Genomic DNA, 51,735 nt, shown 5'->3' with positions numbered 1-51,735 from the left:
GTTAGAGTCATTAAATGTAAAGCACTTAGTCATATAATCAATCCTCTTTGATAGCACTTTCTAAAAAAAATTTACAATATCTCTAACCTCTGACTCTAACCTAGAGAGAAAAAGTTGTTCTTAGAAAATATTAGTGTCAGTATGAAGAAAGAAAAATCTTTATTACAGATAACTTCATCTCAACAGACTTTGTAAGTCTAGACTTTTCTCAGTGCTTGACTCTGAATTAGAGCTTTGCCAGTAAAAACTTTATAAAACTTTAACCAAACGATTCTAAGATAAAAAAGGATATCACTCTGGCAAAATTCAAATTGGAGTTATGGGGATTGTTTCTTCTGGTGTAGTCTTTGATAGTAAATAACTATTTTAAGTTTCAATTCAAAAGCTTTAATAGTAACAGTGATATTTGCCTTTATCAAAATCTTTAACCAAAACATTCCAAGTTAAAAAGGGCATAACTCTGTCAAACTTCAGTTTCCTTATCAGTTTTTTAGCCCTAGATCTCTGGACTGACCCTGAAACGTGTCACCAGGCTACGATTTTTCTCTGAGTCCACATGTGGCAGCAGACACTACAGCATACAAAAAATATAATAAACAAATTTTATGGTTGTCAAATTAGCATTATAACATACACCGACTTATATGTCTGTGATGTATTCACACCTGTAGAGATACGGGTAAATGACTCATTTATTTAATTAATACATCTATACGACCGCCCACCTGGGTGGCTAGATCAAAGCGATGACGGTGAAGATCAAAGCAATATTTAAGGTACCCTCACCAGCACATTTACACGTCTCAGTGACATCAAAGTCAAAATACTCATTCAGTGTTCAATTTTTATTTGAAATTAATCAAAATTCTTAAACACGGCATTAAACTTAAGTTGAAAATGATGTATCTACACAAAGTCCTATTTTGCCTTAATAATTAAAATTGCAAAAAACCAAGCGACCAGAAAAACTTTATTACGTCGTTTAAATAAATCTGATGATCGTTATAGGGCATGCATGATGCATATTTATATTCATATTTCCTACTTAATATGACATTAACTCTCTTATATCAACTCCCCTTTACTTAGGTAGGGTATTAAAGGTAAGAAAAAGTGTACTCAGTGATCTGAAATGTGAAAGTTCCGCATATGCATCAACATGCGCAGTTTTTTTTCAATTTTCATGTATTAATGAGTAGACAATTATATACTGCATATAAGATAATGTAATCTAATTTAGGCCATTCTTGTCCAATACAGGCTAACCTGTGTGCTATAGATCACCTCCCAGTAAAAGTCACTACCATAAAACCTGATTGTAAAGGCCACTATTTTCTCCTCTCGTTTAACCATACATAACTGAAAGTGGAGAGACCACTTATGAACAAAGATCTTTTACATTTCTCAAAGTTGGTCTTTATAGTGGGGTTAGAATGTATTTATACTTTACCAGCTGTCGCGAACACCTTCTCTCGTACAGATTTTTCCAGAATGCTGGTACACTAAGTCAGCATTTGTTCTCCCGTACTGAGTGTACGCATGTAATGAATGTACACTGTAAAACCCATGAACTTATGAACCTATGTTAAACCAAACCATAACCTTTAGTCAGTATACGTGCGTACATCCATTTGGGGCAATTTAATGTTGCCGTTGTACACTATGCATTATATCAATAGGTTCTACTAAACAAGAGTACAAGTACATGTATCGTGGTAATGAACGTTCAGTGAAAAAATAAAGAAATTTGGTTTAGTTTGGTTACGTACTTATATTCAAGTTTCATGGCTGATGCATTTGGTAGACTGCGGCTGATTTTTTTCTTTTTTTTATATATCTCCTCGCCTGAAAAAGTAATCCTTCTGTATATATGGTGCGAAAGTAAAATATTTATACCCCGTTTTCGTAACGTAGTTTCGTGCCATCGCGCCGTCGTGTTTCCCAGTCGTGCTATCGTACTGTCGCTCTAACCAACCTACCATGCAGGGCAAAGAAGAGAAACAACGATGATCCTAACGGAACTCCGTATTACTGTGATAGGTAAATTCAATAAGCATACTTTGGCTATGAATATAAGAACCGTAGAGAGTGAAACCAGTGAAATATATGTCACGAGTGAACACCGGAACACATGCAATATTTTCACGGGTGGTAATTTAAAATATGGTGTTTATGAGTGAAAGATATTTTGATCTTACGTGTAAAACAAAGACATTTTCTTTTTAATTCATGTTTTGACTAAATCTACAAATTATATTTTTTTCCTACAAGTGAAAAAAATATATTTGATATTTTTCGCTGTAAAAATACCAGATATTTTTCGCTCTAATATTTCGATAAACCACAGAAAAGCATGTAATAATGTATCATATTTGTCAAAGATTTACATAACAAATATATGTTTAGCCAAATTCATTAGAAATCCAAATTTATAAAAAGTATTATTAACTTCCTTCGCTTATCGTGGTTACGCAACCAGGATAGAGAATAAGACACTTTATGAGACACTTTTCTTCCCACCATTATTTTCGTCTGGTCACTTGCTTTAAAAAATATACATAATTGAGCTATGCCATTGGAAAGCCAACATAGGTGGTTTGCGACCAGCATGGATCCAGACCAGCCTGCGCATCCGTGCAGTCTGGTCAGGATCCATGCTGTTCGCTTTTAAAGCCTACTGGAATTGGAGAAACTGTTAGCGAACAGCATGGATCCTGACCAGACTGCGCGGATGCGCAGGCTGGTCTGGATCCATGCTGGTCGCAAAGCCACTATGTTGGTTTTCTCATGGCATGGCTCATATGTTTTAGGTCAGTCATTTGCAGTTAGCACGGTACAGGTCGCGCAATGTGTGCATTTTGGGTCATTTTTGCCTCAAAATTTAGTGTCCTGAAACCGGAGTTTTACTCGTTTTTTATCTTAGAAACAACAGAATCGGCATGCTTAAAATGTCACATAATGAAGTTCTAAGTATAATTATGCAATACATCCGCTCAAATCTTCCCTGGAATTTCTCAAGATTGGATTTTGTATGATTTCTTTTTGTACTGGTATCAGCGCAGATTTGTGGAATTTTCAAACTACTGTTTTATTATAAACAATTAAAACCCATACACAATACTTATAAGAAGGGAGAAAACTGATACTTCTTTCAATGTGCATTTTAGCAGGAGTTCAGTTTCTTAGATAGAACTCTATACACTTTTACAAGCGAATCCCTTAGTGCGAAACGTTGATGGTTTTCTGGAAATTTTAAAGAATTTAAAAAAGGACAGTAACTGTCATATATAGTTACATATGTTAGGCCAAACAAACAGACATTGTGTTGTCCCCGTAGGGACGTTCATAAATTGCGCTCGCCGCCCGTATTTTAGGGCGTCAGCGCGGGGTACTAGGTATAGTTTTCAACTATTAATAAATTTTGATAATGTGGCAGTTGACCTCAATACAATCGACACTGTTTATTTTCCAATACAGGTAAATCCAATAAATTCAGAATAGTCTGTGAGGAGTTCATTTGCCTCCCGGTATTTTGGGACTCAACGCGGTACATTATAAGTTTTAACTAGCAATAACCACGCCTCGGATATACCTCATTGGCTATGGTACCGCCACTGCACAAAGCTGACGTATTACATCCAATACCAGCATATATATCGCCCGAAAAATGACAATAAGACAGAACTAAAACTATTTTATTGATTGAGCTCCGAATTTTAAATGAAAGATTAACTAAATATGTGTGTTGGTTTAGTATTATTTTTTTTTCTGGAATAAATTCCGACAAATCAACAGTTTAACACTACTTTGATATCAAATAAGCCCCCTTTTATTTCGTATATGTTGTGTATACGTGTACGTAGAACAGATGCCGCTTATCGTACTACCAACGTTATACGCAAACTAAACTAGATCCCGTAAGGTGCCGTACCTGCAAAAAGTACATGATTGATGAGGAGGGCATCAATGTAAAACTACAGACTGGCATCGTTTCTTGAAACAGGCCGAGACCAGGTGCGGATCCTAATATATTTTTTTCTCGGGGCAAGCACAAATTGAGGGGGAAATCGGCACCTGGAGGCGCCGTGTAGAGGCGAGGGGCGGATAAGATACGGTAGATGATTTAAAGCATTTACTAAAAGTAACATGAAAGATAATAACCAAGATATCGGGAATCGTTCGAAGTTTTCTTAATTTTACATAAAGCCGTTTTCACATTAAGTAAATATTGACTTCGTGACATATGTTTAGTTATGTCCCCGTAGGGACGTTCATAAATTGCGCTCGCCGCCCATATTTCAGGGCGTCGGCGCGGGGTATTGGGTATAGTTTTCAACTAGCAATAACCACGCCTCGGATAAACCTCATTGGCTATGGTACCGCCACTGCGCAAAGCTGACATGTAACATTCCGCACTAGCATATATATCGCCAGAAAAATGACAATAAGACGGGACTTAAAATATCTTTTTTGATGAAGCTCCGAATTTTGAATGAAGAAATAAACTAATATATGTTTAGCTGAGTTATTTTTTTCCTTGAATAAATTCCGACAAATCAACAGTGTAACACTACTTTGATATCAAATTTGCTCCCTTTTATTTCATATATTTTGTGTATACAGATGCCGCTTATCGTACTACCAACGTTATACGCAAACTAAACTAGATCCCGTAAGGTGCCGTACCTGCAAAAAGTACAGGAGTAAAGGTCTATTGGATATAATAGCACAGATTTGGATTATTTCTTGAAACAGGCCCAGAACAGGCTCGGATTGAGAAAGTTTTTTTTTTTCTCAGGAGTCAGGTAAAAAATGAGAGCGAAGTCGTCGACTGTGAGGAGCGAAGCACCGTGTTGAGGCAAAGGGCGGGCAGGGGATATTTTTTCGAAATAAAGCTATAAAATGGTGGCCTCAAGTTTAGTTCAGTCTGTCATATATTAGGTAGATTTAAGTGTTTCGTTTGATGTGCCCCGAGAGTTTATCAAACGAAGACCGTGCAAATGTAGTAAGCAAAATTTCGAACGCCTACACGGTACTTTTGGCATCATCTTTCAGATTTCTAAACATACATTTTTTTACTTTAACATTTAGAGGAATATGTTGATCATAACGTCAAACTTTCAACAAAATCAAATTATGTAAAGACATTGTTTCATTCATTCTATGACCTCTACCCATTTTTAAAAAGTCACAAAAATACACACGGAAGAAGTGTTTTATAAAATGGAGAAATCTCATTGGTGTATGTATTGAAATTTCACAAATATAAATAATTATGTGATCAAGACAAACGGCAAAACTATTTCTTGGTTTAGCTCTGAATTTTAAATGAAGAAATTTTATGTTTAGCTTTAATTGTTGAGTACTTTCTTCTTCATGAATAAATTCCAACAAAACCAGTTTAACACTACATTGATATCAAACTAACTCCTATTTATTTCATATATGTATTATACACGAAATTTACGTATACATTGAACAGATGCCGATTATCCTCCCGTCAGGTGCCGTTCCTGCAAAAATTGTAGGCCGGGTTGATGCGGAATAAAGATAACCCTGAACTTTGAGTGAGTAAAAGTCTGAAACAGTCCCAGACAAATTTTATTACGATAAAGTCATTTAGGAGCTGTTCCTTAGTTACTGAATACAAAATGTATAGTTATCACAATACAGATACAGATATAATATGTTAAGTGAGGACACTTTTCAATGTTCAATGTCATTTTTGAGGCTAAAAGCCGTACTAAGGACTGGAAAGTATTATCCCCGACAAAGGCGGGGAAGTGGGGTGGGGGTCGGGGGCGGTCATTGCGTTTCCGTCCGGCTGTTCGTGCGTGCGTCCATCCGAAATTTAAAATGCTTATAATTCAAAAAGTGATAAAGCTAGAATCACAAAACCTCACTTCGCATGCTACAATAATCCTCCTTGACCAAGTAAAAACAGATACTTGCCCCTTGTGTTGTTTGAAAAAAAGAAAGAAAATGCTTATAATTCAAAACGTATTTCAGATAGAATCACCAAACCTCACATAATTATCAATTAGCGCATGACCTTTGTTCACGTATTGTATTATCCCCCTTGACCTAGAAAAAAGTAGTGTTTCACTTTGATTTCGTAAAAACAGAAGTGTTCATAGTATGTATTTCAGCTATCCCATAAATTGGGACAGGACGCGGTGTAGGAATTATTATAGATATTTCTAGGAAAGGTGAACACGTAAAGAACTTATCAAGATGATTGGTTTCAACTTCATTTTCAGAGTTCATTAAAATTGAAACTTATTCTTACAACACTATATTATCTCATACCTTATTATGTCCCCGTAGGGACGTTCATAAATTGCGCTCGCCGCCCATATTTCAGGGCGTCGGCGCGGGGTATTGGGTATAGTTTTCAACTAGCAATAACCACGCCTCGGATATACCTCATTGGCTATGGTACCGCCACTGCGCAAAGCTGACGTGTTAAATTCAGTACTAGCATATATACCGCCCGAAAAATGACAATAAGACAAAACTAAAAATATTTTTTGACTGAGCTCCGAATTTCAAATGGAGACATTAAATAAATATATATTTTGCTTTAGTTTTTTAGTTATATTTTTCTTCAATAAATTCCGACAAAACTGCAGTGTAACACTACTTTGATATCAGATTAGCTCCCTTTTATTTCGTACATACTGTATATACGACATGTACGTAGAACAAACGACGCTTATCGTACTACCAACGTTATGGTGTCGGCCCAGTACAATTTCTCCTTCTTTGCTGTATAGTAAAACAAGCACTTTTGGACATGGATTGTGAATTTCACAACAAAATTGCAGCATTGACAGCTCTGTATTTCTGAAGAGTAATACTTTCCCAGACAATATATCACAGAAAAACACCACCATCAACAATGAACTTTTTTGCTGCACATCAAAGTATCTTGTCCATGTTTAAATTTCCCACTGACATCTGTCATGGCTGCCAGTCTGGTGTAGTTTTTTAATCCTTCCGCACAGAAATGTAGTCCTGAAAAACACACATAAAACAACTGTTAAAGACATCAGAAATAACAAAAAATGTACAAAGTATCAATAAATACATTTGGAATTTAACATGTCAAAGTAGAGATAGCGTTAAATTGGGAACTTCAAAATTTCAAAGAACTACTTCCTAGGATACAACGACCCGGAAGTCCTTCAATACCAGGGTGACACCTAAATCTTACCAAATTTTTAATTTAGCCAAATTTTTCCCACACCGTGAAAATCTTGTAATTTAGGGTTTTGCGAGAAAAGCTACACAAGACATTCTCATCGCAAAGAAAATTCTGTACCGCAGAAACATTTCAAACATTAGACCTACTTTGCGGAGAAATTGGCTCGGAAACCGGAATTTTGATGAAAAAAGGCACATAACAAAATTTGCCTTCCTTCTGAAAATTTCAATCAGATTTTCATGAAATCAACTGTGATGTAACTAGTTAATGCTTATAGTATGTTTTATGTAACTTTAAGCTTATTTATTTTGTAAAATGATGTATCAAAATGAGCATTTACTTGAAAAAAACATGCAATTTTTAGTAAAAAATACATAATTTACCTACGACAATTGCAGAAAAATGAACATTTTAATGACTGAAAGACCAGAACCCACAAGCAAAGACCAATATCTGTTTATATCAATGACAATTACTGAAAGTAAAACATATCCATACATCACAGCCTATCTTAAAATGAATTATTTCTTCGACTAAGCCGAGCAATGCCTGAAACGTCAAATGCAAAGCCGGTCGTCTTGGAAGCAGGCAAGTGCGGAAGGTCAAGAACTCCAACTGGAGCCAGACAGCTCAGGGTACCTCTGAAACTGTCAAACAGTTACTGAAAAGACTACTGTTCTGGCTAAAACATAAGGACCAGAGGGAAATGCCCCAATGGAACGTGAAAATCGCTTACCGAAAACTAGCCGTCATTCTGCGGTGTTACACTGGGAATCACAGCTTCTGCCCACTAGACTTAATAGGTTGGTCTGGTTTATGGGTAGCTGCTGACTGGTTGTACGATTCTAAATTCAGTCAGTAAATTTTCAGTGAACGCCCCTTCGAATAATAAATGGTACTGCCCAAATTGAATGAAAGACCAGGTTAAAAAGTGCCTGTTAACCTGACCTATAACATGAGTTAAGGTATTGTAAACACATATATACAACGACCCGGAAGTACTTCAATACCGGGGTGACACCTTATACGCAAACTAAACTAGATCCCGTCAGGTGCCGTACCCGCAAAAAGAGGAGGACATCAATGTAAAAGTACAGACTGGCATCGTTTCTTGAAACAGGCCCTGACCAGGCGCGGATCCTGAAATATTTTTTTCCTGGGCCAGGCACCAATTGAGGGAGAACTCGTCACCTGCGGGAAAGAGGCGGTTAAGATACGGTAGGGGATTGTGCGAGAATTTTCAAGCATTTACTATAAGTAATATGAAAGATAATAACCAAGATATCGGGAATCGTTCGAAGTTTTCTTAATTGTAAATATCGACTAACTGGCATATACTATGTTTAGTGATGTCCCCGTAGGGACGTTCATAAATTGCGCTCGCCGCCCATATTTCAGGGCGTCGGCGCGGGGTATTGGGTATAGTTTTCAACTAGCAATAACCACGCCTCGGATATACCTCATTGGCTATGGTACCGCCACTGCGCAAAGCTGACGTGTTAAATTCGGCACTAGTATATATATCGCCAGAAAAATGACAATAAGACAAGCTTAAAAACTTTTTTGATTTAGCTTCGAATTTTGAATGAAAAAATAACTATATATTTGTTTGAATTGTTGACGTTTTTCTTTTAATAAATTCCAATGAAACTATAGTTTAACATTTCTTTTATATCAAATTAGCTCCCTTTAGGACTATATATATATGTTGTAAATACGACGATACTGATTGTCGTAACACCGACGTTATAACAAACTAAACTAGATCCCGTCACGTGCCGTTAGATTTATTTTGTCAGTGTAGTGTAAAAACACATTAGCAATACAGTGTGCACCGTATAAGTAAATTGTAATTTTCTTGCAATATGTGAGCCTTTTGATGCTACACTCGTATATAATTTTCAAACAGATACTTGCAAATTCTACATGCCATTTTACATTGCACATCAATTTCATTGAAAAGACTATAGACACTCCTATACTTTTTAAAGAAAAGCAGATTCTACAAATAATATACATTTCCCTTTTTTCATGGTACTTAATAATTAATCTTATTATTTGGCGTTACAACTTCGTTATTAAAGGCGTACGCTAGAATTCCCTGTATGTGAGATGGGCGAAAATTTTCCCAATAACAGAATTTCTTTAAACTTTGGATATTGAAGGACAATCATCTAAGAAACAAAAATATGCAAAAAAAATCATAGGTCACCGGTATCGAAAAAAGAGTTATCTGCCCTTGAAAACGTCATTTTTTGGGGAAATGCCGTTTTCAAGGGCAGATAACTCTCTTTCGATACCGGTGACCTATGATTTTTATTGCATTTTTTTGTTTCTTAGATGATTGTCCTTCGATATCCAAAGTTTGAAGAAATTCTGTTATTGGGAAAATTTTCGCACCAACTTCTAGCATACGTCCTTAATTGAAATTACGTAAATTACAGCGTAAACATTCTCAATATAAGCCTATGATATTGCATGACATATTTTAAATAACAGTATTTCCCACTGGTGATCGACATATTCATGAGTTTATGAAATAATATGTAAAACACTAAACATGACAATGTGCGGCAATATTTTTACGGTCATCGCTGGTCAGATTTACGAACTAGCTGAAATTGTCACACTCTCATTGGACAGACCGGACAGTGGTCAGTGAATGTGACGTTAACGTATACCATTCATGATATGCTGACGTAGCGGGAAACCACTGGTAGGATGTACAAAATGTATATAAGTAAGGTAAACTTGGAGATTGTGATATTTTGAGGACAACATAATAGTATCAGGTAAAGCAATTGTATTACTAAGTTTCATATTCTTTTATTGAATATTTTACTTGCTTACGTATATTTTCGTATACAGTATGTCTAGGTATTCCGAATCTAAAGCAGTTCCGAATCACTTCATTTTTTTCTTCGTATATTGCCAATAAAATGTAAATGTTTTTTCAGTTGAATGTCCCTTAGTAACACGAATAATACCACAAACTTTTGAGAAGTTGCTTGTTATATTGTTCTTGCAGGGGAGATAAATGTTGTAAAAGTGATTCGGAACTACTTGACTGCTTACGTTTGGAAATGAGCTCATATAAAATTGAAGGCTTTCTTATTCTCAAAATAACTTTTTTGCAGATGGAAATAAACAGTCATGGCTATGTTTTGAAATGTTTATTGCGTATTTTTCATAATACTGTATATTTTTCTTTAAAATGGCAATTATTTGCAAATTTTCGACGAAAATCAGTATGTACCCTGTGACCAAACTAGTAATCCCAGAAATGAAATTATACTTTTTATTTTTTCATCTTTCCATATGAACACTAAACCCCAAAGGACACAATTCTATTTGACATATTGAACGTTTTCTGTTAGGTGATTCGGAACTGCTATACACACTGTATATTTAAGTTACTTTGAACTCAAAGATAGCTGTAGGAAAGTATTATGGTGTGCTTTTATTCCTGAATAATGTATCCTTTCATTTTGTTTTTAGTTTCATCTGAATTTTCGCTTGTCGATAATTTTTATGAACAATGATGTAAGATTGGTTAACTTTAAATGAAAAAACAAAAAAACCAAACAAACAAACAATAAACGTTGGAATAATAAGTATACATTTATACATTAAATCAGAACAGCAACTGTATTTTTTTTTGCGGTATTTTATGCTTTCAGAGAAAATGGATATCATGCATTACGCTCTTGTCGTACTTTGTTGTATGAACTTTGTGACGTGCAATACAAATAGTGAGATACGGTCAGGAAAATTACAGAGAGAAGCACCAGGTAAGTCTGCCTCTCTTTTTATTCTCTGTGTTATATCCTATAATAATGTACACGTGGGACAAAGCATTACTTTGTAGAGATAACGAAAGGGTGGAGTTAGGATAAGGTTTTCCAGCGTCTCGCAATTAAAATGTGCGATGCTCAATATACTGCTTTTAAAGTTTACAAGACTGAAAAATGAAACAGATGTTGTATATTTACATTGTACTTGACTTAACTGGACAACTGGACAGTTGGACAAATGCAGAAATTTGGACGGAAGCATGTATGCAAATTTGCCTCAGTGTAATTAGATACCCGGTTAACGCATGCATTCTTCCTCTGTACTATTTAAATGCACTTGAGCTGTCGACACATGATGTTTAATGCAGTTTTAGATAATTCACGGAAACAGATTAAAACAGCAGTTTACTGTTTTTATTCTAGAGTAAATAATCAGAAAATGTCACACATTGTATAAGAAACAGATAATTACACATATATGAAACAAATTTTGCGCAGATTTTTTAAAATTTTTATTATTTAAACTAGTCCTCAACGATTGAACATTATAGACACCAGAATTAAATATTCTGTTAGGGTTGATGTACTTTCATTTTTGCAGTAATAGAATTCGGCTTAAACCGGTGCTAAAGGACGTAATGTCGGTAATGCACATTTCGTTACCTCTCATGACTCAATCAAACCGAGTCTGCTACTATTTTGCATGGTTGCTTTCTCTGCATCAAAAGGAATTTTTTTTGCAGATTTTATTATATACTTGAACAAATATTTGATTTCTTACTAATGAGATTTTAATTCTCGTTTTCTTTCAGAATGTTCACTACAGAAAGACAAAGGCGGAAAAGATTGCAGTAAGAGCACTAGGAAGTTTTATTTCGATTCTTCTACTGGAGCGTGTCGAGAATTCAATTATACTGGCTGCGGTGGAAACTTAAACAACTTTATTTCATTAGACAGATGTAATAGCAGATGTGTATGTTCGAATCCGAGGGACAACGGTGAAGGACCTAAGCGAATGACAAGATATTTCTATAACGCGGAAACAGAGAAATGTCAGTCGTTTAAATACCGGGGTTCTGGAGGAAACGCAAATGGGTTTCTGTCATTCAGTCAATGTCAGAACGTATGTGAACGTGTGGCATTGAGGCGTAAGTGTAACGTAAGACCAGAGGTGGGTACTGACTGTAACAATAACTCTACTGTACAATTTTATTACGACAAGCCCTGCGATTGCTGTCGCAAGTTTACATATCTCGGATGTGGCGGTAACCAAAACAGATTTCCAACACGACAAAGATGTGTGCAAAAATGTAAGCTTGAAGAGCCTGCGGCACCGGCACTGTCTACGCGTCCGGCGAGACCGGCTCTCTGCTCATTTCAGAATGTATATGGAGACTGTAGTGGTAGTTTTACTCGTTATTTCTACGACAGTCGACTGGACAGATGTGTACCGTTCACATACTCTGGATGTGGCGGTAATCAAAATAACTTCCTTAACCTTAGGATGTGCAAGAACACTTGTGACAATGACTCTAAATTCTCCTCTAGTGTCAAGACAGTTACACTCTCTGATAAAAAAGACACGGAATCTTCAGAGCCTGTCACAAAATCTCCAAACAGTTCATCTAAAAAATCAAAAACAACAACTCTGTCTACCAGAATAACGACGTCGGAGGTCCCAAAAATATGTAAAAATAAACCAGCTAGAGGGTTTTGTATATTTAATATCATAAAATACTATTATGATACACTGTCAGGAAAATGTAAATCGTTTATCTGGACTGGGTGTGGTGGTAATGAAAATAGGTTTATCAGTCAAAATGAATGTGAAAGAACATGTATGACGTTGTAAAACGGGTGTATCAGTCAGAGTGAGGGTGAATGAACATGTATATCACAGTAAAACTGACTTATCAGTCAGTGAATGTGAAAGGACATGTATACGACTGTAAAACAGGTTTATCAGTCAAAGTAACGGTGAAAGGATATGCATATTATTGTTAAACGGGTTTATCAATCAAAGTGAGGGTGAAAGGACATGTATATCACAGTATATCACAGTAAAACAGACTTTTAAGTTATCAGTCAGTGAATGTGAAAGGGCATGTATATCACTGTAAAACAGGTTTATCAGTCAAAGTGACGATGAAAGGATATGCATATTATTGTTAAAAGGGTTTATCAGTCAGAGTGAAGGTGAAAGGACATGTGTATCACAGTATATCACAGTAAAACATACTTTAAGTTATCAGTCAGTAAATGTGAAAGGGCATGTTTATTACTGTAAAACAGGTTTATCAGTCAAAATGACGATGAAAGGATATGCATTTTATTTTAAATAGGGTTATTAGTCAAAATGAGAGAGTTAAAGGACATGAATATCATTGTAAAACATGTCTATCAGTCCGAGTGAATGTGAAATGTCATGTTAATCATTGTAAAACAGGTTTATCAGTTAAAGTGAATATGAAAGATCATGTACGTGGTTTTTAAACAGGTTTATAAGTCAAAGTGAATGTGAAAAAAACATATACTAGTAGTTGGTTGTTAAACAGGTTTACCTACTAAAGTAAATGTGAACGAACATCACGGTAGTTGGTTGTAAAACAGGTGTATAATTCAAAGTGAATGTGAAAGAAGACATGTCTTTGTAAACATATTTATCAGTAAAAGTGTATGTGAACAATTGTAGGTGGTTGTAAAACCGGTTTATCTGTAAAGGCGAATGTGACAAAAAACATTAATGTGTTGTTTTTTTTATATACAGGTTTACTAGGAAAAGGAAATGTGAAAGAACATTGTAGTTGTTGTTTATCCAGTAAGTCAGTTAAAATGAATGTGAATGTATGACAATTACGCCGTTCCTTTGGTACCTGTGTAGTACAATAACATTTCTATGAGATTTGTGCTTTATTTATATATATGTATTACATGTTTATATGTGCTATGAATTTCAGAAATTTATTATTACATGCTTTTCAACTGTTATATCGTACAAAACAAATTAAACAAAAATGATGTTTTCATGAAATAGTTTTTTTTTGTCTCTCCCTCTCTTGCAAATTCATTAAATGAAGGTTTTATATTTGAACTTTGAAATTCTTTTTTTTGCACCTGATAGAGAAAAGAATGTTGAATTCATATAAAATAAAACATAAAATGTCCAGAAATGCCAAAGTTCACGGTATAGTGTGCCCTGAAGCTGCCGTTGGCCTACCTGGACGCTTTGTATCATGGGAAAATCTATTATACACATTTGTGAATCTGCTTTTATACACTTGATAAGAAACCGAACATTAATTGTAAAAAATGCGCTATATATGACATGTTTACATCTGTTTATTATGCATTTATGTCTTGTTGTTACTATATGTCCACGTATAGTTTTTATTAATCTATCGCGAGTAATTTACGGTCGTTTGGCGACCTTAACCCTAACCCACCTAAATTTCTATAATGAACTTGTCCATCTTTCAATTTGGACAGTTATATTAACTGTTGAAAATGGTGCTTACCAAAACGATACTGACTGAATGGCGAACAGTGCAGATCATGATCACACTACACGGATGTGCCGGCTGATCATTATCTACTATGGTCGCAAAGGCAGACACAATCGTGTCCAGCATGATAAGAGTTCAAATGATCCCTCGCCCTGTACTTGAACAGTGTTGTTTTTCTTGTGGACCTTTGAAATCAGACGTACATTCACTGTTTGTTCATGATAACCCGCCGAGGCGAGTGCTAGGTGACATGCGGAATGCTGTTCATTTCTTTACCTCTTACGATCAGACTCGGTCAAACCGGGTCACTTTGCTTTTCTTACTTGTTTTCGTTATATGGAACTATACGGATGCAATTAGTTCACGCCGTCTCCCCTAATAGTAAAGGCGGTAGATATTCCTAGCGGCGTAAACCGCTTGGCAATTGGTAGTGGAAGAACTGGTTAATTAAATCTATGTGAAGTGAAGCTTTACAGTCAAGCTATTTTGCAGCTTTATTGAATATAACTGCCGCTTTTATCAATTTACATTAACGTAGAAAGCAACAGACGGCCGTTTATGTTGCAATGTGTTGGTAGGTTTTAAACATTTCGGTGGTGTTTTCTTGTCTTCGACTCGGCCACCCGAAGGCCCGAGGTCACGACCGTAAAATTGGCAGTTTGTCGTCCGGTTCTGTTTACGCCTTTCGGCACGCACGCATAGAAAGACTGTTCGAGCACTTACTGTTGTTTCGAAAAGGCTAGATTCACTGTGGGGAATCACATGATCAAAATAATCTCTAAACAAAAGTTCTACTTTGAAGAACTTAAAAACATTTCCCACCAGGATAAAATATGAGATATAAACATGGCTAACATATGACTAATGAAAGTTGTTAAATTATCATGTAGCTGACAATAATGATAGATATCCTGTAATTACAAACACTTAAGAAAATGAGAATTCCCAGTTTCTTGAAGTGTTCCAGATAATCAGAAGGTGATTGTGATTGAATATGTATAGTTTTAGGATACATCTATGTCAGGGGCGTAGGGACGATTTGAGCATTGGGGCGGCGGAGGGGGGGGGGGGTTGGGAGGTGGGGTCCCCCTCCTTTGAACGGGGTCCGGGGTGGCCCCGGGAAAATTTTGCATATAGCTAGAGTAAATGGTGCAGTCTGGCGACTTTTTGAACTGCTCAGTATCTGTTGAACATACTCGTTTCTTTTTTCGAGTTTTCACCCCTATTTACAGTTTACTATGTTTAAACACTGTAATGGCGGCACGATGTTAGATAGGACAATGTCTTGCCAGGGTAAAACCAGTAATTAATCTAAGTAGGGGATCGAGCACAATACCCTGACTTAACGAGGTAATCCAATCCTTGTGGCATTTTAGTCATTAAATGACATTATAAAGGTAAAACGCAGTTCCCTGTTTAGGGTTGAATGAACGGAGTTCGGGGTTCTTTTAACTAAATGATCGATTCGGAAATGCAAAATTGCGAGGCTGATTGGCCTTTTATATTTTTATGTAGAAGCTGTAATACTTGTTAATTTAATTAGATCTGTAAAATCTATGAGGACTTTTCTACATTTTATGCGTTGAATTTAATCATTATGATTGGTGTCTTTGATTTTCAAACAATATGTTTAAGTGTCAAAAATATTTAATATATTTTATGTAAAGACATCTAAAGATCTCGATTTGCGTTTGTGTTTTACCAGGAAGGTCTAATACGTATCAGTTGTTCCAGGTTTTACTCAAGATACTTTCCTTTGTCGGCAGAATTTGATACACAACATTAATAGCAATTTTGGCAGTAAGCAGTTAAATACAATTAACTTTCATTAATTAAATTAATGTATTGCCTATAATCCGAGTCTGCGTTGCGTGAAAATACAGCGACCTTGGTCGTTGCGGATTATCGATTTTGTACAATACCATGTCACCACGGTGATCTAGCAAGGTGTCAGCGATATGACAAGATTTTGTGTACATATCAGTCGCCGATGCACTTATGATAAATGGAAGATCGCTGTATTTATTTTCAATTACAATTTCTAGCCTTTCCAAAAATTTACGAGTTCGGCATTTCGCCGCTCCTCGAAATATTGGGGCGGCGGGCGCCGCCCCTGCCGCCCCAGCTCCTACGCCCTTGTATGTTGCCATAAGATAGGCTATAGTTTAGTTGCAAAGTTGCTTCAACATTATCCCGATTCATGAATTTATTTTGGTTTACAGATTATTTTGATCATGTTATTCCCCACAGTGAGATTATAATTTTAAGATAAAAGAAGTACGTTAACAAAACCTGTTGATGGATACTTCAGATCTCATTATCATGCAGCTATAAATGACCTCATTAATCTGAAATTATCAATATTACCGTTTCAGTGTTTTTCGGCGACGCCGTCTAAATTCGTTTTCGTTACCTATGCCACGTGACTTCAGTTTGCAAATCAACCTACTTGATAACGCATTATAGATAATTTATCAAAATGGAAGATTTATGCAACACTCTGCCTGATTGGACGAGAGTGTCAATTTCTTTCACTCCGTTGATTGTGCTACGCTGAGTGAAATGTAGACAAAACGTTTATCCTAAACGACGCTGTTCACAGTTTTAAAGGTCCAATACTAAGGAAAGTGAACATTTTAATTTCTTTTAAAAAGCACAGAAACTATTTCATTTTATTGGAAAATGAAAGTTGGTATGTAGAAATTCGAAATAAATCGCAGTATATGTACAATTATTTTTCTATGAAGTATGAAGAAAGTTAAAAAGACCTGGGGGGTCATTCTGTCGATTTATTGAAATTTCAACATAATACACATACATTTCTTTGAGTTCCAAAGACCTTCTGTAAATTTTGACCTGCCAATCTTCATTATTTAGTGTCTTGCAGAAGTCTATGCACTGGCTATGAAAAAGATTGCCAACTCACTTTCCCTTAGTAATGGACCTTTAAAGCTAACTTTGGCTCAGTATATTTAGCAAGAATATTGAAATATCTCAAAATGAATTAAGTTTAATAAATATGATAAAAACCTGTATAAATACCAACATATATCAAATTAAAGAAAGAGCTGAATACGGTCTGCGTATCACACGAATAAGGGTGTGATAAGAGTCTTTTATGTAGATAAATGCTTTTTAAAAGATTTTCCTTGTTACATTTGTCGTTTGTATATGAAAAGGTTTCTTGCTTTTGTGACTTATTCAGTTTGCAAATTAAAATGAGTACTTGTTTGCTTTGATATACTTGTTATAAATTATCTAACTGATTTATTATATATGAATATCTTTCTTTAGTATGATATGCAAATATTGAACAAAATTGAAATCTGTTTCATTATATATATGCTATATAATGACTGAATCTCATTACGCTGAAATGAAGGTACGCTGCATATAGTTTATCTATGTGATATGACTACGGTCAAACTTTGCTTATGAAACAGAAATATTGAAATAATTAAAATTGTATGTTTTGCTTGACCTTCACTTTTTTATAGTACGTCATTGCCCAAAGATTCATAAATAGCGGATATGCATTTGTTAAAGCGGGATCAGTTGGCATATTTTAGAAATAAATAAAAATACTAAATGAAAAATTCCTTTAATTGTTTTTTTCTCATGTATTCTAATCAAACTTGATTTGTAGCATCTTTATTAGGTCCGCAGCCAACTTTGTTCAGCTGGGACATTTGACCCCTTTTAGGGGCTGCTAGAGCTAAAACTAGAAATGCTTTTATACATCGTCTCATGAACAGCTTGGTGAATCTTTGTCATATTTTGCCTGGAGCATCATTATAAGGTCCTCTTCCAAATTTATTTATATAGGAACTTGGGCCCTATTAGGGACCACTATAGCTGAAAGTAGATATGCCTTTCTTCACATTAACCACTAAATGTAATGGATTTATATCAAACTCGATGTGTAACAATATCGTAGGGTCTCCTGCTATTTTGTTACAAATGAGGATAGGGACCAATTTAGCTAAAAATATAACACGTTTAATGACCTCTTCTCATGAACCGCTTCATGAATCTTCATCAAACTGCTGCTGTAATTATTCGTCTAAGGATAAACGAAACAAAATTGCAACCTTAGAAACCTTTGCGAAAAATTAAAAGAGAACCATATCTGTGTTGAAAAAAATAAACGTCGCAATCTACACAGTTCTTGCTTCACAATAAATTCCCACAGCGTAAATAACGACTGAAACTTAAAAATAATAACAAATGCATAAAAAATCAAATATGCTCATGCTTTGTGGGTAACGTTACCATATTTTATATGTGTCACGATGTTTTCTGTATTGATTTGTAAATAGTGCCTTCACAAGACAGACTTATGTCCTTGTAGAGAAATGCATTTGTCGAAAAGTTCGCTTTTCAACAAAAAAGTATATTTCATTCATGGCTTAGAATACTTTGTACCAAATAGCGCATTACGCTAGGTATTATCTTTACGTACAAGTGTACCAGAATGCGAACAAACGAAAGCTCGACAAAATCCTGATTTTTCGCGAGTCCTTGTGTGGTCGGAGCGGAGACACGATGAACGAAAGGACGGCAAACTTCCCGGATTGGTCGTGTCTTTATGTCCTCAAAGTGCTCAGGTCTAGGACACGAGGGCATGAAAGGACGACAGATACTGACTTGTTGTGTCTTCGTGTCCCCGTATGCTCGGGCGAAGACACAAAATTACGACACACAATTGGCGATGAGGTTCATGTCTCTGCCCAAAAAGTTTAGTTTGCCTTAAATGTTGTGGGTGCTAATTATTTTTAACGCAGTTTTATTAGAAACGTGAGACCATGTCACTAATGTGTAGAGTATGCCTACCGCATGCCTACCGCATGCCTACCGTATTTGCAATTAGCACAAAATCTTTTATAACGGAAGCGCTCTCAGGACCGGAAAATGACTCATTCATAGCGTTGTTCAGGATTCAAGGAATAATGCATCTGGAAGGGAATGTTATGAATAAAATCATCGAGGAAACGGTAATGACTTTTTTATTCTATTAAGCGGCGTTTTGGCGTGTATAAAGTCACAAATGGGTATCCGAATTACACTCGAGCTTCGGATAAAACTCTTCACTTGGCAGCATATTAAAATCATTCGATTATGTTCAGCAGAACAGAGAGGTCGGGATGAAAACAAAAGGTTAGCCTTTGTTTTTCCGCTTTTATTTTATACTGTTTGGGATTTTAAAAAACCTATTTCAGTGCAATATGAGGGCATATTATTTTTTTTTAATACAAGGCAGACACAATCTGATGTCCTTGCACTTTATCATAGGTTTAACAGTGTAAAGTTTTCTCAGGTCAATGACCTGCGAAAGGCTGCTTTTCTCAGACAGTCTTTATTAGGTACATGTAGTTGTTATAGCATGAAAAATGCGTCCAAGTGAAAAGATGTCAAGTTAGTTGCCAACGGCAAGAAATGCAGCAGAAATAGGGATAATAACAGTGAAACAAATATATCTCTGTATGTCGGAAATATATTCAATTTGACCTTAACTTTTATCTGAAAGTTGTATGTCCGACATTCATCGAAATTGGGATCTGTTATTTTTCCTGAGAATCAGGGAACTATAATTGGTCTTCGATTGCAGTTTAAAACTGGGTGCCAAAGATTTTACCCGCTACTTAAAAAAATATGTTCATTAGATATGGAATAGGTGAAGTATATGCGCGCTGGGGTAAATATTTCATGATGGACCTGTGAATTCTTTACTTATGGGTGAAACAGGTCTCATAAGCGTAAATACGACTAGCTTCTACTGATTATGAAACATACCGTACGATTTGTTGTGAATTATCTGTCGTTGTACTTTTTGTAGTTCATCCGCCACCCTTGTTTAAGAGCAACATTTAAAAAACACGTTTTTTCCATCCGCAAGTAATAAGTAAGTAGACCCGCCCAGTGTTATCAGTAACCCACAATTGACCGACCCCTCTGAGACAGTATCAAGACGCATAATCTAACTCTATACAAAGAGCGCCTACTTCACCCGATTTACATTCGGAACATTTTCACGCGTTTCGGGCTTTACCGTATGTTTAACATGGGATTTTTGAACCGTCCAAAGGTGTTGGAAATGTTTGTCTCATTGTTTATATTTTTTTTAATAAAAATGTTACTGCTTTGATTGTCTACGACTTTTTTCCACCCTTGCCTGAAAAAACAGTAATGAGTTTGTACACTGTTCAGACAATTGCGCTCTGTTGAAATTTAACCAAACACAGGTTTACCTGCATAAACAGAAAACATGATATCTCTTACGTATGTCACTATATCTGCCCAGTACTGGACATTATGGTAAACGCTTCTTTCCTGCACACATGACAATTTCGCAACTTCTGTCCGGTTTGTACAAATTTCTGGCCGCGATAAACCATTTGACTTGTAACAACTATAGTATTTATAAGCGTAGATATCATTAACCATGTCAATAATCACACGATATATCAAAGTCGAAAATATTACAATTACATCTGACTATGACTGACTCTTGAAAATTCTCTTTCTGGATTTTGATTGTTTTCACTGGGATGTTCACTGTAAATGTACTGATTGAATAGCGAACAGTGCAGACACCATGATCACCCTGCATGAATATGCAGGCTGATCTTGGGCTGCACTCGTCGCAAAGGCAAGATCAGTTTCCGCCAGCAGGCTAAAGGATAAAGACAGAGAATTAAATTTGCACTGAAAATATAGAAATGGAAAAAAGCCACCTGTGTAAGGAAGGTGACCGCTTGCACAGTTTAGAACTTGCATATTAATTCAATATGGATACATGTTCAAAGTCTATCCTTTTACATATATATTTTATACACATTCCTAGAAAGGCATGCGGTATGTATTTCAGTGTTCTTACATGTCAACACATGCTTTTAGCCCGCCCGCTTAGCTCAGTAGGGAGAACGTTGGTCTACGGATCGCGGGGTCGCGAGTTCGATTTCCGGGCTGCGCGTATGTTCTCCGTGACGATTTGATAAAAGACATTGTGTCTGAAATCATTCGTCCTCAGCCTCTGATAATTCATGTGAAGAAGTTGGCAGTTACTTGCGGAGAACAGGCTTGTACTGCTACAGAATCCAGGAACACTGGTTAGGTTAACTGCTCGCCGTTAATGACTGAAATCTTGTTGAAAAACGGCGTTAAACCCAAAATAAATAAACAAAACATGCTTTCTGTTCAACAAAATATAATACACAGTTCAATGTTTAAATGTTTTACATCAGCTATATCTGCAAGACCGTTTATTATGTTACGGGCAAGCTTCGACGACATGTTGTTTTCTTCCTAGCTCTTATATTTAATTTTGACTTTATTTTTTTTAATCTTTATTTTGATTTTTGCTCGTTTTACTCTTTTATATACATTTTCGCTTCCGTATCCCGTTCCGGTCAATTCCTCTGTCCACTGTAAGATTTTGGCTTCATTTTCTGCAAGAAATTCAAAGCATCGATATGTAAAATAAAAATGTTTTAGGATAGGGTAGAAAGTGAAGCTTTTTATAGATTCATATAATTGTAAAGGAAAACAAACACGGTACATATATGAACTATTTTGTAACGTTACTAACCCTTACCCTGATAATTTTGTAATGAACCTGTGCATCTTTCAATTCGGACAGTACCATTAACTGTTAAAAGGGTTGCTTACCAACCAAAAAGGTACTGGCTGAATAGCGAACAGTGCAGATCATGATCAGACTGCACGGATGTGAATTTATTTGTTTGGGTTTTACGGCGCACCAACACAGTATAGTTTAAGGCTGATCATAACCTACACTGGTTCCAAAGGCAGAATTAGTCATGTCCAGCATGGTAAGGGCTAAAATCTGGTTTGGGACAAACGGTTATTTTGACACGTGTTATTCAAAGCGTTTGGCTAGCTAGCTGGACACCATATTACAAGAACAACGATAAAACTTATTCTACAATGCTGTGTGTTATTTACCTGACAAACAAACTAATTTGCAGATACTACCATACTCATCACAATCTTCTAGACAAGTTTTCTGTGGACCAGTTTCTCCACTGCAATCCTTGCAAATTGAAAATATTACCGGTACATAATTTTAGAATTGTTATATTATAGGCAAAGTACAAACGGGCGTTTCATCTTTTCCCTCTGAATTCACAGGATCATTAACATATACATATATATTTCAGAAAATGATGTCAAAAATGAAATTGATTTTAACCGTATAAAAAGGATTCTTTTAACATTCAAAGTTAGAGCTTGCAATAACCGGGTTCATGATTACAACTAGAAAAAGGCACTAGTATCTGGAAAAGGTAAAACAAAGATTACCACAGGCTGTTGTTAAACATATAAGTTTAAGGTAGTTCTGCACGTTTGATAAACCGGAAGTGATGGCGTAACGTCATTTAGCCGGAAAACGTAGAATAAAGCCTAGATTCGGCGTACGGAAATGAAAATCATTTTATGAATTAATGACAACCTGTGAGTTAATTTATTTAAATGGCAATGTTACTTTATTTCTAAAGTCAAAATATGATATGAAGACATATGACACGTTAAATATTTCAAAATAATGTCTTAAAATTGGCGTGAAATGTCCGGTTCACTTTAATCATGGTCAAACATCTCAAAAATAAGTACACGGACATATACATTTTATTTCACCAAATCATAGACCATGTGTTTATTTACAACTGTGAGAAGTTTCATCAAAATCTACATTGTGGAAAAAATTCTATTCGCGAAAATGTTATGAAAATTATGATTTTCCCATAGACCCCCATTGTGAAATATTGCATGATGTCCAAATTTTTCAAAATGATCTAGCAAAAAATCAAGCACACGACCCTATCATTTTTATTTGCTGAATTTTCTATGTATATTCTGAAGTTTAAATAAATTCTACATTGTAGAAAAAAGTTCGATCCAAACGTGCAGAACTACCTTAAATAATCAAATGATCTGTATCAAAATCTAGCCTTATGTCCTCTGCAACAGACTATCAATGCATTCTTATATCAAGTAAGATATTTTCTATGAAAGGTTCACTTACCTCGCCAACTTCTTTACACGGTGTGGGGAATCCGTAAGTAAAAGTCACAACTAAACAATGCAAAACCTGAAGTAAAGGTTAAATATTTTTAACTACCGAACTATCTAATGTTCATCTTTAATGTTATCAGCAAAACGCTTATTTATTATAGTCCCGTCGTCACATATTCAGCAAGGTATGCACCAACGGTCGTGCAATTTCTTGTACACCAAGCATAATTATTTAAAATTCACAATGACGCATGTCTAAAATCAAATTAAATATCAAAACACTTTTTTTTTTCTTAAGACACATTATACGTGATCTGGAAAGTCTTGTGCTTTTTTAGCTTTGAAAAACTTCGATGATTGATATTTTGGAAAAATGTCACAAAACAGAAAGCCGTGTTGCTTCAGTAGAACGTTTATGTGTATAACAGGTGGTAAAATACAATCTGTCATGTAAAGTGAAATTCATAGTGTATATCTATAAATTCTCTAAATATATAATATCTGTGTGTATTTATAATTAGATTGGCATATGTTAACGTAATATCGGGAATATGTTGAATTGAACCAAGGTAATACAGCGATATGTGATATCATTTAAAATATCAAATATAGTCGGAGAACCCTTTAGCGAAATCATTTGAAAGAAAAATAAATAAATTATATACTTACCAGTACAACCAGCAAAAATTTATCCATCATTGTAATCACTATTCGGATATAACTTTTCGTTGACTGATAAACAAATATGAATTGTTCGATCTTTTATATATTAATGTGCTTACGCTGAAAAAAAACACAAAAAATAAAAACAGAACAATGATTTAGATGTAAAGACGTCACTAGACGGAACGTTGTTTATCTATTAAAGTTTTAGTGGTTAGCAAAAAATACGCAACAAGATTTTTAAACGTTTGTTTGCATCGCTGTAAAGTAGCACATTTAATCTAATTTTCTGGTGAAATATTGAACAATATTGACTAAATGTAAATCTTATTTCCATTTTGTTATTAGCTCATTTTCAATATGCTTGGCTCTGTAGTGATTTTATTTTCTGCTTCACAGAACTAGTTTAGTAATCTTTAATAGTGTCCTTCTACTTTTAACAGATAATAATGCGTCTAAATAATGAAATAGTCCATGTTACTTTATGTTTAATAGAAAAAAACAACAAAAAAACAAAAGAAAAACAACAACAAAAAACAGAAAGGTTGTCCAACGGGAAAGCCATATTCAAGAACACAGCTAATCATACAGTCCTCCATACGGCAACATGGGAGTTTGTTAATGTATACACGTTCACTTAGACTGAGTACGAAAAACTTGACAAAGATTTGTAAGTTAAAAGGGACCGTAATTCAGACAAAATCCTCGGTAGAGTTATGTAGTCTTGCCTAAAACTGGATATGGTAATGATACACAAGTGTTGAAAGTTTCAAAGCTATATGTCTAAAGAGTTTGAACTGGTACAAAAACTAAACCGCATTGGTTTAGTTTTTGTACCAGTTCAAACTCTTTAGACACATTTGTGTCGCAGGGCACCAACGCCGACGCCGTTGTTAGTTGGATAGCTCTCTTTAACCTTCGAATAGTCGAGCATAAAATGTATAACTGCACGTAATCAACAGACAAACAAAATGACATGTTTTTATTTGTTTTTATATGAATTAACTGATTACTTTACAAACACATCGAGGCATAATGCACTGCTGTATGCACAAAAAGTAAGAAAGATATGCAAGTAAACAAAATAATAAACATAATGAACGATATGTCCTTGATTTAAAGATTAACATCCTATTGAAACGTAAAGAAACATATCGTTTGCGCTTGTTTTCTTTGAAATAAAGAGTTGTTATTTATCTGTAGTTGTCAAAACATAAACATTCAGTTCAAATAATATAAAAGTAAAGTCACAAGTGAAATATAACAAGAATGATTTTTGTCACGTTTAGACTAAAAGGGAACTAAAAGCCTGCACTACTTCGGGAAAAGAAAAGCATATTAGTAAGTAATCAGTAAAAAAAAAAAAAAAAAAAAAAAAAATAATAATAAAAAAAAAAGGTATTGAAAATCAGGTGGCTAAATATCACCTTATTAATAATATCATGATGATATTATTTCAGTCAGTTTTGAGGAGTTTCTACATAATCGCTATTCAGATCAAACATTTTCAGCTTTATAAAAATATTTGAAATGTGTAAAAGACGGTAAAGCGTCGAAATAATATTCAAATGCCACTGACTGGCTATATCTATTTTCTCATCCTCTAACCTTCCGACCCCTATATGAGGTCATAATGGCATAGCACTTTTCAGTCTCACACGCCTAATATGCTCTCTTCCTTAAATACTGAACAAATATCAACATTGTAGTAAAGTATAAAGATATAACAGCTTAGTCCTTTAAACTGGAGATGATATATCTGTAGTCCGACAGTTAATTCAGTAGGTAGAACGTCAGAATGTATAAAAAGGCATGCCTTACGGATTTTATTATTTTCATAAGTGATTTTATATTAAGTATAACTTCCGTGATTGCGCGTTTGTTACGGTTTATATTTTTGTCTTACTATTGACGTCTGCGCTTTCTAGATACTACCTTGTAAAGATATCAATTTAGAACTTTTTGATCTGTTTTCTCCCTCTGGTCCGAGTAAAACATATAGCTACTTATCTTCCATTAATGCCAAAACCCTTGCAGATGCCTAAACCTTTACAATGGTAATTACTGAGGAAATTGAGAGTTGTTGGGAGTCAGTTCTTAACCCTAATCATGCTTTACACGATTGATTCTGCCTTTGCGGCCGGTGTATATCATGATCAGCCTGCACAAGATCTGCACTGTTCGCCATTCAGTCAGTATCCTTTTGGTAAGCACCCCTCTTAACAGGTAATGGTACTGTTCAAATTGATAGAGGGACAAGTTCATTATAGAAATTTAGCTGGGTAAGGGTTAGAGCCTTTTCCAATATTGGTTTTCAGTACTGTTTCGCATTTCTCTTGTTGCCCATTCTTGTGCAAAGGATTTCAGTACATACGACTCTTTAGGTGTATACTTTACATACAATTGAACTCGACATTTCATAATCGCTGTTTTCTAAATTCCTGTGATCTCGAAAACATTTTCAAACCTATCATTTCAGTCAAATTTCGGTTGTCTTAAAATAAAACGCTAGATCCATTGAAATTCGAAATGTCGCGTTTCAACTGTATTTTACATGAGCATATCTGTGTGAAACCTGTCTTAAGCAGTCAGTCAAGGAAAGGAGCGAGAGCGACCTTTAAAACCAGATGCTTAGTACAAGTTAGTTTACTCTGAAATATAGAAACGGTAAATAGCAAAAATAGCGGTTGCTTAATAGAGGCGACCTTCCAGTCTGAACTGTGAAAGAAGAACAAAAGAGGGATCTGAACATTATATCATCACAAACGGGTGCCTTTTGGCAAACCAACTTAATTATCTTCTCACATTCAGGAGTTATACATATCAAGCTGAGTTTTAAACTAGCAACAGTAAGGCATAGGATATGGTGACACTTTTCACTCATGTCGAGCCATGCGACAACACGATGACACGATAAAGTAGCATTCTGCCGTATTACGTACTATCATGGTGACGCGGACTGTTCAAATGCGTAGAAGGGCATATTATAATATTATGTTCGCCTAGAAAATAACTTACCTCATTCAATAAAATGAAAAAGATAACTCTTGGATTAGAGAGGTACCTAGCGAAGCGTAGGTACTTTCATAAACCTACGTCATTGGAAACTGTATAATATTTGTGTAATTCAGCCTGCTTATATCACACGAAAAGCGAAACGATGACAAAGACAAAATAATTTGTCGTGTCATCGTCACACCCTGGTACCGGCGCTCCCAAGTACAGGTGGCACTCACACATACATCGCTCGATAAGCGATTTTGGAGGAGCGGTGGTTTAAGTATTTCTTATTGTATCTCCGGTAATTCAAAACTTTTCTTAAAATGAAAGATATCTGCGCCCTGATGAATAAGTGGTGACTATGTTTTGTGAGTGTCACAACATTCCATCTTGAAATAAACAAAATACGGCGAGGTAAACGTGAACGTTTGACTCAAAAATGTCAATTGTCAAAAAAACACGTAAAATACTCAGTAAATACTCCAAATGTATTCATTTTTGATACAGTATCGTATGTCATTGTCTTTCTACAAAAACCATTTCCCAATTTCAAGACTTTATTTGTTATATTTAAAGAATGACTGTTTTTTAAAGGTGATATGGGGTTTCAAAAACGGCACTACATGGCACTTGTTATTTTTTTTTGGCGCTCAACAAGTACAGCTAGAGAAAAGTCTTCAGAAATGTAGACCTTGTTGTTGTTTACTCTCAGTGTTGTGTCTGTATATATGATCATAAATCTTTATACCGTTAAAAAACTGACTCTAGAAGTCGACCTTTCTATGTTAAAACTTACGGCGAACAATGTTTTAACATTATTTTTTATGAAAAAGCTTGTTGAAAGTGATAAATGCTGAAATTTGATATGTCCTAGGATTTCTTTAGAAAAATGAAAAACGTGCTTCAAAACATTCTCAGTGGGATCAGTGGACGGTTAGGTTTGCAAGAAGATATGTGTGTGCTTGCGTGCGTTTGTGCGGGGCGTATTGCGTTTGGTTAAAGCCGTTACTAAACAATTTTCAGGTCAATCTCAACGTTCTGATTTACCAGTATAATGCTATGAGCATCCGTATGAAATATTATATATATAGAGCCAGTCGATACATTTTTTGGGGTTTGGGGGGAATAAATGTTTGATTACAGAGTTAGTAAACCATTTAAAACGGACTGACAAGATTTCTAATTCTTTTTTTTATTTTAAAAACTTACCATACGCACATTGAATTTTATAAAAAATGTTGAACTTCTTACGAAAAATATTTTACTTGTTTTATTAGTTTTAAGATTCAGTAAACACTCATAACAGAGAAATGGAAGTTTTTTAAACGGTGGCTGATTTATACCATTTCGTCAATTCGCCACGCGACCCCGTCGAGCGAAAACACGAGAATTAAAAAAAGTTAAACGCGGAAATGTTTTTGCGAGCAAAATTCGATAACATGTGCCGAGCGAAAACACATTAGGGGATGTGTGTGTGTGTTGGGGGGGGGGGGGGGGGGGGGGGGGGGGGGAGGGGGGGGGGGGTACAGTTGGGGGGTGGGGGGTGGGGGAGGTGTGGGTGGGGGATATTAAGATGTAAAGCGGTGGGTGCCCGGATGCCCACCAATTGTTATGCTTTCAAACCTCAACTCCCTTTCCGGAGCCCGCTGTATCAGCCAGTTTTCCCCTCGACTCCCCCAAAGATTTACATATTAAATTCTAAACTTTGGGCTCGCATTTTCCATAGAGAAAATACTAGAATAAGAAAGGGCGGGAGGTGGGTTTTAAATCATGAAATTAGTAGGGGCGCTGAGCGAAAAGTCATATTTACGTTATAAATCGGCGACCAAAATAGCGGAAAGACGGAATGGCATATAAACAGCCATTAAAGAATTTTGTTAAAATGTCCTGTTAGGTTCAAAAGACGCTCAATTTTAATATCTTATTAATTCAAGGAATTTATCAATTAATGATTTCTTGTTTGGCTCTCTCATGAATTGATGTGAGTCATTCCGATTTAAAACAGACATGAGACGTGATGACTAGTACAAATAACTTGTTTAATCCAACATCAGACTGTTTTTGGTGGTGTTTTCTCTACCACACATAACTAACCAGTCCGATTCATCTCTTTTCCGTTGTAGTTCCTTAGAGCTGACGATTTCTCCACGTTTCTGAAGACCTTTCTCTAGCGTACTGGTGAGCGTCAAAAAAAAATAACACACCTGTGCCATGTGAGTGCCGTTTTGAAAAACCCCCTAACCCTCTTTAAACACGAGTCATTCTTTAAATATAACAAATTAAGTCTTGCAATTTGAAAATGGTTATTTTAGGAAGACATGACTATACGATACTGTATCAAAAATGAATACATTTGGAGTATTTAATGAGTTTTTACGTGTTTTTTTTTGACATTTGACATTTTTGAGTCAAACGTTCACGTTTTCTCGCCGTAGTTTGTTTATTTCAAAATGAAATGTTGTGACACTCACAGAACATAGTCATCAATTATTTACCAGGGCGCAGATATCTTTCATTTTACAAAAAAATTTTGAATTACCGGAGATACAATAAGAAATACTTACACCACCGCTCCTCCAAAATCGCTTATCGAGCGCTGTATGTGTGAGTGCCACCTGTACTTGGGAGCGCCGGTACCAGGGTGTGATAATGTCGTGTCCTCATGTGTGTCGCGTGTCGGCTCCTATCGCCAGCACGACAGCACAGAAACCTGAGGAAATAGGGCGCCGACATAAACATTATGGTGCTCTTTCATTATTATCGTTGTAATACAGACTTCGTCCTTATCATAAAAAGAACTCTCACCGTAAATGACGCTGCACATTAAAATAACTTATTGCATATGTTACTAAATATAGTAACAAACTTGCATTGAATTTAAACGTATATGAGCAGCGTGAGGCCGATATTAGTTTTCGTATGAGCTGGTGTGCCTGATATCGATATCAGGCACACTTCCGGGTGTGCCAAAAATCCATATCAGGCACACTTCCAACTGTTTAAAACTCCATCAAGATTTTATACTTCCACTGGCAGAATGTCGTGTATATACAAACTAACATTTATTTTACCAAAGAATACATGGTGTAAATACATGTACATAATTTCGCTAGCTTCTTCTTCTATCGTAGTTGAGGCTGACACAAGAAACTACGGCACTAAAATGCACGAATTTAAAACAAATGTTTGAAAGGAAATGACGTCAGCGTCATCAGAAAACGTTGACGTTCCCGCGCATTACATAAACATTCAAAGACGCTGTGCAACATGAAATTATTTTAATGTCGTTTTCACTTTAACAGTATAGTGGAACATATGCAATAAAAAGGTTATAAAACAGGGCTGGTGTGCCTTAAGGCGATATTGGCATACTAGACCGGTATTTGCTCACCAATACCTCACCTAGTATGCCAATATCGCTTTAAGGCACACCAGCCCGGTATAATAACCTCTAAGTCACAAATGACATCGCGCTCGACGATATGAAATTGGAACGTCAGCATAGAATACTATTCACGTTTACGGTGACATTGTAAATTAATGGAGTTTATTAAATAACTTTAAACTATTAGCTCTTAAACACAGCATTTGCCTCGTCCAATAATACAAAGGCCTCCTCTATAACAGTGTCAATATCTATATCAGTCAGCGGCCCCGGGCCAAAATGTGATATAAATACGGTATAAAGCCCGCATTTTCAGGAATTTGATTGGCTGATTAGACAGAGTCAAAATGATTCGCAGCTGAAGTTCGGAAACGACAGCCAATTTGTTTTTAAAGTCAGTAAACCTTGACAGTTGGAGCAAAGAACTTATTTATAGTTTTAGCGTACAAAAAAAAAAAAAAAAAAAAAAAACACAAAAAACCCCACAAGATTGTGAATATATCTTGATTTTTTCACTTAACATTTCCATAATGATGTTTAAAATATGTCGTGTATTTTTAGAGTTGTTCTTTGTTACAATTAATCAATTGCCTTTAAGTACATGTAGTTATTTAGTAAAATTGACATTAAATAAATGATTTGATATTGGTCCTGTTATTTGTCTTCGGGACAGCCGTATTGGCCCGAGGCCTTCCGTCAGACAAATAACAGGGACAATATCAAATCACTTATTTATCAGCATATATTATAAATGAATAGGTAATAGGTACTGATATAGCTAATGATCCTTTTTTCCTCCACGCGGGAGGCTAGTATTTTAGTACTTATGTATAAAAGTGCATTAATTATGGAAAGAAGGCACAACCAAGTCGTATTATAACATCTTAATAATACAAGATTTCAATCATTATGTATAAAAGTGCATTAATTATTGCAAGAAGGCTCATCCAGGTTGTATATTAACTTCTCATTAATACAAAATTACATTAAGTTTAGTATTAAAGTGCATTGATTATGACAAGAAGGCACAACCAAGCCGTATATTGACTCTTAATAATACAAAATAACAATACTATCAAAGTGCATTGGTGTCACAAATTGATATACGGGCCTTATTTTATCTGTAGGGTAAATGCAGGTATTGCATCATCTTTTTGTAAATTTTTGAGTTATTGAGGTAAATGTCAGACTTCACGCATAAAATACCTCTCATGTTTTTCTGTATTTCATAACTTAAATTTCCATGTAAATTTCATTAAATTCGGTTCAGTAATAAGAAAGTTGATATTTTATAAACTTCATTAATTTATGTTTTTATCCCCAAAACCACTATAATGGGCCTCAAATTGTCAATTTCAATCCGCGCCAAAGTAGTCAGATTTCCCGGCTATATCGTGAATCCCGTGGAAATACAAATAGTCATAGTCCACGGCTTAGCCGTGAATCCCATGAAATTTAGTATTTGGCGGGACATTACCCTTTAAATAGACTGGACTAGATATGCCTTGCGCACACCACCTTCCGACATTATAGACGAATCTATGTCTGAATTATTTTCTTGCTAGAAATTTATGCTCGATCGAGGTAAGAATTTTATTTGTTTAGATTTTTGTATGATTTTTGTATTACGATTTTTATTTGGTAAATTTTTGTTCATTTTACAGAATTCTGTAACATTTACTTTTCGGCATGTGATTTTGGCTAGTTTCGGTATGTCAGGATAATTTATTAAATTTTTCAGACTTTTGTAAATTATTTGGAAAGAGGAATCTAAAATGTTTCGTTTATATAAGATGTAAAATTTGTAACATGATATTTGTAAAGTACTCTGTTTCAAAAACTTATGTCAGACATTTCGTTGTTACGGAACGCCATTACTGCATTGTATTTTTGTCTAAATCTATATGGCAAGTCTAGTACTGTGTATGTAATATATTATTGTAATTTGAGATATTATGCCAGTCTATAAAATATACATACAATGTCCATTTTGTTGTATGGCATTTGATTATATCGATGCCAACTATGATTTACATTGAATTTTGTTAATTTGTAGTTGTAAATAATAGCTGCAGTTTATCATTTCCGTATCTATAATGTTTCATCATAAACTTTTCATATCTTTTCATACTTTGACCACAGTCTTTTAAGTAAGTAATTTTTGTAATAATGGAAGTAATTAGTGACGTATTTTAATCTCGTGACGTCTGAACGTAGTAGCACTTATATGTTGTATAAGTAGCACGTATTATTTATGGGAGCCTACGGAGGTATGGTGTACCCAAAGGAGCAGTTTTATGCCCTGACTTATTTGTTTTGCTATGGTGCTTACCATATGTTATATATTTTAGCTTCTTCCGCCAGACGATTTTACCTGGTGATGTCATAACCCGGAAGTACAATGCCCGAGGTTCACTTGTCTTCACTCGCCTGGATGTGATATTCCCAGCGCAGAGCTTTCGTCCCATGGTTGTGCCGTAAACCGCAAAGACGCTGATTTTTGTTATCCTCTGAAGGCAGCTCAGGGATGCAATCACCTACCACCATTGGGAGCCAAAACGGAATCAACGTATTCACGGTTTTAAGGGACTTGTTTTAAAGATACGTCATATATTGTTTGTGCTACTTAAAGTTCGCAATTAAATTAAAGAACTGTAACACGTCACATTAGAATGGAACTATACGAACTTTGTATCTGGTGATACTGAACTTTGGTTTTTTTTTCTTTCTTTCTTATAATCAGTTTTTTTTTCATATCATCTATTCATTGTTAATAATCATCTTCTGTAAATAAATTTGTAAATATTGTAAAGGGTGTTGATTTGTTTTGATGGTTACTGTCGCCGGTACGGCCTTTCCTGTTCTATTGGTACACATATAACAGTTTTATTCATTTTTCAGAGTGACGTCTTACCTCAGACAAGACAAGACAGGTCCAGAGCTTCAGCTAACCAGCTTTTGTGGTCACAGACTGATAGACAGTTGCATACGACACTTGGATTCTGGGGTGAGTTCGTTCCTTTTATTTTTCTTTTTGGGTTTATTTTGTGTCACTCCATGATTAAGCCACCATATGTCTGTGCTGAGAGTGACCGCCCTTGACAAGGAGAGTTATCCTACTCACTCTTACTGGTACGTTGCCCTACTTCTCCCAGTGATCCTATTTTTTATTAGTGTACTGTATACATACCAGATACAGTATTTTTTTTAAATTTGTGTGTGTTAGCAAGCTTGTTTACTTGCATATACTTTTACCTACTTTTAAGTTTTAGTGCTACACAGTTGTGTTATACCTATACTTTATCTCAGGATATAGCACTTTGGTTTATTTTTGTTTTATTTGTTACACTAAAGTGTTAACACTGGTTACACTTGATTGATATTTGATAAGGCTAGGGTATTGTTACAGCCTACTGTCACTGTACATTGTTGATTGTTGCCTATGCAACCTTGATTGACACATAGTACTGTTGCGCAACTAAGTGTATTATTTTAGTGAGGACGTTTTGTGTAGTATATACATAGAGTATAGTATTTTGTTTTGGCTTCAGTGGTAACTGTAGAGCCTTAATGTAAACTAGTGTAGTCTAGTATTCCCTCACGATTGTTTATTTAGTGTCTCAGGTTGTTATAGTAGCTGTAGTGCATAGTGTTGTATAGTGTTAACATAGTGTAATCATTTAAACATGACTAGTGTAGTAGAGTTAACGAAGGTAGGAAAGGAGTTAGGTTATGAAGGAGAGGAGTTACGTAACTTTGTTAAGGATGAGCAGGCTAGGGAACGTGAGGAAAGACATAGTAGATTAGAAGCAGAGAAAGATAGATTAGAAGCAGAGAAGGAAAGGTTAGAGTTAGAAGCTAGGTTGCAGAATATGAACGACAAAGTAGTTTAGAGACAGAGAAGGAAAGATTAGAGTTAAAGGCTAGGTTGCAGAAGGAAAAGATAGAGTATGAACGTAAGTTAGAATTAGATAAGTTAGAAATGGAAAAGGAGAAGTTAATGTTAGCTAGGAAGTTAGAAACAGAGGAGGAGGAAGCAGAAAGTAGGAAATTAGAAACAGCATAAGTTTAAGACAGACTTAGAAAAGATGAGTAAGAAAAAGGTAAAGGTTAAGATGTCTCCCTATGATGAGAAAATTGATTCCATGGATGCGTACTTAAATGTGTACGAAACGTACGCTGTTGCGCAGGACTGGGATAAAGAGATATGGTCACTTAACTTACCGTTCCTTCTAAAGGGTACGGCAAGAGAGGTTTTTGATAGGCTTCCGTTGGAAGATAGGAAGGATTATGATAAACTGAAAGCCGCTTTGCTACGTCAGTTCGAACTCACTGATGATGGCTATAAGAAAAAATTTAGAACTGAAAGGCCTCGTGATAATGAGACCTTTGTGATGTTTCTAGCCAGAATAAGTAGATATTTAGATGGTTGGCTTAGATTGAGTAAGGTAGAGAAGACGTACGAAGGATTATTAGATTTATACTTAGGGACCAATTTTTAGATGTAGTAATAGAGAACTATACCAGAATTTGAGTAGTAAGAGGTTAGTTAAAGCTAGGGATGTAGCAGAAGATGCAGATTTGTTTGCAAAGACTCGTGGAGGTCCCAAGTATGTCGTGAATCGAACCAATAAGGACCGGAGCCATAAACCATATGAAATACCTCAGAGACAGTATCCTAGTAGTCGTAATGTAGGCACTAGTAATAGATGTAGTAGCAATGTTGCTAATAGAGGCAGAGGTTATCAATCCATTGGTGTACTGAAGTGTAATAATTGTGGTCGTATAGGGCATAGCTCATATTACTGTAGGAGTGGAAAGTACGGTAATAGTGCTAAAGCAGCAGCAGAGGTAGAGGTAGAGCAGGAACAGGAAAGTAGTAAACGGGAGAATAGAAATAGTAAGGAAAATAGAAATAGAGGTAGAGGCCGTGACCGATCTAGGAGTAGAGGTAGAGGAAGAAATAGAGATAGAGATAGGAGTAAGTCAAGTAGGTCAGAGAGTGGAAATAGTATCATAGAACTCAATGATGTTGAGGAGTTAGGTATGCTTAGTGTAAGTACATGTCTAACAAAACCCGGTACTTTTAATGGTAGGGATGTAATCGCTATGCGAGCTACAGGTTGTACATGTGTGATAGTGAAACGAGACTTAGTAGAAGCAAGTCAGTTTTTAGAGAAAACCCGTAGATGTAAGTACATAGATGGGAGTGAACATAGGCTAGATGTAGCTAGAATAGATATTGATTGTCCGTATTTCAAGGGTACAGTAGAGGCGTTGGTTGTAGATAATCCTACCAATGATGTTATAATTGGTAATTTAGAGGGAGCTGTAGAACCTTAGTTTAGTAGTTCAGCGTCAGCAGTAGAGACTAGGGCGCAAGCCAAAGTTAAGAAGCAAGTAAAGCTTAAAGTTCCATCTCAGATTTTAGATGTATCTAGAGAGGAATTTTTAGAAAAGCAACAGAAAGATAGCACTTTAGATTTGTGTAGAAAGAAGGCTGAGGAAGGTACGATTAAGCAGTGTAGAGGTAAAGGTTCAGTTAGGTTTCAGATTAGGAATAAATTGTTATATAGAGAGTATACCGCCCAGAACTTAGAAAAAAGTAGACAGTTGATTGTACCTAAATGTCTTATAGAAACTGTGATGAAGTTGCCCATGATTCGTTACTTTCAGGCCATTTAGGTTGTAAGGAAACTAGTGATAGGGTATTAGGCGAATTTTATGGCCAGGAGTAATGGCAGAGGTTAGAAGGTACTGTCAGTCATGTAGTATTTGTCAACGTACTATAGCTAAGGGTAGAGTAAGAAAAGTTCCGTTAGGAAAAATGCCTTTGATTGATACTCCGTTTAAGAGAGTTGCTGTCGATATCGTTGGTCGATCGAACCTATGACTGATAGGAAAAACAGGTACATTTTGACTATGGTAGATTATGCTACTAGATATCCGGAAGCCATAGCACTACCTAGTATTGAAACTGAGAGAGTAGCAGAGGCATTAGTAGACATGTATAGTAGATTAGGAGTGCCAGAGGAAATGCTTACCGATTGTGGATCGCAGTTTACGTCCGACCTTATGGCAGAAGTTAGTAGGTTATTGTCATTAAGGCAGTTAACTACAACACCGTATCACCCTATGTGTAACGGTTTAGTAGAGAATTTTAACGGTAGTTTGAAGCAAATGTTGAAGCGTTTGTGTAGTGAGAGACCTAGAGATTGGGATAGGTATTTGAATGCTATGTTGTTTGCTTATCGTGAAGTTCCGCAAGAAAGTTTGGGATTTTCTCCCTTTGAGTTACCTTACGGTAGAACAATCCGTGGACCGATAACTGTGCTAAGAGAGTTATGGGCTGGTAAGACGGAGAATGATGAGGTTAAAACCACTTACCAGTATGTTATGGATTTACAAGAAAAGTTGGAAGATACATGTAAGATAGCTCAGCAACAGTTAGCAAAAAGTAGTGCTAGATACAAGAAGTATTACAATAGGAAGGCTAGAGATAGGAGGTTTAAGGCAGGTAGTAAGGTACTTGTTTTGTTACCTACGAAACATAATAAGTTGTTGTTACATTGGAAGGGTCCTTACGTAGTAGTAGAGGTAGTAAATAGACTAGATTACAGGATAGATGTAGACGGAAAGTTGAAAACTTTTCATGCAAACATGCTGAAACAGTACTGTGAAAGGAAGGATGATAGTAAGTCTATACCAGATAAGGGTATTTTAAGTAAGGTTGAAGCAGCTATTGTAGAGGAGGATCAGAGAGATTATGATAGATTAGATCCGAATGAAAGTAGTGATGAGTTTTCAAGTGGAGTAGAAAAGGATATAGTTTTGTGTCCTATAAAGCAGGGTACAGAAACGTACAAAGATGTAGAGATAAATCCAGAGTTACCAGTAGCATGTAAACAGGAAGTAGTAGATTTGTTAGAAAATTCCTCAGATGTATTGACAGATATTCCTGGGAATACTAACTTAGTTGAACATGATATTCAGTTGTCAACTACAGATCCGATAAGAGTAAAGGGTTATCCTATTCCTTTTCATTCACAGCCAGTAGTGAAAGAGGAAGTGTTGGAGTTGGGAGTAATCGAACCATCAAATGCTCCATTTTCCTCCCCTATTGTCCTCATAAGGAAAAAAAGATAACAGTATAGGTTCTGTATAGATTTTCGCCAGGTCAACAAAACTGACGTTTTTCGATGCGGAACCTATGCCAAACATGGAGGAGATGTTTTCAAAGCTATCTAAGTATAGATATTTTTTAAGCTAGACTTGAGCAAAGTTTACTGGCAGGTTCCTTGTTCTGAAAAGGCTAAAAACCCATGACTGCTTTTGAACACCCCGAAAGGTTTGTTTCAATTCCGTAAGATGCCTTTTGGATTAGTTAACGCACCTGCAACGTTTTGTAGACTAATGCGGAAGGTTTTGAAGGACCTTGGGCACTCAGATAGCTTCATTGATGATATCCTGGTGTATACCATCACATGGCCAGAACATGTAATAGCTCTTTCTGAGTTGTTAACCAGACTAAGAGAGGCTAAGTTAACAGCAAAACCGACTAAGTGTTTTATAGGTTTTCAGAAGTTAGAATGTTTAGGGCACATGATAGGAGATGTTCAGACCATTGAACCAGTTCCAAATAAGGTACAGGCCATACAGAATGCCGAGAGACCGAAAACCAAGAAGGCAATACGTTCATTCTTAGGTGTAGTTGGATTTTACAGAAAGTTTATCCCCAATTTTGTCGCCATTGCAGTTCCATTCACAGATTTGACGAAAAAGGGTCAGCCAAATCTTGTAGAGTGGGGTGAAAGTCAGGAAAAGGCTTTCCAGACTTTGAAGGCTAGCTTAATGGGTCCGCCTATTTTGAAGTTGCCAGATTTAGATCAAGACTTTTATACTGAGAGTAGAGATGCTTCAGATATAGGTTTAGGCTCAGTATTGCTTCAGGAAAGTGATGGAGAGAAATTACCTGTAGCGTATGTAGTAGGAAAATTGCTACCTAGGGAGCAAAATTACTCAGTGATAGAGATGGAGTGTTTAGCGATAGTATGGGCAGTAGCTAAGTTTCACCGGTATTTGTTCGGTAAAGACTTGTTATTAGAGACATGATCATCAGCAGCTCACTTATTTGAATAAGGCGAAACTTAGCAACTCCAGGCTGATGAGATGGGCATTGGCATTACAGCCATATAGGATCAGTATTAGAGCAATTCCTGGTAGAGAAATTGTAGGCGCAGTTTATTTGAGTAGAGTGTAGACAGGTGGCTATATTATATGGTGTACAGATAGTGACAGTGTTTTTTTTTTGTGAATTTGCTATTTTCAGTATATCATTTTGTTTTATTTAAGAAAATTATAAATTTTCTTTTAAGGGGGGAGTGTGTCACAAATGATATACGGGCCTTATTTTATCTGTAGTGTAATGCAGGTATTGCATCATCTTTTTGTAAATTTTGAGTTATTGAGGTAAATGTCAGATTTCACGCATAAAATACCTTCTATGTTTTTCTGTATTTTATAACTTAAATTTCATGTAAATTTCATTAAATTCGGTTTCAGTAATAAGAAAGTTGATATTTTATAAACTTCATAATTTATGTTTTTATCCCCACAACCACTATAATGGGCCAAATTGTCAATTTCAATCCGCGCCAAGTATCAGATTTCCCGGCTATATCGTGAATCCCGTGGAAATACAAATAGTCATAGTCACGGCTTAGCCGTGAATCCATGAAATTTAATATTTGGCGGGACATTACCTTTAAATAGACTGGACTAGATATGCTTGTGCACACCACCTTCGACATTATAGACGAATCTATGTCTGAATTATTTTCTTGCTAGAAATTTATGCTCGATCGAGGTAAGAATTTTATTTGTTTAGATTTTGTATGATTTTTGTATTACGATTTTTATTGGTAAATTTTTGTTCATTTTACAGAATTCTGTAACATTTACTTTTCGGCATGTGATTTTGGCTAGTTTCGGTATGTCAGGATATTATTTAATTTTCAGACTTTTGTAAATTATTTGGAAAGAGGAATCTAAAATGTTTCGTTTATAAGATGAAAATTTGTAACATGATATTTGTAAAGTACTCTGTTTCAAAAACTTATGTTCAGACATTTCGTTGTTATGGAACGCCATTACTGCATTGTATTTTTATGTCTAAATCTATATGGCAAGTTAGTATGTGTATGTAATATATTATTGTAATTTGAGATTTATGCCAGTCTATAACATATACATACAATGTCCATTTTGTTGTATGGCATTTGATGCTATATCGATGCCAACTATGATTTACATTGAATTTTGTTAATTTGTAGTTGTAAATAATAGCTGCAGTTTATCATTTTCGTATCTATAATGTTTCATCATAACTTTTCATATCTTTTCATACTTTGACCACAGTCTTTTAAGTAAGTAATTTTTGGTAATAATGGAAGTAATTAGTGAGTATTTTAATCACGTGACGTCTGAAACTTAGTAGCACTATATGTTGTATAAGTAGCACGTATTATTATGGGAGCTACGGAGGTATGGTTGTACCCAAAGGAGCAGTTTTATGCCCTGACTTATTTGTTTTGCTATGTGCTTACCATATGTTATATATTTTAGCTTCTTCCGCCAGACGATTTTACCTGGTGATGTCATAACCCGGAAGTACAATGCCGAGGTTAACTTGTCTTCACTCGCCTGGATGTGATATTCCCAGCGCAGGCTTTCGTCCCATGGTTGTGCCGTAAACCGCAAAGACGCTGATTTTGTTATCTCTGAAGGCAGCTCAGGGATGCAATCACCTACCACATAGGGAGCCAAAACGAATCAACGTATTCACGGTTTTAAGGGATTGTTTTAAAGATACGTCATATATTGTTTGTGCTACTTAAAGTTCGCAATTAAATTAAAGAACTGTAACACGTAACATTAGAATGGAACTATACGAACTTTGTATCTGGTGATACTGAACTTTGGTTTTTATTTCTTTCTTTCTTATAATCAGTTTTTTTTTCATATCATCTATTCATTGTTAATAATCATCTTCTGTAAATAAATTTGTAAATATTGTAAAGGGTGTTGATTTGTTTTGATGGTTACTGTCGCCGGTACGGCCTTTCCTGTCACAATTGGTAATTATATATATTTTTAATTACAATAATATAATTATCAATAGCCCTAGGGTTCCTATTGACGGAACCTTAATGCACGGTTAAAAGGGTGCTGAATCGTTTTCAGTTCGATGCGCAAATACTGATGGCATTGTGGATGAAAATATAATACACTGCAACCTCTAAAATCAAGCAGAAAAGATTTCCGGCATTAATGAAACACAAACTTTTACTACCGTATGTCCAAATAATTTTCAAATGATGTACCAATCTAATGTTCTAATCATATAGCCTAAAATGTGCATATGCAGTTTCGCGAAGATTTATTTACACATTGTTTCACAAGCTAGGCTTTCAACGTTTTCTCTACAATGCATGTCAGAGGCCCTCTGAAATAACTGCTTTAAACTGTCCTGTAACATTTGAACACTTAGATTAAAAATCAAACTTCCTTCAGTCGAGAACAGAAAACTTCTAACCAAATCTATTGCTCTCATCAGAAATGGTTGTCTATCCCATTTATCTGTAGGTGTTTCAATAGCGACTTCTCTAGAAAAAGAGCTTTGTCCGTTATATATTTCTTCAATACCATGTTCGAAATCTTTAAAACATCTACTGGTATCACTGATTTCACGCAACTGTTCTGGTGTCATTTCAAACTGGCGTTCATGCATACGGACCTCGTCTACAAATAACATTTTTTGTTCTTCTTTCGTATCATTGATCGCAATTTCTAACGCCTTCAAGGGAATTCTTGCTAAGAGGTATTGCTGCTTTTGTTGTAAGACTTTAAGAGTCATGCTGGACAAATAAAAGGTGAGTGTTTCTATTTTTAACACGCTTGCGTCTGCCAGCAGATTTTCTTCAAGCTTTCCAAATTCTAATCTTTCACTTTTAATGTTATGATTATCAATCAAGTAGATGTTTGGCTTCCTTACGCCGAGTTTTCTCAAATTTTCGAAGCAGTCCTTTCTGATTTCCTCCATTACTGTTTCAGCTTTATGTGTCTTCGGATGTGAATTTCATCATTACGTATGTCATTTTCAACGTGCGTTCTTATGATATAAAAGCGGCCGTTGCGCTTTTGAATTTGTTGTACCAACCAACGATCATTCTCTGTGAACGTTTTCGCAGAAAGAAGCAAATAGTAGTCGTACTTCCAGAAAGATGTACCCTCTAAGTACTCACCTTTTTTAAAGAAGGGCGTTCCCACACCAGGCATATCTGTCAGTATAAAGTTTGGGTAACGCGGATGTGCATATGCCTTTGGTTCTGTTGTTTTATGCGTTACACCAACTTCGGCGGAGCCTTCATCGTCTGCTGTAAGACCGAGAACAGCATTTATAAAAGACGACTTGCCAGTTTTCAACTCGCCTATCACTGCGATGTTTATTGGTACTTTTTCCCAGTTTTCAGACTTTTCACGTAATTCTTTCTGTAGTCCAACCATTCCATCTTTTTCATAGACTTTTTCTAAATCCGTTATTCTTCTTTCGAATTCAAGTATTAAGCTTTTTTTATCAGTTTTCTGCATTGTTTCATAATTTTTCAGGAATTACTTTACAGAAACCTGTACCTATATAGGTCTGAGGTATCTCTAGTATATGTGACTATATTGTGAAACATGATATTTAGATAAACCATTCAAATGTATCCTTGTTATCACTAAGATACCAAGCCAGCGTTATCACTCATAATCGCACTTGCTACGATAAACAGATAAAAGGTCAGATTGAACGGGACTACGCAACATTTTTAAGCATGCATATGTAGGCAGACATAGGTTAACACTGATGTCATTAGAAATGAACTTTCAAAGCTACATGAGAATATCGTTATCAGGTTTGCAACGTATCATTGGTCAGCTAAATTTTTTGAAGTGTGTAACTGGTTGTACGACTATCATTATTTATTAACCGTTCTCAATTAATTGTCTGTGCCATTTCATAAAATATTTTACTTAGATAATACTGCAAAATATAGCAATTAAGTTTATTAGTTCGTTTTGTCTTAGTGTGTTTGCTTTGTGTCAGGGTGTTTGTGTATTGGTCGTGTGCGCGTCCGCATGCTGGGGTAAAGTTTGGGGAGGCTGCGTTTTTGGAATTTAGCTTTCCCTGTTGATATTTATCTTTGTTTTTTGACTGATGTGGGATTCGAACCCGTGTTAAATACTAATCATTTATATATACGTTACTTCTGAGCTATTGCAATGGGGACAAAATGAGCTCACTAAAACATTGGTATTAACAAAATAGGAACAAAAAGTAAAGTTAAATACTAGTCCTATCCATTTGTGGTTTTGCTGTTGCTGTTATAAATTTGTTGTTTTGACATATTTCAATGACTGTTAGGTACACAATTGTTCGTTTGGGTTTAGAGATAATTACGGTGTCTACTTGTAGCAGCGAGCGAAATGCCCAGCTTTATAGTACTGCCTCACCGGAATATCACGCCGTAGACACGTGACATGGTACCCCACCCACATCGTACTGACACCGGGCTGACCAGTCCTAAAACTATACTCTTAATGCTGAGTGCCAAGCAAGAAAGCTACTACTGCCATTTTTCAAGCTTTTTGTTAGACGCAGCCAGCGAACCAACGACCTCTCGCGGCCGCTGTACCACTTAGCTATCGAGGCGGTTGCACACACAATTGAATGATATTTCATGCAAGTGAAATAAGACAACGACTGTAATCGGACATAAATGCATTAAGCCGTGCCAGTCAAAATAAAGTTAACCTAAAACAAATTCAAGAAATGCTGGTTGTTATAAGGCAAGTAGTGACAACGACCTTCCGCGGCCACTCTACCACTTAGATATCGAAGCAGTTGCACACAATTGAATGATATTTCATGCAAGTGAAATATGACAACGATTATAATCGGACATAAATGCATTAAGCCGTGCCAGTCAAAATAAAGTTAACCTAAAACAAAGCCAAGAAACGCTGGTCGCTATAAGGCAAGTAGTGTCATCTCCTGGAATTTATAAATTTTCTGGCAACATGCAAGATGACGCCATTATCTGGATACAAGATAATCTGCCGCAAACGTACATTAGTACGTTATCAGATTTGTAGCACGATTAATACGCACGAGTTTAAGTCCGAAATATTAATCCGCGAAAGAAAGTGGACTTATTTCTCCATACAGCGCTAACAATATTTTTGTTGCATATTAATTTTAAGCGATAAAATGATACACATATTCTGTGTTTGGCTGAGTAAAATTGAAAATAATCTCGTTATTTTAGATGCTTTTAAATGCCACGGCATACATTAATAAATGATAGCGTGTCCTGATATAAACAGGTTGATGCGGAAAGGACGCGATGCCACATGACACTTAAAGTGCTGATGCGATACGTTATTAAATTTATAAGAAGATTTTTTTGAAGCATAGACTGCAACTTAACTAAGCGATAGCAGGCCACGGTTAAGCTGTGTCTGTTGGTGAGAAGTAATGCAACCAGCCCGCCCTAGTCCTTGACCAATGACATGGCTGCATTCTGAAGCTTGTCTCCTGACTAGTTTTATAAAGTCGAAACCTGGCTCATTATTAGTCATCTATTTGCCATCTGTTTTTGCATTGTAGTTCATGAAATCAATTATTTCTTTCCCTTTATGCTCACTGAAGGGGTGGGGGCGTATTGTCCATCAGTACGTCTGTCCGTCTGTCACACTTGTTTGACCGGAGGATAACTCAAAAAGTATTGAAGACACCAAGTTGTAACTTTATACATTGATAGAGCACATGGAGAAAAACTGCAGTGATAAGGAACCATAACTCAACGTGGTCCGATGTTTGAACTATCTCCCTTTTTTGAAAACGTTTTCCGAGGCATACCTCTAATACTATATAAGACATTGACTTTATACTTTACATATTGATAGAGGTCAGTGAGAGAAAGTGCACTGACAAGGATCCATAATTCTAATTGGTCCCATTTTTGAATTATCTCCCTTTTTAAACCATTGTACGGAGCATAACTTGAATATCATGCAAAGTATTGACTTCATAATTTACATATTGATAGAGAAAGTGGGAGTACAGTGACAAGGAACCATAACTCTATGTGGTCCCATTATTAATTATCTCCCCTTTTTGAAACTCAAATATTTTGTAAGTTATTGACTTAATACTTTACATATTAACATAATTATTCAGTGAGAGAAAGTGTAGTGACAAGGAGCCGTAACTCTAAGTGGTCCAATTTTTGAATTATCTCCCAATTTTAAAAACCTTGTACGGGGCATGACTAGAATTATACTATGTAAGGTATTGACTTCATAATTTACATACCCGTATCAGTGAGAGGGAGTGCAGTGTTAAAGAACCACAACTCTTTGCTGAAAAGCCCTTTATGCTACAAAAACTTCAGGGAACATCCATCGGTGTTACCGATTATCTTGTTTTGCCTTTGTTTTAAACAAAATTCACATTGAAGCTTGAAACAGGTATTGTGCCCTTAAATTACAGTTGTAATCAAGACTTGACACTTCTACAGACGAGAGAGGATTAATGAATGAATTGAACAGAAAGGACCGCCTTAATAGAAAGATGGAATCATGTAGTGGCAATGAGTTTGATGTCCTTGTAGTTATACAGCGGTCACTGAGTAATGTTATTTCAGTGCTGGTAATAACTTCTGTATTAACAATAATATCTTTACATATGTAACTTAAAATCTAAACTTAGTATGCCCATATAAGTTATGATTTTACAATTTATAGTACATACATATAGCATGGTTTTTTTAAAGAGTGTAATATGTTACTTCACACTTAACATGGGTAAATATCTTGATATTTTCCTTGATATAAAGCATGGCCTTTAATGCGGCTAGTAAAAGTAACTAGTAACTTCTAGTCTACTTTGAGCAAAAGTAGATTGTTTTTGGTACTATACAATATCACTAGAACAGCTTAAACTCTCAAACTAGTTATTTGACACATAAATCACAGATATCTAAAATGACTATAACAATATATAATGGGCATCAATAAAATTGCACCTTTACTAATCCTACCTGACCTTTTATATTGTGACATTTTGATACAAGCAAAACTGTATGATATTCGCTATGAAATACTTACTGGTATTATATTTTACTATCGGCATGTTAAACGTTATTTTTTCTACAAAAAGTAAGAAGATAAAAAGACATGAAGCAGTTTTAAATGATAAATCAAACACATATGAATATATCCTAAAAAACCTTTTTCATTTTCCCCTCAACTGTGTACTTGCAAGGGAAGTAAACTAATAGATATCTCTGCTTGTAAGTACTGGCCTTAAGCAAGAGTTGTCATTACATAAATTAAATATCAAAACTTCTGTTATTGATATAAACAAATCTGTCATTTTTGGTTATTTGATGGACTATGAAATCAATTTCTAGACTTTATTTAATGTATTTTTATCTTTGAAAATCTTATGGCCTATCTCAATATGTTCTAACCGATGGCATTGTTTTTCAGCTCAATGAATAAATCATTCTTGACCATGATAAAAATGTGAACATGTTGTGGGAGTATGTGGATGGTTTCAGTTTTCTCAACCCGACTGTCAATGCTATCCTCTCTGCGTTCCCTGTGTTACGATAGGCTCCTGGGTTTCGGTATAATTTCAACCTTACGTCTGACTGAGGATAAATATCTATAATAGATTCTTCACTAAAGGGAAGGTAAACACATTCTTTTTAAACAAATATTTCTCCCATGTTTGCTCTTAACTTAGACTCGGTGCAAATTTTACTTCTGGAAATTTTGGGATCATAGAGCCCATGTGATGTATTAAAAATTGAATTACGCTTATGCCGATGCTCTGTAGCGTAAGAGATGATATACATTTTTTCACAAATAGACTCAGTCTATTGTCAGATTACCTGATTATGTTCCACGCTTCCAAAGATTTTCAAATTGATGTTTTGCTAGGTTTACTTATGTTTGTTTGTTTTGTTGTGGTTAACGTTGCACCGATACAGTTATAAGTCATACTGCGACTTTCCAACTTTGATGGTGGAGCCAGGTACCCCTCCGTACATTATTTCATCACGAGCGGGAACGTGGGAAGAACAACCGACCTTCTGTAAGACAGCTGGCTGGCTTCCTCACATGAAGAGTTAAACGCCCCAAGTGAGGCTGGAACCAACGTCGGTGAGGGGCATGTGAGTCCAAGTCAGCGACTTTATCCATTTGACCACAGAGGCCCCCAATTTTACTTATGTTACTATCGTTGGTATATAAAATAACCGAACTCTGACATTTCATATTGTCTGTTTGTGATGGTAGCATGCATTTCTACTACCGCCCATGGACAAGATCAATCAAATCGAGTTGCAACATTTTCATTTTTTTCGTATTTATAAAATAAACTAGATGCCCACGGGCAACATGTCGACCCCGCCAGCTGTCATAAGGACTGGCAGTTGATCATGACACTCCTTGTATCATTGAGGCAAACATTTATGCCAAACAAAATAAAGATTGCATACAATGTAAGTTATTTATAGTAACAACAAATGTCGGCCCGGCACTTGAACACAGTTTTGGTTTTATTTCTGGTCCTTTGAAACTATGAAGTCGATTCACACTTTATTCATAACAATTTATTCAAAGCTCTACTTTGGAACGCAAGGTGTGTTGATTTTTTACATTATCGAGTCACACCGACTCTGCTATTTGAATGCTTGATAGCATTATATTTATTCCAAAGAGTCATCTTAATATATTGATAATTAGTTCTCAAACCTCCTCGGTAGCCTAGTGGTAGAGCGTCCGCTTCGAGTACGGGAGGTCGTGGGTTCGATCGCCGGCCGCGTCATACCAAAGACGTAAAAATGGTACTAGCAGCTTCCTCGCTTGGCGCTCAGCATTAAGGGGATAGTGCTTGGACTGGTCAGCCCGGTGTAAGTATAATGTGACTGGGTGGGGTATCATGCCACGTGTCTACGGCGTGATATTCGAGTGAGGCAGCACTATAAAGTTGGGCATTGTGCTCACTGCTACAAGTAGACACCGTCGTTTATCTGACTGAAAAATTGTTGAAAAAGACGTTAAACCCGAACACACACACTATTAGTCCTCACTATCTCATCATTTCACCTGGTTCTTTCTTGTCATGGTTTTCTTAAATAAAGTTGCCACTTCGGTTTCCTGAATGAAACTTCAAGTACAGTCACAGATACTATTAGTTTTCCTAGCCGCCGATACAAATCGACGTAAACGCCTTTCGCGGGTATCGATTCAATTGCAAAAAACCACGTTGGTAGCGGAAGAATTGGTTAATATATGAATTGCAAAGTAATGATATACAAATACTATACAGTGAAGACTGTCTTAGTGACCCCTATTTTCAGCGACCATCTGTCTACAGTGACCGTTTAAATTCCTCCCAAAGAATTTCGCATTCAAATTGGCTTGTTTGTAGTGACTCCTATACCGAAGGAAAGCCAACAACAATACTTGGTCTGTTGTTGTATTTTGTGGCCATTGCTTTGCAAACTGTCATTATTTTCGTTGCAAACAATATTGTCTTTGTGCAAACTAACCGTTTAAAATTTGCATTTAATGTTCTAATTACACATGGAGGTGTCATACACCATTGGGAGTATCGACAAGCAGGTGTTATTAATTGTCACATAATTACGACTTTAAGCACTATTTTTAACTGTAGAAAATGGATGCATAGAAAGTATTATGATTCCATCAAAATATTTGTTAGTAACCTAAAGATGTTTGAGTTTTATCCTATTAGCCCAACCTACCTTTTTGACTATGGATCAGTGTACATGTAAGTGAAGTCAGAAATAATAATGTGGTATTAGACTTCTCCACTAGAGTATGTCCGACATTAAGACCTTTCACATCTAGATTGTACATAGTGACTCCCTGTCTCTAGCGACTTTCTCAAATTCTCCGAAGATTGGTCACTGTAGACAGTCTTTACTGTATACATGTATGTTATAAACGGTACATTTTGTAATTCAATGACTATTTATTCCAAGAAAAAATCAGCTTAATTGAGTATATTTACTGGTTTTGCTATTGCACAGGGTATGCCAAATCACGTGTCCAAAGTAAGCCGGCGACGGCCATTTATGTTGCAATGTGTCGGCAGCTTTTAATTATTGTGTAATCGCCTTCCGGTACGCATGCGCAGAAAGGCTACCTTACTTCGAAGTTACGCACAATATCTATACAACTTACTCTTTCTTAAAAACAGACACATTAAAAAATATTGAAACTGTTATTTAGTTATTTCAGGTATTGAGTTCCTCTAATAGTAACATGGTGAAGAAATTTGAAATATCCATCAACTGTTCTTGCAAATGTATTTTTTCTCAATTCATTACAATTATGCTTTAATAAATATTCCTATAAAACAGGTACCTCTATATTAGACATTTTATCTACAATGAATGTCTTTTTAAAACGAATTCAGGATTAAGTTTTATTCAACGTCCTTTTTATTTTCTTCCCATATTTGTATTGAAAAAAAAAGTATCCTGATCTACTAGTTCTCGCATTTTATTGACACGCACAGTGAATTTCCGATGACGCAATATTATGATGATAATAATGTGCAAATTTTCAAATATGCACCAGTTTTGTGATTAATGTCTATACAGTTTCAATATGTTACGAGTTTTGATTTTTGCATGTCTAGTTGTAAACAGTGTCTTCACATGAACGAATAATATCCTGTCTTGGAAATGCATATGGCAAACATATCCTTTTCTGCAGAATTAATGCATCTTAATTATTCTTCAGAATATTTCTACTAAAGAGTGCATTATGTAAGGTGTAATGTTTCTGCGCATGTGTAGTAAAAGGTAAAGACACGAAGACACGATAGGACAACAAAATAACGATTTGTCTTGCGTCCTCGTGTGTTTGGGGCGAATACGCGAGGACACGTAAGGACGAAAAACTAACAAATTGTCGTGTCCCGGTAACCAAGTGAGCTCTGGGCCAGGAAGACATGAAATGGCGGAAAATACTTATTTGTTGTGTCTTCATGTCCTCAGAAGCTCGGGGCGAAGACATGAAATCAGACACACATAGGACAACGACGTTTTCATACCAGCCGACAAGACACTTTTTGATTACAATATTTCGTGTGTTCACCCAGAAAGTTAAGTTCACCTTAAATGTTTCTTGTCTTCGACTGGCAAAATCTGACGTCGTGTGTGCTAATTTATCTTCAATAAAAAACCTGCTTCTATCAAGACGTCAAAATGAAGGTGACAAAATATATATCATTCGAGAGGTTATTTAATGGTCTGTTTTTTATGCTCTTTGCTGCGTTTTTATTTTATATAGATATGCTCCTCCCAAGATACACACCATACAGGTCATTTTGCGTACTGGTAAAAAGATGACAGGTTAGTGGCTAACTTTGAAGGAATGCAGCAGCAAATAAGATCATACAGGGAAACAAGGACATGTCTATATTCAGCTTAACTTTTAAACGTTTTACGTCTGTCTGTCAGAAAATAAAGCGTTGGCATCAGCCTTCACTTACTACTGAAAACAATTTTTCAAAGACCTTACCCGCCATTTAGAACAACATTTACGGTACTTGTAAAGAAATAACTATATGTGTACATTTCCTTCAGCAGAAAACCGATATCTCGAACACTACTATATTAAAAGTCCGGTTATTTCGAAGACATTGTAAGTCTCATCCCGAAAACACGTGTGTACATTTTCATTTAAATTTCGGTTACCTCGTAAAACTCGATCCCTTGGAATTTGAGATAAAGAGTTTCAACCGTATTTCAATAACCACACGATATATCAAAGTCGAAGATATTACAATTGCACCAAACACTTGAAAATTCTATTTCTGGAAATAGAATATTTTACATTTGCATTTAGTATAGTCAAACATGTCAAGGGAACGAGCAAAACTGGCTTTTTAAGACAGTTTTTTACTTAACACAGATCAATTGTAGTTTGCACTGAAAGTATAAAAATGGGAAATAGCTGTTTAAGACAAGTGGCTGCTTAATACAGGTGACCATTTACACAGGTGTGAGTGTATATTTATTAAATTTGGATGAATGTTAGAAGTCATATCAATTTACATTGACATTTTCTACGCATTTTTAGGAAGGCATACGGCACGTATTTCATTGTTCTTACATGTCACCGTGCTTTCTATTTAACGATATAAAATATACAGTTAAACAAATTTTTTCGTCAAGTTTAAATATTTCATACCAGCCGCTTTATTCACATCTGCAAGACCTATTCGGTTTTCATCGGCAAGCTTCAACGCTTCAACGACATTTGTTTTGCTTTCAGTTTGATTTTGAATTTCACTCCGTCTTTCTTGTACTTTATTTTGAGTCTGTTTCTTCTTATCTTTATTTTGAAATGGTCTCGTTTTACTCTTTTATATCCATTTCCGCTTCCGTATCCTGTTCCATTCCATTCTTCCGTCCATTGTAAGATTTTCGCTTCATTTTCTGCAAGAGATTCAAAACATCGTTATGTGAAAAACAGGTGTAGTCAGTGTAAAAAAGTAAAGCTTACATATCCATATAACTGAAAACGGAAACAAGCACAGTATAGTTACTGTACTGAAACTAGGTTTAGAACAAACGACTATTTAGATTCGTGTTAATCACAACATTTCGCTAGCTGATTGGACATAAATTTACATGAAAAATTATTAGGTTTTATTCAAAATTGTTTCGTATTCTGCCTCGTGTAAATTACCTGACAAACAAACTAACTTGCAGATACTACCATACTCATCACAATCTTCTTGACAAGTTTTCAGCGGACCAGTTTCTCCACTGCAATCCTTGCAAATTGAAAATTTTTCAGAATTTTATATTTGTTATTATAGGCAAAGTACAAACGGGCGTTTCATCCTTTTCTTATATATTTAAAGGATAAGGATCAATGATGTATAGATTTCAGAAAATGATGTCAAAAATGGAATTGATTTAAACATTGTAAATAACATGCACTTAATGATTAAAGACAGAATCAAAACTTGCATTTACTCTGCTA

General features: G+C 35.8%; 3 protein-coding genes and 4 non-coding genes across 8 annotated transcripts; 1 reads left to right on the top strand and 6 right to left on the bottom strand.

The window, feature by feature from the left end:
• Window positions 1-3,493: 3,493 nt before the first annotated feature.
• On the bottom strand, window positions 3,494-3,626 carry LOC123539535 (U4 spliceosomal RNA). The gene has a single exon (XR_006684003.2). It is a non-coding gene; the product is annotated as a U4 spliceosomal RNA (small nuclear RNA).
• A 630-nt stretch (window positions 3,627-4,256) lies between these two features.
• LOC123539530 (U4 spliceosomal RNA) lies at window positions 4,257-4,397 on the bottom strand. The gene has a single exon (XR_006683999.2). It is a non-coding gene; the product is annotated as a U4 spliceosomal RNA (small nuclear RNA).
• Window positions 4,398-6,318: 1,921 nt separating this feature from the next.
• LOC128550864 (U4 spliceosomal RNA) lies at window positions 6,319-6,459 on the bottom strand. The gene has a single exon (XR_008368525.1). It is a non-coding gene; the product is annotated as a U4 spliceosomal RNA (small nuclear RNA).
• A 2,100-nt stretch (window positions 6,460-8,559) lies between these two features.
• LOC123539533 (U4 spliceosomal RNA) lies at window positions 8,560-8,700 on the bottom strand. Its single transcript, XR_006684002.1, has one exon. It is a non-coding gene; the product is annotated as a U4 spliceosomal RNA (small nuclear RNA).
• Window positions 8,701-9,463: 763 nt separating this feature from the next.
• LOC123538973 (tissue factor pathway inhibitor-like) lies at window positions 9,464-14,487 on the top strand. 2 transcript variants are annotated; one of them, XM_053530583.1, is made up of 3 exons: window positions 9,464-9,999; window positions 10,888-10,998; window positions 11,814-14,487. In XM_053530583.1, the coding sequence occupies exons 2-3, from the start codon at window positions 10,893-10,895 to the stop codon at window positions 12,851-12,853; spliced, it is 1,146 nt and encodes a 381-aa protein (XP_053386558.1). In that variant the 5' UTR covers window positions 9,464-9,999; window positions 10,888-10,892; the 3' UTR covers window positions 12,854-14,487. The 2 variants fall into 2 exon arrangements, with proteins under 2 accessions (XP_053386558.1, XP_045179348.2); XM_045323413.2 differs by lacking the exon at window positions 9,464-9,999 and having other exon boundaries at window positions 10,043-10,998.
• A 7,206-nt stretch (window positions 14,488-21,693) lies between these two features.
• LOC123538794 (uncharacterized) lies at window positions 21,694-24,360 on the bottom strand. The gene is made up of 4 exons (XM_045323174.2): window positions 24,210-24,360; window positions 23,551-23,616; window positions 22,470-22,557; window positions 21,694-21,952 (listed from the first exon to the last, which is right to left on the bottom strand). The coding sequence occupies exons 1-4, from the start codon at window positions 24,237-24,239 to the stop codon at window positions 21,810-21,812; spliced, it is 327 nt and encodes a 108-aa protein (XP_045179109.1). The 5' UTR covers window positions 24,240-24,360; the 3' UTR covers window positions 21,694-21,809.
• Window positions 24,361-41,688: 17,328 nt separating this feature from the next.
• On the bottom strand, window positions 41,689-42,153 carry LOC128550584 (interferon-inducible GTPase 1-like). Its single transcript, XM_053529852.1, has one exon. It carries the CDS (start codon window positions 42,151-42,153, stop codon window positions 41,689-41,691), a length of 465 nt encoding a protein of 154 aa, XP_053385827.1.
• Window positions 42,154-51,735: the final 9,582 nt, after the last annotated feature.

The sequence above is a fragment of the Mercenaria mercenaria genome, chromosome 18 (genome assembly GCF_021730395.1).
Source record: "Mercenaria mercenaria strain notata chromosome 18, MADL_Memer_1, whole genome shotgun sequence".
Classification (NCBI taxonomy): domain Eukaryota; kingdom Metazoa; phylum Mollusca; class Bivalvia; order Venerida; family Veneridae; genus Mercenaria; species Mercenaria mercenaria.
Note: the sequence above shows the minus strand (reverse complement) of the source record. Positions and strands in the feature narration are given on the sequence as shown.

What these genes read in the sequence shown, in the direction of transcription:
- LOC123538794 (XM_045323174.2), bottom strand. Translation starts at nt 24,239, where the DNA reads ATGATGGATAAATTTTTGCTGGTTGTACTG. An exon ending in AATTTTTGCTGGTTGTACTG is followed by an intron (nt 23,617 to 24,209) that starts GTAAGTATATAA and finishes CCTTTACTTCAG; the next exon opens with GTTTTGCATTGTTTAGTTGT. An exon ending in CGTGTAAAGAAGTTGGCGAG is followed by an intron (nt 22,558 to 23,550) that starts GTAAGTGAACCT and finishes TCAATTTGCAAG; the next exon opens with GATTGCAGTGGAGAAACTGG.
- LOC128550584 (XM_053529852.1), bottom strand. Translation starts at nt 42,153, where the DNA reads ATGGTTGGACTACAGAAAGAATTACGTGAAAAGTCTGAAAACTGGGAA.
- LOC123538973 (XM_045323413.2), top strand. Translation starts at nt 10,878, where the DNA reads ATGCTTTCAGAGAAAATGGATATCATGCATTACGCTCTTGTCGTACTT. An exon ending in ATTACAGAGAGAAGCACCAG is followed by an intron (nt 10,999 to 11,813) that starts GTAAGTCTGCCT and finishes GTTTTCTTTCAG; the next exon opens with AATGTTCACTACAGAAAGAC.